This window comes from Quercus robur, chromosome 12 (assembly GCF_932294415.1).
Source record: "Quercus robur chromosome 12, dhQueRobu3.1, whole genome shotgun sequence".
In the NCBI taxonomy this organism is placed as follows: domain Eukaryota; kingdom Viridiplantae; phylum Streptophyta; class Magnoliopsida; order Fagales; family Fagaceae; genus Quercus; species Quercus robur.
In genome coordinates this window covers 30,519,711-30,591,799 of record NC_065545.1, presented here as the reverse complement: position 1 = coordinate 30,591,799, position 72,089 = coordinate 30,519,711, and the positions used below count along the sequence as shown (strand labels likewise).

The following is a 72,089-nucleotide window of genomic DNA, read 5'->3' as shown; positions in this document are numbered from 1 at the left end:
GACACAGCCGAGGATGATTTTGTCATCGGCATCTTTGAGGTCCCCCTGGAGGAAAGGGCAAAAACGGTATAAGAACAATTTGGGAAAAAATCTAAAATATCTATGTCAATAGAGGAGGAGACGCTGGATAGTATAGCGACCAAGGACAAAGGGAAAGCTGCCATCACTGACATTCAATATTCTGCACCTGACAGAGCCATGCTCTTCAACTTTTACAATCACCTCCAACCACTTTGGGCATGGGTTGATGGGACAAGTACCAACCTTGGAAAGTCGATCCTACATGTGGACGAAGGATAAGGAATACAGGTTAATATAAAAAGAGGAACAAGCGACCCCAGAGGGGGGGCGGGTGGCCAAAAACCAGAGCCTCCCAGTCCGCCTCAGGAGAAAGACTCCTCGAAGCGAACACGATTTAATTCTATATGAACACCATGACTAACTACCGTTCGGTGACCAGGGCCTAGCCTTTCAAACCCACACTCTATAAATGATATTGTTTGGGCCTTGTACATGCGAACCCAACATTATTACGGGTTGCTACAAATCGTGGCCCTACAATTGGCGCCGTCTGTGGGAAGGGGCTTGTGTCTTGGCACTGGTGGTGGGTTGAGGCAGTCCCTCACTTCATTTCCAACGGCCGGATGTAGTGTTCTAGCGTAAAGTTTCACTAGGGGCTACGTTTCTTCACTGGGGGCTACGCTTCGTAGCGTCAGCAGCGTGGATGGTTCTAGGGGCTCGGCCGAGGAGCTAATCCCCCTAAACCAAGGTCCCACGCCATAACTGAGGGGTTAATTCCCCCAACTACTTATCAAAATCAAGTTTTGGATAGAACCAAGGTATTGCATGGTCCTCGGACTCAAACCTATGGGGAAACCAACTACTTATCAAAATCAAGTTTTGGACAGAACCAAGGTATTGGATGGTCCTCAGACTCAAACCTATGGGGAAACCAACTACTTATCAAAATCAAGTTTTGGATAGAACTAAGGTATTGCATGGTTCTCGGACTCAAACCTATGGGAAAACCAACTACTTATCAAAATCAAGTTTTGGACAGAACCAAGGTATTGCGTGGTCCTCGGACTCAGACCTATAGGAAAGTCAGCTACTTAGGAAGAATTCTAAGTCACTCGGTCCTCGGACCAAATATCAGAAAAGGTTAAGGCAATGAAAGTTATTAGGAAGATGGCGAAATGCCTTATTATTCAGCGACCTGCAGGGGCTGGTCATTTTGGGTCATATATCCTCGGATGATTATTTCCTACACGGCATCGAGCATTCCGTAATCATCTCATTCAAGTTCGGGGTATACAACCCATTTTCAGTAAGGATTTCTGCCCTAAGTATCATTTGTTCAAATCAACATTCTTACGCCGGCTAGCTTCAATAAGCACAGAGCAAGATCTTTTTATTAGCTGAGGTTTCGGCCTTAAGCATCGTTCAGAGTATAAAAATAAAAAAGAAGTCACAGGGTAGTACGTCTATTCACGGCATAACCATTTCAGAAATAAGAGATAGAACATATGAAATAAAGCAATAACGACTTTTATTAATATAAAGAGGTATTACAACGTACAATGAAGGGCTTAAACAAGCCTATACAGAAGGCGAATTACAAAAACAAAAAAAAAAAAAAAAAACAACAACAACAACGAAAAACAACAAGACAAATAAACAGTCAAAAGTCTTTTTAAGCTCTGGCCCGAAGTCTTTCCAAACTCTACCCCAGTAGCACCCATATTGAGAGGAGGACCTCCCTTGGTGGAAGAAGAGAATAAGAGAAGAAGAGGAAGAAGGAGGAGAGGAATAGGAAGAAGGAAAAGCACCAGGATGGATCTGATGATGGAAAAGAAGAAGAAGGGGAGGCAAAAGAAGACATCAGTAAAGGAAGAGAGGAAGAAGCAGGGATACTTTGTCCCTGTGTCAGTCCTGACTCCTAACACGCTGGTGCCATGTTAGCAATGCTCATGAGAGAGCGGCTGGTACTGATAATGGGTGACCCCAGCTTAGTCGCACCAAAAGCTTGAGGCGACGAGCCCCTGCTTCGGATTTTGGCTGAGGGGAGGATGGGAGGTATCTTGAGTCTCTGCCATCCCTGTTCTGACCGAGCTATCTTAAGCTTCGGAGGGACATAGCGCTTCCGAGAAGGGTGTGATCTTTTCATCCCCACTTCTATTTTCAAATGTGTCACACTATAAGCTGTGATTATACTGATAAGGAAGATTTAGAGCACAACTTAAGGGTTGAGGCTTTAGGAAGGTTAAGAAGTCTATACGCGAAAGGAATACCCTCTCGTTTGGCTTCTTATATGGAGGGTGAATTCAGGGGCATTTAATCCGCACGTATCTCCAAGAAGATCTGTAAGTAAGATAGCGTTTGTTCAACTCCCCAATATCATCTGTAACGGTCAGATTTGATTGACCTCGTAAAGGAAATCTATTAAAAATGCGTCTCGTACACTGAAACGATGGGAGCACCTTGTGTGTAAATCTAGAAGAATTTCTCGTAAACCGGCGCATTTCCTAAGCAAATGAAGAGACGCTAGCATTAATGAAGGGCAGAGCTAAACGAACCATAATACGGGCTTGACACCGTCAAAATCCTCCTCTCCGACCAAGAGGTCGGACAACAGGATTTTGAGGGGCTATTGTGGGGCTCAATAATTTGTGGCCCTGGCCCATTTTTACATTGGGGCCCAAGGCTCGAGTTGAGGAGGGGTATAGCCGAGGATGGACAATAAAAGTCCAAACAGTCTTGAGACACAGCCGAGGATGATTCTGTCCTCGGCATCTTCGAGGTCCCCCTGGAGGAAAGGGCAAAAACGGTATAAGAACAATTTGGGAAAAAATCGAAAATATCTATGTCAATAGAGGAGGAGACGCTGGATAATATAGCGACCAAGGACAAAGGGAAAGCTGCCATCACTGACATTCAATATTCTGCACCTGATAGAGCCATGCTCTTCAACTTTTACAACCACCCCCAACCACTTTAGGCATGGGTTGATGGGACAAGTATCAACCTTGGAAAGTCGATCCTACACGTGGACGAAGGATAAGGAATACAGGTTAATATAAAAAGAGGAACAAGCGACCCCAGAGGGGAGGCGGGGAAAAAATGGCCAAAAACCAAAGCTTCCCAGTCCGCCTCAGGAGAAAGACTCCTCGAAGCGAGCACGATTTAATTCTATATGAACACCATGACTAACTACCGTTCGGTGACCAGGGCCTAGCCTTTCAAACCCACGCTCTATAAATGATATTGTTTGGGCCTTTTACGTGCGAACCCAACATTATTACGGGTCGTTACAAATCGTGGCTCTACAGTAACATTTTAATTTGAAATTTATCAAATCTATATAATTTGGAATGAAATTATTCATTACTTTTTCCCTACAAAATTCATTAATTTTTTTGCCTAGTTTTATTTTTTAGGTTATGATTATTATTCATTAACTTATCATTATCCCTTCTAATTTTTCTTTTAAAAAACCTATCAAATTTTAATTTAAGGGATTATTATTACTATTTATTAGAAAATATCTCAGATCAATTTGAATCCATTATAATTTGGGATTACTACATTTTTTAATCATAAAATACCTACGCACGTGCTCAGAGGCTTTTCTATTTTTTGGGTAAAAGTTAATAATTTGAATCCATTAAAATTTGGGATTACTACATTTACTAATCATAAAATATCTAGGGGTGTGATGAATGTTATGCATTTGTGGATGAAATATTTTTTTTTATCACACCCCTAGGTATTTTATGATTAGGAAATGTACTAATCCCAAATTATAATGAATTCAAATTATTAATTTTTACTCAAAAAATAGAAGAGCATTTAAGCACGCGATCACACATGTGCTCAAAGGCTAGTAGAAAGTAAAGATTACAATTTAGTGATATTGTCATTGGGGAATGGGGACTTAAGTTGGGTACAAAATAAGGAGTCTACAACTTCTTTCTTTTAAATTCCTCTAATTTGGAATAATAAAAAAGAATAGGTTTTTTTTAGAAAAAAAAAAAAAAAAAAAAAAAAAAAAAAAAAAAAAGAAGAGAGAGGGAAAAAACGAAGAAGAGAGGTTTAAGAGTAAAAATTTATTTTATAAAACATTCTTACGAGACGTCACTCTTATAACATGCTTAAGGCATATGTATGTACATAAATTTGATTACTATTGGGCTTCAGTTTTTAAGGTATCTATCTATCTATCTGTCTATGTTGTTTTTATTAATTATCAGTACTAACTCATCTCACTGAGATGTTCCATTGTCCTATTCCTATACTGGCGTTTATTGTTTGTTTTGAAATAAAAACCACTTCCTTTGAAAACAAGTGCTGCTTTAGTTTAGTGTTTGAGCTATCAATTATACATACATACATACCCTTTACTTTGTTCTATCATGTGGAGGACTTCTTGTTTGAGGTAGAGCTCATTGGGGCGTGTATATGTATGTACATGCATTTGAATATATGTATGAATTCGTATATTTATGTATGTAGGTAACTACGTTGCTCAGTATCAAAATTTCTTTGTAACAATTTTAGGTGGAGTATAAAGATCATTCTTTGGGACAGACGCAGCTTGCGTTTGCTGAAGCTCCAAATGAAGCCCTTCCTCTTAATTGCAGGCCTAACTTTGGTGCTGCGTGGTTGACCAAAGATAAATTTAAGGTAGGGGGTTGCAAAGCTTTATGTATCTACGTTTAAGCCATCTTTATTTTTTCTTTTTCTTTTTTCTCTTGGAATAGTTGATAATTATACACTTGTGAACTTGCTTTTAGGTGAATAGAACGTATGACTGCTGGTACCAATCTGGCATTTCCAAAGTGAGCTTATATCACGATGGTTTTTTCAGTTGCCAAGCAAAAGATCCATCTACCATTGAGATGATTAGACGATATTCCATCCTGTAAGTATATTCCCTAAAATTCCCCCAATAATTGTTTGTTCTATGTGTGGCTTGATTTGGATGGAGGGTTTCTTTCATTCACATTGCTGGTTTTTTATCCAAGTGGTTTTGCCGTTTTGATTGGACTGCTCGGAAAATTGAACCTAGTGGCTTCTTCCTCCTTAATCTATCTCCATCCTTCATCAAATTTTTTTTTTTGGTTGCCTTTTTCTCTCTTTCTTCTTTGGTATTTCCCCGTTTTCCTTCTTTTTATGTGTTCTATTACTGTGTTTCTGGCTGTACTGATCTTTCTTCTATAATTTTCATGATATCAAAGATAATACATACTCCAAACTTGGTGAGACTTTATTTTCCACTCTTCTTGGTTCAATCTTTATTTTCCAGACCGTTTTTATTTTCTCCTTTACCTGCTTTTATTAGTTTCTTGTGGTTGAAAATTGCTTCCCACTACTTTACTACTGTTAAGGTTCTTAAGGGCGGGTATTTAACTCTTTGGTTAATTATGTTCCCTCAGATTTCTGTTTTCACGCCAACATTTCCTGCATAATTAATTGGCTGAATAGGTTACCTTTTCCATTTCTTTTGGCTGTTTTTTCTGATTTCCTGCTCTACTTAAGTTTTTGTTTATATAAAGTTCTCCAAACTCTAGTAAAAAGCAATTGTGAACTCTAGGGCTGCAATTTACACTTGCGGTAGAGCGTGTGTCAGTTATTTGAAAGAGAATGTCAAATTATGGCTCTTGCTATGTGATGATCAGGAATGATATTAGATTAGATCATCAGGTTATGAAATTGGTTGGGTAAGAGAGTTTGAGGTCAATGATAAAGACTGGGTGTACTTTCTTGGCTTGGAGGGCATATGCCCTCATGCTGCTCATAGAAGGGATGTTGTATTGAAAAATGATATTAGAGTGGAAGCATTTACTATGCAGACCAGGTGGATGTTCCATCTAGCAGATCTGCATTCATGTGTCGTACTCTGGTTGAATGGAACTTATTGATGTAGTGAAGTAAAGATAGTCTACCTTAGCAAGGTCAAGTGCAAGGATTGAGATCCTCTCCATTTGGATTGAAAAAGACTAAGCCCAGTTAAAAAGATCGGATCTTGCTGCATCATTTGTGTATAGTTAGACGGACTAAATTTAGCCACCTCAATGGTGTGGTTGAATATTTTAGAAAACAGACATTTTATGTTGGCAACAACGGTCGAATCAACATAGGGGAAGAGGGATAGAGAGACTTTGAATTTCCATTTATGAGGATCAATATGGTGCGTGGCTTGAAGTTCAATAAAAACATTGATTATATTATAGTCTTGTAACCTTATGATTGATGTGGCTAATTTAAGTCTTATCTATTTACAAACATATCTCATGGCAAATAGAGAGGACGATGTAGGAAAAAGAGTAATATAGCCAAATTAGGTTTGGCAGTTCTGGACTACTTGGAATTTAAGCTTTGGTTTTGGTGGGAAAAAGGCTAGAAAATAGTAAGGAAGATAGGGCTTCTAATGGTAAAAAGAAATAGAAGGACTTGGAATGAAATGAAGAGAAAATTTTGAGAGTTGGGTTGCTGTTCCAGGATTGTAAACAGTAAGCCATTAACTGTGTTTGGTTCTTAATGGGGTATTTGGGGTTGTTTGATGGTGAGTGATTTAGGGTTTAGAAGTTTTGGGTTTTAGGGTTTGAAAGGAGACAACCAATGTGTGTTTGTAAGGTTTTAAGTTGCTGAGAATTTAAGAAACAAAAAAGGAAAACAATAAGATTCTAGGCATCGCACTTAGGATTTCCTTGGCATCACACCTTAGAGAAGGTTGTATCACACAAATCTCAAACAAAGTTTCATAACTTATGAAAATTTAGAAAACTTGTTCTTCTTTGCTATAGAATAGAAAGCATTACATCCATATAAAGAGATGACTAATACCCAGCCCTAATAAGATTTGGACTACTTGGGCTTTGATAAATAAGCTCAAACTTTAGAACTAAACTCACAAATAAAACCCAATAAAATAGTCAAACCCCAAAATAAGACCCCATGGACCCATGTCAAGTAAGTAAAAAAATTATATAATTGCTCTTGACAATTAAAATAAATTCAAAATTATATTGACTTCTCATTGCTTAAGTAATTCTTCCCTGGTTGGAAAAAACTAATCATTGAGCTTTGAAGTGTTGAAGTAAAAAAGAATCTTGGTTTCTTGAAGTGCATCCTTGACATTATATGAAAAGATTGAATTTAAATTTCTTTCTTTCTTTTCTTTGTCTGAGGTAGCAATGATGATAATGATACACCCACCATTTCAACTAAATTATTAATCTTTTTAGGTATGACAAAATCAATATCTTGAAAAATTGGTGTAAGCAATAAACCTTGCTACCTCAGATGCTTTAACATGCAACATGAGCTTGGGAATAACACGCTTGGGCCTTTATATACTTTGTCTTTGCATTAAGTTTTTTATATTTTGTTTGTTCAATTTTAACCTCTTCAGCAGTTTCCATCTCTTTAAGGTCTTACTTCTTTACAAGATCTTTTATTTAAACTTTGACTTTATTGAGAATGGTATTTGAGTGATTTCTGCCCTTCTAATCCTTGAACAAATGGCAACTTTTGAATACATTGATTATTTACCATATTTCCTTTGATTGTGACTTCAAGCTTCCCTTGTTTATCTGCATGTTTCTTCAACTTTACATGTCCTATATTACTTATTAGATAACTCGTACCTATGGAAAAATCATTGTAGTTGTCATGTGTAGGATGTAAGGGCTTTGATAAATCTTTCAAAGAGAAATCAGTGCAATCCCTGGATAGGTTAGCTGGAACTCAAGGCATTTCTTTAGGCTGGTTAGTCGCTGGTTTGGTAGCTTTTATTTCTACATTAAAAATTTAGGTTCTCATTTCTCCTTGATTTTCTTGCTGTTCAATGTTAAAAAAGGGTATTCTACCTGTCTAGTGTGTCGTCTTGGAAATTTAGAGCCTATTTGGTCATTGTTTTCTAGGTGTTTTGTGCAATTCTTCTCAAAAACAGTATCTAAGTGTTTCTTCACCCCAAAAATCTGCTTGGCATCAATTTCTATTTCTCTTAAACAAAATAAATAAATAAATAAAAATTGCACTTTACAATTACCCAACTACCCACCACTGCAGTTCTCTCTTAAACAAAATAAATAAATAAATAAATGGGATTCATTTAATTTGATCAAAAAATGTAATTGCTTGTACCGTCCGTTCATTCCACATCAATTATGTCAAATTCTGAAACGTACGATCTAAAAGTTGACTTTTGACATTTCATTTTACACCAATAAATTATAACATTTAATATAAAAAAAAAACATAATAAAAAAAAAGGTAAACGAGGTACAGTGATAGTACCATTGTTATTGATTCCGTTCCGTTTTGCCCGGAACGGCCGGAATTTTTCGTACCGGTATGCAAACTGGTCCCGAAATACCCCACGTTCCACCTCGGGTCAAATTTCGGGCCGTTTCGGTCCATTCCGGTCATTCCGGCCAATTCCGGCCGAGATGCAAATTCCGGCCGGTACCGGATTTGGTCTGTTATTAATTTTTTTTTTTTTTTTAAAAAAAATTTATATTTGAGAGTCCTTTTGGGAGTTCTTTTGATGATGAATTTGATCCTTCTCTCATGGATGATGATAAGGAGGAGGAGTAAATCTTGTATTATTTGATATTTAGTTATTGTCTTCTAATCTTCTTATTGTGTGATGTTAAATTAATGTTATATTTCAAGTTATTGATGTTTAAGACTTAAGAGTTAAGACTAAATGATTTGTATTATTTGATATTTAGTTATTTATTTATTAGAATTGACAATTTTATGTTCTACAAGAATATATATAAATTATTTTTTAAGAACTCCAAAATACCTTGAAATGGTACATCGAAATCGGCCGGTACCGAAATATTCCATTCCACTGGACAAACCGAAACGGGGTCCGAAACGGTATTAATAACAATGGATAGTACATTGTCATTCTCATCATCATCATTCATCAACTAGAGTAAAAAGAAAAAAAAAAGGTTTGTTAAAAGTGTATGTTATTATTATTATTAAACAAAGTACAGAGAGAAAGGCTTTGAAAACTCTCCTATAATAGTTAGTCATAGTCACACATCCAATCCGTTCCACAGGTATACGCGTGTGTGAGGGACTTCATTGGTCTGGTTTATAGCCAAAGCTAGCACTCCCTTATTAAACAAAAAAAAAAAAAAAAAAAATGGTGGGTTAATATAAAAAGTAATAGGCAAAAAGCATCGAATATTAAGCGTGTTAGTGTGAATTTAGATAAAAACCAATAAAAACTTGATTAGTCAATCTTTTAAAATAAGATTGTGTTAACTGGCACCATAAGGTGCCAGTTAACATCTTTTGTTCTCTTTCGTGCAGCTTTATGTCATTTTTTATAGGTTATAGGTTGTGAGACCAATTACACGTAGAGGAAAAAAAATATTAAAATAGGTTATGGAGTTAGTTTTATGTCTTTTTTTTTTTTTTTTTTTTTTCTATTTATCTAATTTTTTTATTAAATAGCACCTAAATAAATCCATCCTTATCATTATTGTTAACATTTGCCTTAAAAATATTATTGTATATAAAGCATTATTCTATAAAATACTCTCGCAGCATTTAGCAAACATCTGCATACGGAGCCCACAAGGTTGTGGGGCTCACATGTGTGACTGGTGATCCGTGGGTACTTGAATTCTTTGTTCTTTCTTTCTTTGTCAATTTTTAAACTTTAAACTTTCCCGTCGAGGACTTATGTTTTTGATGAATCCTAGGTACTTGACACTAAAAAATGGAGTGACAAAAATTCTCTAGTCACAAGATTGCTCTAAAACCAAATTGCATTGCATTATGATCGATCTATTAAAATGCGGTACAATGGCCCAAAACCACATTGTGAACGCCCCTAATGAAATCTTGATTCAAGCCTTGACGGGAAGGGAGGGGATGAGATATTTATACAGTAATATTTTAACTAGCTAAGAGCATTCTTATCAGCTCTCTAAAAAAAAATGCCATTTTGACACACCAAAAACTCACTTTATCATTTTAACATATCATTTTACAACATACCATTTATCAGATGTCCTATTCTTCAATTCTATACATTAAAATAATATTTACTACACATTAAAATAATATATTACCTCCTCCTCCCCATCCCTATCACTACTATCATCATCATCATCATCACCAACGGTCACCACCAGCACAAACACCGACGGTCACCACCGGCGCCTTAAAAAAAAAAAAAAACACAATCAGAGAGATCGGCACAAACCCAAACCCACCACCGATACAAGCCCACATCCACCACCGGCACAAATACACATCCGCCAATGCCGCCTCAACCAACAACAAAAAAAAAAAAAAAAAACAACCAGAGAGATCACAAACCCACATCCACCACCGGCACAAACCCACATCCGCCAACGCCGCCTCAAAAAAAAAAAAAAAAAAAACACAACCAGAGATCGGCACAAACCCAAACCCACCACCAGCACAAATTCACATCCACCACCGGCAGAAACCTTAAACAAACCACATCCCAAATCCACCAAATCAATTATAAAATTAATTACAATTTACACTAAAATCATAAATTGAATCGGCACAAACCCTTTTTTTTTTCTTCCTTCAGTGTTTGTTACCTTTCAAGAGCAACAAACCGTCTCCGTCGCCATCACTGATGGAAGTGGGTCAGTGACCAGTGGCGAGCCTGGGCGATCTCTGTCTCTCGGCGTGGTGAGATCGGCGTGGTGAGACGGCTTGGCGAGACGGCGTGGCGAGACGTCTTGGCGAGATGGCATGGCGAGACGGCGCGGCGAGCCGGCGAGGCGAGAATGCCAGATAGAGAGAGAGAGAGAGAGAGAGAGAGAGAGAGAGAGAGAGAGAGCGATGGGTTGCAAATGGAGTGACCGAGAGAGACAAATGAGGGAGGAGGGAGAAAAAACGAATTAAATATAGGTAACAGTGTATAGCATTTTGTTTCGTACCGTCTCATATTTGAGACGGTACTGTAGACATGTTCTAAAATTTTTGGGATATAGAACAGCTGATGAGAGCTTATTTTTGTGTTTGGTGTGTTAAATGTGCCAAATATTTGGCATTTGGCACATTTAACACACCTGATGGGATGGGAGTGCTCTTAGAAAAATAAAAAATCACTATAACTTTTCTTTACTATTAGAACTTCTATTTTTCTCTCTCCCCCATATTAAAATAATCCACAAATACAATTTTACCTTTGTCATTTCTCTCTCTCCATAAATGTCATGAGCAATGACACTATGAGTGATCACCGTATCGTGTCGGCAATGTGAGTAAGCATGGTTGCCAAATCAGTGAAGGAGCCTGAAGGTGGAGGATGCTTGAATTAGAACCTAGTCTCATCGAGTTGGACCTCACATTGTGGGTGGTCACACTATGGGATGCCTTGTTAGCTCTAAAGGTGTTTTTCTTTTTTCTTTTCTTTTTTTTGGTTAGATCCAATTTTCTTATTTTGAAATGTATGTGTTGTTTGGTTGTTTTCCAACTTGATTGTGCTTTCGATGCTAAAACATTTAGGGAAAATTTTTATTTTAAACACTATAATTTAAGGGTAGTTCAAATTAAACTCCATAGTTTCAAATGTAACAAATCAAGCCTTACATTTTTTAAAGAAAACAAATTAAATCCTAGAGTCAAAATCAGAATAATACCATTTAAGTAAGGCGTAAATACACTTTTAGTCCTTACATTTTGGTTTTTTTTCATTTTGATCCCTACATTTCTATTTCACCACTTTTAGTCCCTAAATCAATTAACGCGTGTTATTTTAGTCATTTCTAAAAGTCAACAAACGAAAATCACTAAGGTGACTAACGGAGGGATTAAAATATTATTAAAAATTAACTGTAGCAATAAAATAAAGGCGGAAAGCACATTTTAGTACCTACATTTTTAGGCTATTCCCAATTTAGTCCCTACATTTTATTTTTACCGCTTTTAGTCCCTATCCTGAAAAACGCTTCTCGTTTTGGTCCTTGCCGTTACATCAGAAACGGAGAAATCTGACGTGGCAAACGGCAGGAATAAATAATACTAAATTAATATCCACGTGACCTAAATTAATAATAAAAAATGTTTTTTGGCATTAAAAAATGCCATGTTAGCATCTAAAACAATTTTTTAAAATTAATTTTAACTAATTAAAAACATAATTAAAAACTAAAAATCATATGAATTGAGATCTAAGTGTATCTTGAACAAGAACAATAAGAACACATACCCAGATCGAAGAACACAAACCTAAAAATTATTTTAAAAAAAAAGTCATTTCCAAAGAACAACCCAGTGAAAAACCCAGATCCGGAACCGGTTCCGATGGCTCAGTCGGCCATATCGTCGCCACTAAAGGCCATAAGACCATCGATCTCAACCTTGTTCCTATCACCAATAAGAACAAAACTGACCTTGCAGCAGTAAACATCAACAACAACAACAACAGGCTGCTGGCGAAGTCGTTAACTATTACAGACCTATCGCCGGCTCCGATGCACGGATTGCAGCTCCGAGTTGCTTACCAAGGTGTCCCCGGTGCGTACTCTGAAGCCGCGGCCGGAAAAGCTTACCCGAACTGCGAAGCCATTCCTTGTGACCAGTTCGAAGTGGCTTTCCAAGCTGTGGAGCTTTGGATCGCTGATCGAGCTGTGCTCCCAATCAAAAACTCACTCGGCAACTCCATTCATAGAAACTAAGATCTCTTACTTCGCCACCGCCTCCACATAGTCGGCGAGGTACAGTTACCCTTACACCACTGCCTCTTGGCTTTACCGGGGATTCGAAAAGAGTACTTGACCAACTTTTTTTATTTTTTATTTATTTTTTTTAATTTCTGGGTTTGTGTTTTTGGATCTGGGTATGTATTCTTGTTGTTCTTGTTTAAGACACACTTAAATCTCAATTCATATGATTTTTAGTTTTTAATTTTTTTAATTAGTTAAAATTAATAAATTAATTTTTTTTTTTTTTAATTTAGATGCTGACATGGCATGTTTTAATGCCAAAAAACATTTTTTATTATTAATTTAGGCCACGTGGAAAAAAATTAGTATTATTTATTCCTGCCATTTGCCACATCAGTTTTCTCTGTTTCTGATGTAACGGTAGGGTCCAAAACGGGAAGCGTTTTTCAGGATAGGGACTAAAAGCGGTAAAAATAAAATGTAAGGACTAAAATGGGAATAGCTTGGAAATGTAGGGACTAAAATGTGTTTTCCGTCTAAAAAAAAAAAAAAAAAAAATTTAAAACAAGAACACACCAGAACATAAAACAAGAACAGAAACCCAGATTTGGCTTAATGTAAAATGATTTCAAATTGTAAAATATTTTCAAGTGAAAATATTTTTCAGAAATGAAAATGATTTCAGGTGGGTGGGTCTGAATATTATAATAGGAAATCTGAATATATAAACCAAATCAACAAAAAAACATAACAAAAAAAATTCACTATTCCTCAAAAATAAGCATTGATCGTGAGAGAGGGAAAGGGAGAGATAGATTGATTGAAAGAGAGAGGTAAAGGACCACAGATTGGTGGGTGGGTCTAAAGGAGGCGAGATGGGCGGGTGGGCTTGATAGTGGCGAGATGGGCGGGTGGGTTTGACAGCAGCAAGATTGGCGGGTGGGTCTAATAGCGACGAGATCGGTGGGTGGGTCTAAAAGAGGCGACAAGGAGGAGATTAGTTTGTAGATTAGAGATCGTGTTAGCTTCTCGCTGAACGTTGAGCTTCTTCATGACAACCTTAACCTCATTGTACCAAATCAGTTTCTCCAACTCTCTCTCAGAGCATCCTTCTTCACTCCACCACTCTGGTCACCAGAGGTCCAATCCCATTGCCTGGGATTAGCGTCACTGTGCGTGGAGCTTCGTCACTGGGTTTGGGCATGTAGTTCACAGATCGATTAGTGTTGGTCACGATCTCTCTGACCTGGGTTTGTTTTTCCATATGGGTGGTGGTTTGTTTTAAATTTTTGGGTTTGTTTTTTTTCATGTGGGTTTGATAATTTTTCTGGGTTTATGGGTTTGATTTGTTGGAGGTTTCGGTGGAGGATGGTGTTTGGATATGGAAAATGTGAACATCGCTAGTGGTGGCCGTGGCATGCAATAATTGGAGAATCAGTTGCCCATGAGTGGGTATCTGGGTTTGTTTGAGACTTGTGTGACTGAGTTTGTTTAGATCTAGGTATCCTTGCTCTTGTTCTGGGTTTATGAATTTTATTTGCTGGAGGTTTTGTTGTTGATTGAAAGATGAGAAAATCTGGGTTTGAGTTGTGATTTTGAATATCTGGATTTCTATTCTTGTTTTTATTTTATTTTATTTTATGTTTTGGTGTGTTCTTGTTTTAATTTAATTTTATTTTATTGCTACAGTGAATTTTTAATAATATTTTAATCGCTTTGTTAGTCACCTTAGTGATTTCCGTCCGTTGATTGACGGAAAGGACTAAAATAACATGCATTAATTGGTTTAGGGACTAAAAGTGGTGAAATAGAAATGTAGGGACCAAAATGAAAAAAAGCCAAAATGTGAGGACTAAAAGTATATTTACGCCTTTAAGTAAACGCTAACTATTGAGAGAGAGAGAGAGAGAGAGAGAGAGAGAGAGAGGTTGCTGCAAGCCTTCCTTAACCCCCACACTAATAAGCTTTGTGCTCTCTTTTTTGTTTTAACTTTGGATTTTGTTTCTAAATTTTTTTGATACAATAGCTACTCTTCCAATAGCTCTTCTCCTCCCAACAAAAGAATATCTAGTGTTTCATATTGCAAAAGAATAATAAACGATCTTGATGATGCAATCAAGTCATCGGATTCAATTTTTTAAAAAGAGAAAAGAAAAGAAAAAAGAAATGAAATAAAATAAGTATTTAATTCTCTCTAATAAGTAAGTAAATGTGCAAAAAAGAAAGTTATTTTCTTTGTGTTTAATGATGTGTCTTCATTATAATACAAATGGAATGTGAATTTTGTTCCAGGGGATGTGCTATTGTTTCTAGTTTTAAATTTATTTGAGAGGTGATTGTAGAAGTCTAAAATTGCTTGTTTTCTTTTCTTTCTTTTTTTGGTTCTTTTGAGGTAATTTTTAATAGGATAAAGTTTGGCTATTTGTAGTTAATGACTACAATTCTCACTAAAAAAATAACATTATTAAAAATTGACTCCATGCTATAATAGGGATCAAATTGGTTGCTACTAAAATATAGGGATCAAATCGAATGTGATTTCAAAGTATAGGGACCAAAATAGTATTTTCGCTGAAAATAAATGAACAAAATACAATAACTTGCTTCCGAAACCTATGAAACAAAATCTTGAAAATTGAATATAACATTCAAGGATTTTATAAAAGCCATACATATTGGTTTGTTTCTCTTTTTGCATCAACTCATACAATTGCTCTTAGAGTTATTAAAAATGGATTAAAAAAAGAAAAACACAACACATGATTGCGTGCGTGTATATATATAAAATTAAAAGGCCTAGGCAGCTTTGTGGTTGATAAAATCCGTAAAAGCATCTAAAGCAGTGACTGAACTTGCTGGAAAACCTTGTAGAAATTTAGTGCTGAGCGCTTGTGCTCTATTTTTCATATCTTCGTCATCCATCAACTTCTTAATTCCCTTCACAATATCTTCTTTCTGAACCATTTGTGACAAATCATCAGAAATCATGTACCCAAGTTTGAGATGACTGACCACCAATTTGGCATCATGGTACTGGTCCCCTCTAATGGGCCATGCCAAAATGGGGACCCCTCGACCATTGGCATCTACAGTTGAATTCCATCCACAATGCGATAAAAATCCAGCCGTTGATGGGTGACTCAGTATCAACAACTGTGGTGCCCATCCACATATTATCAAACCCCTATTGCCGACTTTGCTATCCAAACCATGAGGAAAATAACCAACCTCCTCTGGACGAAATGGGTAATTAGCCATAATTTCCTAATCATTTAGTTAGTAGGTCTGGTTTGCTAAGTATATTACTAAGTAATATCTCGAGTCCTAAATACTCGATTTTGGACCTATAAATCGAGTTTTTAAGACTCGGTTTTTATGTTTTGATCAAATTTGACCTGGCAGGAGGTCTATGTCGATGCCACGTGGCAATCTGGTTGTGACGTGGTGGAACCACGTGGAAGACCGGGAAACCGAGTCTTAAAGACTCGGTTAAGACTCGGTTTCAAATAGGGGTTTTTTTAAAATTAACGCCTCACTCTTAAAGTATCCACTCTCTCACTCACCGTCTCTCTCACACAGACCAGACCAGTCTCACCCTCTCCCTCTCACACTTCAGCGCATCTCTCACTCACCCTCTTCTCCCACTCCGTCAAACATTCATCACTTCACCAAGAACCCTCTTCTCTCACTTAGTCCATTTGACATTCATCACCTAGCAGGAAAGATTTGATAAAGCACAGCGAGGTGTACGGAGGTTTGATAAAGTCTCCACTCTCACTTACAGAGCTTTGAGTTCCTCAATCTACGCGGTTTCTCAAAACTAAAAGAAAAGGTGAGTTGCTTCAAAGTGTGTTTCACTTTCACCGTTTGGTTGCCGAGAAACAGTGGGAAAAATCAAAGAAACTTTGGTTTCAATTCGTTTTTTTCTATTTTGGTTTCTGTTTTGAATTTCTAATAGAACTGTTAAAAAAGATCGAAGCTTTGTTGTTTTTTGAGATCGGATTATGTCTCTAGGTATCTGGGTTTGTTTATATTTGCTGTGGATTTAATTTGCTATACTGGGTTCAGTTGGGTTTGGGGAGTGAGGTTCAGAGTAAAGGGAGTGTAGGTATTGAATTTAAAGTTTTATGTTTCTGTTTACTTGAAAATAAGTGAAACCCATTATTTCTAAACCAATTTGCTATAGTTTAGTTGGGTTTGGGGAGGGAGGCTCATAGTAATGGGAGTGTATTTGGTATTGAATTTAAGTTTTATGTTTCCGTTTACTTGAATATAAGTGAAACCCATTTTTTTAAAAACCAACTTGCGATACTGGGTTCAGATGGGTTTAGGGTATTAGGCTCAGAGTAAATGAAATATTTTTGGTGCTTTTTACCTAAAAACAAGTGAAGCAAATTATTTGTATCATACTGCTAAACTGGGTTCATTGGGTTTAGGGAATTAGGTTGAGATTAAAGGGAGTTTATTTGGTATTGAATTTAAGTTTTATATTTCTGTTTACTTGAAAACAAGTGAAACATTTCTAAACCAATTTGCTATACTGGGTTCAGTTGGGTTTAGGGACTTAGGCTCAAAGTAAAGGAATTTATTTGGCGTTGACAATTTGAGAAATTGACCTGTATTTTTTGGATTTGGGCTGGGATTGTTGGTGGAGGAGTTGGGTTGGTGTCAAAGCATTGAAACATTCATGGTTTAGCAATTATTTGTGCTACTTATGCTACTAATCTGGCCATTGTTACCGGTTGCTATTGCGGTAATAAAAATCTTTGCTTCATAAAACTTTCTGTCATGTGATTGTGTTGAAGTTTTAGTCCCTCACTTTGTTTGTTTAGTTTTTTTTTTTTTTTTCATTCATAAAGGCTATTTTGAAATCCCATGAAATTTCAATTGCTACATACAATTGTCTTCCACTTAGAGTTTAGTGTCATTATATTACATGGGAATCATCATCTTATACATTACAAATTAAAATGAAGTCATTTCATATGTGTTTAGCAAATCCTACATCATTAATTGTGATGGAATTTACCATCCATTGCAAATCTACATATTTCTAAAATTAGGGAAGGGTCCTTGAATTGAATTCTAGCTTTCACATTCTTTCTAATGACAGCAACGAGCTGCTCCTCTGAGCTGACTTTATTCCCAAGCAGAATTGCATTTCTTTGCCTCTATACATGAAAAATCACAGCAGCCCCAGCCTACAAGACATAGCAAGCAAGCTCTTGCCTTTCCAATTCAGAACCACCCCATTTTGCTAGTCTATCCCTGGTAAATAATCTGTCCTACATAGCTAACCAACAAATGTAAGCCTGAAGGGGGATTCTTTGAAGGAATCAGACCAATTTCTACCAAATAACCACTGGTGCTTTGATGGACTAGCCAGGGATAGACTACCCAATCAGGGGCTTTGTAGCGATACACCCATTTGATGGCTACTTGGTGTCAAAATAGTGAATAGATAAAGACACAACGTAAGATAAATTGTAGGCAAACCAATCACGCTTAGGAAAAAGAATGCAAACACACCCTTTAAGATTAAAATGAAGGGCTGAAATGTTATTGAATTCAATGTTTATATTTCTATCATTTATTGAATACTTAGGCTATTGCAATAATATTCATAGAAGGACTAAACCTCCTAAATTACCATTTCCTAGAAAGACTAGGACTCATAATAATTATTAATAATGGTTTTTCTTGGAACTCTTTGTTGGCTGTGTCAAGTAATACTAATGTCAATTTGAAGGCGGAGTAGGATGTTGAAGGAGGGGGGAAGTTATGTAGTACCAGAAGTACTAAAGCACGATACAAATCATGTTATTTTGCCAGTATATCTGTCCAAGTGAGCTTGTTGCTGAAACTATTCCTTTTTAAGCATTCTTTGTAGCCTGTGGGTTATCATTTCTCTTCACACGCACATAAAAAGACTACAAGCTGGGTTTTGTTTATTTGTTTTTTTTTTTTTTTGTTCCCCCAAGTTGATAAGTTACCCATGCACCCCATGGGTTTTGAAACTACAACCTCACCATTCACCCATTATTGCAAGAGCAGGAAATGCCATTTGAGCCAAAGCTCATTGGCCACAAGACCATAAGCAGTTATTTTGGTAATACAATGAAACTGATGATTGGAGTTTTGCGAAGTATTTTATTTGTTGAATTAATAAAATTACCTTAACAGCAGGTGAATAGATAGTCAACCGACTCAACACATTCTCTAGAAATCTTAGAAATTGTTTTTCGTTATAATGTGAAATAGGTGACTGTTGAACTAGTTAAAATGTTAAGTTACCCTAGGAAGAGATCTGGAGGAATGGATATATGAGAACGCTGATGAAGACATAACCTCTTCGTAGAAAGCCTAGGACATCATCACCATAGGGGTTATGCTGCCTTGAATTTACGCAACCTTGTTTTTATCCTGAATCCTGAATGCATGATATCGGCATTTTGTTGTAAGATATGCATCATTACAGAATAACTATTTCTATATCATGGCTACTTAAACTTTGCCCCTTGTTTTCAATGCATGGAATTTTCCTTTTGAAGTATTGTAAAATAAGGTCCTTTTTGGAGCTAGTTAGGTTTAAGCCTGCACTGAACCTAATTGCCTTCTTGTATTGCTGTATTAATTGAATTTTTGAGTTGTAGATACATGTCAAATATGCAAGCTCTGCGAAATCCCTACAAATAGTTTGAGTTGCAGGGGCTGTTATGAAGATGCTACTACATAGTTCGGTTTCCTCAGAAATTGTCCTGTAATATGTTTGGTTAGAATTGTGATTTAAGACACTAACATAGAAGGTTGACATGATGAGTGGTTGGAGGGAGTGCCTTAACAGAGTTAGTTTCTGGTTTGCTTTTGATAGCTGAGGATAAGGATGATAATTCTATTTATAATTTGTTGGGTGCTACAGATGGTAAGGTGACCAGAAGGGGGGATATTAATATTAGTATTGTACAAGCTGATTGGGATATTGAATCTATTGATTTTTTTCTATAATCTATTTTACTCAAGTTTTCTACTAGATGAAGGGGTTGAGAGATAGTTAATCATAATGGTAAGTTTTTGATTCTACTATAAGGCATTCAGAATAGCTAGCAGGTAAACAGCTTTTGTTAAAGAGTTTTTGGCAAAGCAAGTTCCTGAGGAAAGTAGCATTTAGCATTAGACCATTGGGGAAGGATAAAAAAATAATTAAATAAAACCTCAAAATTTGATGCAGGACAAAAAATAAAATTAATGCAATACTGAATTAATACTTATAAAAAAAATGCAATACTGAATTAATAAGAAAAATAAAAACAACCTAGGAATCAACACTTGTGCTCTCTACGAACCTAGGACCACTCTTCTTTCTTTTCTTTTTTCTTTTTTTTGTTCTTTATTTTTTATTTATTTTTGAGCTCAAATAGAAATCCTAATTTAATAAACCTAATGTACTACCCCCACCCCTTCACACATAGGACCACTCGAACTTGGGTCCTCAAATCCCATAAGCCTTCAAGGCTTGGGGAAGTACCACTCTGCCAAACATGGGCGGTGATAACCTAGGACCATTCCTTGGTTATTAACAAAGATTTTTGTTAATAAGTGAAAGTTTAATCAATAAATTATTGATTTTTTTTTCTTTTCCAAACATTTATGTGATTGTATTATAATTTAGGTTTGTCAATTAAATTCAATTATATGGTTGCATTAATAAAAAAGCAATACAAAAGAGTTACCTTCTTTCTCAAAAAAAGAAGAAAAAGAGTTATCTTCCCCCATAAACATTTATGTGATTGTATTGACCAATAAGTTATATGGTTGAATTTAGTGAAAGAACTTAAGGTACATCACCGAAGAAATTATATCAAATCTTGTATTTTTTTTTTTTTAAAACAAAATAGTTTCATTCTGTTGCAAATTTTCTATTTTCCCTCTACCTGGTCTATCTTGAAAGTAAGGAATAAATGCAGATTCAAGGAGTGAAGATGTACATAGCTTTTTTACTTTTCCCATTAATAATGTTGTTGTTGTTTATATATATATATATATATATATACAAGATAAAAATTATACTCTAACCTAATCTAAGTGTATATATGTATGAAATTCCCTTTTGGAGACTTGAACCTTGACTCTTGCCCTCCACACCCTATAAGCGCTTATACTTATGAAGTGACTATCATACCAAAGGTGTGCAGTGATATAATGTATTTTTCTTGTTTACTTCACTTATGACATAGTTTTTTTTCTTCATTAATATACTTAAATATGACATGTTATATACTTATGTTATATAATAATAATTTTAAGTATGCATATTATTTGATTTTGAATTAATAATTTGATATGATATAGTATCGTGTGATGCAAACTTAATTAGAGGGGAGTGTACAAACTTTAGCAATAACTTTGAAATGGTACCTTGAAATAGACTGATACTGGAATGTTCCATTCCAATGGGCAAACTGGAATGGCTTTTGAAATGATATTTAGAGCATTGGACTGAAATAGACCAAAGTAGACCGAATGGCCCAGAATAGACTAAAGTGGACTGAAATAGACTGAAGTGGATGAATGAACTGAAATTAGTTGGAATGTTACGTTGAGAATCTTTCTTAGAGTGTTTTTGTTTTTGTTTTCAATAATATCTATTACGTGTTAACTGTTTATCATTTTTGTGCAGTATGGTTGCTGCAAATGTTGGACGGATTAACTATGCAAAGCTTGGACCCATTGACATGTCGGTGTTGACATAGTAGCCCAACCATCGGTCCGAAGCTATTTGGAATGGGCAGGTAAAACGGAACACTAAATCTTTAACTAATGTACATGCATTTAATTCATACAATGTACACACTGCAGCTGTCATATATTAATCCATGGTTCTGTTTTGTGCAGGATCCAGAGACCCTTACCTGCCGCAGCTGTAGTTCAGAGTTCTCCAATTGAGAGCCAATGGTGGATGACCGAGTTGTTAACATCATTAAGGCACTTGGTTTGGAGGGACTCCTCTGGGTTCCGGGTAGAGAGATTGATCATGGCCTGATAACGGTCTTAGTGGAGCGATGGCGGCTCGAGACTCACACCTTCCGCATGCCACATAGTGAGGTTAGCATCACATTGCAGGATGTGGAGGTTCTTCTCGGGCTTCTTGTTGATGGTCAAGCTATAACAGGGAGCACGCAGAAAACCTGGACAGAGGTGTGCCGGGACTTCCTTGGGTTTCAACCTATAAATCAAGAGGCGAATAAGCAACTCACTGACCAAAGGATTCTCATCAGTCGACTTTTGGAGCAAGTTGCTGGTCCATTGCCGCCTAATGCTGAAGAGGATGAGCTGCATAAGTACGCACGATGCTACATCCTAACGCTACTGGGAGACACAATACTCAGGGACAAATCCGGCTATAGAGTGCATCTAATGTGGGTACAGCAATAGAAAGACCTTTGCAACCCAGAAATGTACAGTTGGGGAAGTGCTTGCCTTACATGGTTGTACCGAGAGTTATGCAGGGCAAGCGATAGGGGCACCAGTCAGATCGGTGGGTGCTTACTGTTGGTCCAGTATTGGGCATGGACTAGGTTCCCGTATTTGTGCCCGGCAGTTGAGTGTGGCCCGCCAGTGGGTGCTTACGGTCCTCCAGTGCATGGTTCACTGGCCCTGAAGTAAGTTTCTCTTGAATCCCATCCCCACTCCCTTCATTTTGGAAAAACTACTTCCTCTCTTCCAAAACACACTACACCCTGCTTTTAACTAATTATTATTTTTTGGTGATTTTTTTTTCTTTCAGTGGACTGGGCAACTAATTGTTTTTTATAAAGGCATTTTTGGGCAACCCTAGATGAATTCAAAAATGTTTGAAGAGGTTTGGAAGTTGTGAAAATGTGCTTGGCTGTGAAAAAATAGTATTTTTAATATTTGTTTAGTGATAACTGATAACTTCTACAACTTTGTTTGAATTTTATAGAACATTCTATAAGAACATTGCACAACTGGTCTACTAGGTATTGTTACAGATGTGGCGGTAAAATTATAAATGGTAGGAATGGCTAGCTTAAGTGTTTCCATTACCATGAATTAACAAAAAATAGTAAAAAAAAATTCCAATTCAAAAATGCATTGAAACCATATTACAAAAATCTGATAGATGAATATGTATACCTAGGCCATGGCAGAGAAAAATGGGTAATGATGCTGCACGCCTTGCTGCCTCATGTGATCCCTCCATTCGGTTCCTCAAGTTCCTAAAAAACATTAGCTAATACACTGAATATATTGCTTACTAACAAAAGAGCATGTGGATGATTGAGTTTACCAAGCTGGTGTCTTGGTGTGTTACGTGTTTTTCAGTGTACATATATATGATAGAAGCCAAACCTTGAACATGGGAGCCAACCACTTAGACCAACAATTGCGCTTAGATTGACAGGATAAAGGTTTCCATTCCCATAATTTCCTGAAACAAGGCATATAGCAGAATAGAGCGCAGTTGCAGCAACCATACTGAAGCCCCCAACACCAAGTTTGACTGTCTAGTAATGATAAAATTACATAAGCTTGAGTAGTAGTAATACAACAACAACAGAGCCTTAGTCCTAAATTTTTTGAGGTCAGTCATCGATATGATAACAAGACTTTTTTTTTGATAAGTAAGAAAGTAATGTTATTAATAGAAAAGAATAACATTACTTAATCAAAGTTCGCGGTAGTGAACAAAGAACAACATAGCAACAAAAACACTACTAGGAATCAAAATCCTATTCTAAGAGACAAAAGAAAATCAATAATAGTAGAACAATCCGAAAGATCCCAACACCAAGACCAGTCGAAGAGAGTTAGTTGGCACAAATCTAACAATTGGGCCATTGATTTCTCGATATCCTCAAAAGTAACATTTTCATAGGCCTCTCAAATTATAAAGGACAAGGCTAGAACACACAACAATAAGAACAGTGGAAATCGAGTTTAAAAATGATAAAGTGGTTGAAGTATCTTGTAATAGCTAAAAACTTAATTTTTATTGAAGATTATGCCTTATTATAAATTTTAGAAGAGATAAACCCTTGGGGAGAAAAAGACATAAATATACCAAAAGTAAATGAATTACACATGAATCACAAACAAGAAACTTTCTGCACTCTTGTAGCATGCTAGGCTTCAATTTATATTCCCTAAATCACCACATCCAAATATATCTTTACAAATTTTAGTACTATCTGGACAAAGAAGTGTAGACTGGGCAACTAAGGAAGTCATAGAGTAAGATTCCTAGACTCATAAAAAAATAAAAAATAAAAAAAAGATTCCTAGGAAAGCCTACTAAACCCTGATTGTGAGGAAGATTTTCAATTTGTTAAGGAGTACAATGGACACCCCCATAAAATTTATTCAAATTATTTCACTTTAGGTTTTACATCTTGTTTTAGCAGTAGATAGGCATTATGATATGGAGACAACCCAAATAAGAGAGAAAGGAGAGGAAGGGGGGGGAGGGTTTCCTATTGAAAAACCTGACGATAAACCATATAGGCTCATCCACTTGGTGTAAAAACACTGCTAACGTATTTCAATGCCACTAAAAAATGACATGAATTCATAGACAACCAAGATTAACACTTGAAAGTAGAAAACTAAGGAGCATGATCACAATTTATTATTAATGCATGACTTGCGCAAATGCTGACAAATGAAAAATTAGACAAATAAGGTCACTGATATACTACTATAAAACTGTGGGGAACCAGGTGATAAAATGATAAAAAGATCAAAGTAATTTGAACTTGACTTTCTTACACCATAAGGGGAGAAAGTGAATGAATTTTTCACATAGTTCTCCCAAACTTCAGACAAATAATTAGCACTCTTCTACATGTTCAAAGAATTAGGGCTGCTATGCATGTTTCATTTGCATAGGTTGAGAAAGTACTATAAAAATTGAAAAACCATACTTATTTCTTACATACTTATTCATAGGGCCAATGAGATAATGAAAGTGGCATGTATGTAAAAGATGTGATTAAAAAACAAACATATGATTGTAGGTAGGTTCCACACTAGGCTGGTTCAAATCAAATCAAAAGTGTCTCTAATTTTGTGACTGTCATGTAGCTTGTATGTGCTATGTTTTTTATAAGGACTGTTGAAGTTGTTCTATTGATATTATTAATTGAGTAAATATCTATAAGATTATCTTAGTTGTTATATGTGATTACATTATAGATTTAATCATAACATTATCTTAGTAGGAAAGTTCTGGATATTGATCCTTTGTTCTTGATTGTTGTAGGTGGTTGTGGGTCCCAAACAAGAAAAATAGGGCCGCCCACATCTTCAGGGACAGGTATTGCGAGCAAATAGCTTCAATGTTGCCAGGCCAGGTATGAAAATGCCCTGTTTTACATGTTTTGGAACAATCTTATAGGTTTGGTGAATTTTGAAATATAAAAATTGTTGCCTAATGTGTTGTGTACTTGTTTATTGGCTATTGTAGGTGGTGTGGCAGCCATATGAAGCTGAGTTAGAAGACCTGCCGCCATGGTGCGTTGCAGGGAAGGCTGTGTGGATGGCAACGGTGCCGCTTATATGTTTCCACATAATAGAGAAACATACATCAGATCGTGTCGTTCGCCAATTTGGGATGATCCAAGAAATTCCCCATGATGTTGACACTGATGAGGTCCTTCATAAAATTGATTTGAGGGGGAAGGTCGGTGTTAATTGGATGCGAAAACATGCGGTGCATATACTCGATTGAGGTAATCGTTTTCAACGGCGTTTTGAAGTAGTGCTTGGTGATATGCCTCTACGGCATGAGTACTTCGGTTGGTTCAACAGGGTAACCCGGAGGTTTATCGATAGGCCTGGTGCTAAATTGACTATGATGGTAAGTTCTTCATGTCTTCTACATCTTACCGTACTTCTTAGCATGAAACCATTGTCATCATAACATGATATATGTTACTACATTTTTTGCTTAGCACTTGCTCTCCCTATAATTTGCAATTATTACTAGCATAACCAATTCAGAACCAACATTTATTTTATTATTGATTGGCATTGTTGATGATGAACGGCATTACTAATATGTGTGGGTTTTCCATGTGCAGGTTTCACTTGTCAACCGTTTGTTGAGGCATCACTCAGTGGGCACGGAGGACCATAAGGACATTACTGATGTGCTGACTGCAGTGCACCTCCTTGATTGTGTACAACCTCCCATCCCTGAGGCCCCGAATGAGGAGGTAGCTACTCGTGCGAGCCCAAGCACTACTGAGGGCCCAAGCACGAGCACAACTCGGGCCAGATGTCCCTCTTGTCTGCCTATTGCTACCCTTCGGGTTGTCCCTACCCCCGATCCCTCTCCATCCACCCCATATCCATCCCCTAGCCCTACCATCTCTCCATCCACCCCACATCCATCCCCTAGCCTTACCATCCCTTCATCCACCCCACATCCATCCCTTAGCCCTACCATCCCTTCACCCATCCCACATTCATCTCCTCGCCCCACCATCCCTCCACCCACTCCACATCCTTGTCCTGGGTCTGACATTTGTCCACCCACCCCACGGTCATTTCCCGAGGTGTCACCCATTCCATCCTTTGACCTGGGTATTCATCCAACCCCACCTGACATGCAGCAGGAGCCACCCTCCCACAGTACGTCTATTAGCCCTTCATCAGCCATCGACCCACCCCATGTTCAAGTTGAGTAGCCTGTTGGGTTACCTACTTAACCAGAAGGTCGGCTGAAACGCATATCAAAGGCACCTCCTTGTAGGACAGGGGGGCATAAACATGGACACAACGCCATGGGCCTGAGGCATTTGAAGAAGGACATGTAAGACCTCCTCCTCATTATATGAGACGGCATAAGGTCCAAAAAAGGTAACTCAAATGATACCTTTTCAAAGTTTATTTTACAATATATGAGCAGCTAAAAAGAAATTACTTAATTATTATGGTTTGTTCACTTGTTACTTTCATCAAGATGATGATGCTATGAAAAGGCTGGAAGCACTGAAATTCAAGTTCAGCACAATAAAAGCAGCAACAAATAACTTTTCTAATGCCAATAAGCTTGGAGAGGGCGGATTTGGTTGATTTTGAAGTGGCTGGTAATGATTCTAACTTATTAATTTGTGATGTATTTAATTGCAGCCAGTTAGAGGGGCTAAGCCTCATGAAATTGGGGAGTTTGAAAATGTGCTCTATGATTATGTTGTTTATTAGGAGCTTATCTATTTTTGAACTTTGCTTTGTACGTAGGGTCTAGGGAAACTGATGAAAAGACTGATGAGGTTCTAAAGTTGGATATTTTGGATTGTTGGACTGTAGAAAATCACTATCGATGGTCTAAATCTAAATGTTAACCATTTCTAGATTTAGACCATCGATAGTGATTTTCTGGAGTCCAACAATCCAAAATATCCAACTTTAAAACCTCATCAGCCTTTTTATCAATTTCCTTGGACCCTACCTTTGAGGTCCATGAAAATGGAGCTTGAAGAATCAGTTTCTGAAGATGTTGGAGTTGATCTGAATGAAGGTTTTGATACCTTTATTGAAAAAAAAGGTATGCTTGTTTTCAAAATATTGCAACCTTGAATTAGCATAACGAGATTTCTATTTGAAAAATATTGAAAATTTTATCTTTATATATGCATTTATTTTTGGGTTGTGTATGTGGCTGATGTAAGAAGGCAACTCTTCCCTTCCGCCCCTCTCTCTAAGCCAGATTTGGGCTTTGAAACCTTCATTGGTGATCTTCTTGGTTGCATAAGAGACAAAAATATTCCACTTTAAAACATGCATTTTGTGGTATGAATGCATTCAGGCAAAACTGGCCAACAATTTCAAACTCACGGGTGCCAAGTATAGCATTCTTATTTATTGTTTATTATGTTGCTGTGACTTAGGTTGTTGAAATCGAATTGTCAAAAATGAAAAGAAGTTAACAATTCTTTCAAATTATTTAAGTGAATTTTTCTCCATTGTTGAATATGTGCTGAAAGGGATAAGCTCAATAAGGAGGTTGATGATTTGAGAAAGGAAACTCCAAAGTCCAAAGTCCTTTTGGAGGAAAGATCTTGATGCTCTGGAGGGGCAACTTGATGTATGTCTGAAAAATTTACAATTCCATTGTGATGATTTGTTTATTTTTGTATCTTTCTGATTCTTGACTGTTTAGTTTTATGTCATTTAGGAGCTTCAGAAAAGTGATGCTCAGTCAGAGGAGTTAAGAAAGAAAATGAGAGGCAAAGCAAGGGGTGAAGCTGCTATGAAGTCTACTAGACAAGCACCCAGGAACCCATGGAAGCAAACTTTAATAATAAGAAGGCAAATAATGCAGAATCTGTTGCAGAAGCTGTCCCATCATCTATGGCTGCAATGGAAATTGGTAAGTGTCAAACAATTTTATGTTTATTATATGTATTAGTTTTTGTTTGATTTTTGGTTTACATTTGCTTGATTTACCAGAGAAAGCTCCTGAGGCAGCAAAACCCAAAGGCAGAGTAGTCTCTAGGAAAGCTCCTGCTAAGGTCTGTTTCTGTTTCTGTTACTATGTTATATTTTTCCTTGTAAAGGATTTGTCTAGAACTCATGTTGATATTACCTTTTCTTTTCAGCCGAAAAAGCAAACTTTAGTCTTGAATGATGATGAAGACGACGACGACGATGTGCTTTAGCTTAAAGAACGACTTGCTGCCTATAACTTTAGGTTTGTTATTCTTTTCTGACTCAGTCAATGTCCACAGTGCATTATAGATTTAAAGGATAATGTTTTGAGAGTTGGTGGTGGAGAAGTTTCTGTACCATTTTTGCAAGGTTGGCCTTCTAATCTCTCCATGTGCTTGATTGCATAAAAGTTGCTTACTGTTCAATAATTGACCAATTTCTGCAGTTATGCCTGAATTGCTTTATTTACAACTCACCAATTATCTAAATAGCTTTTATGGTCAACCTTTTTGATAAATAGAAAATTAACTAATTAAATTGTGCATTGTTTTCAGAAAAAGACATCCCATCCTGCTTTCTTGATGAAGAAAGGTTGTCCAAGCAAGCATCCAGGTCAGGGACCCCAGTAAGTATACTTTTAATCAATTTGCTTGTCCTAACGAAACTTTCCTTGAGGATGTACTTTTGACTAAGGATTTACAAGATCTACTATGCAAATGTCTTTATTTTGAATTGAACTGGTGCCTGGAATTTTATTTTCTCATGACTAACTAAAGTGTGTGCCACGTATGCATTGTTTTGTTTTGTTTTTTATGTATATATATATATATATATATATATATATATATATTGTATAATGATGTATATCGGCAATGAGTAGATACCATTTTGCTTTCTATATTTTTTGTTTTTATTGCTTGTTATTCTTTAGGTGACATCAGGAACAACAGATAGAAGCAATATTGTCCCAACAGGAGGGTCTCGTGGTGATATAAGCCAGGTAAATTTGTTATTAAGAACTGTCTCAGCTTTCTTTTAGCCTCCTTGTAGGAAAAAAAAAGTCTCTGCTGTATTGTGAAATTGGTTAAACTATTGAGAAGTGATTGACTTTTGGGGATTAAGGCTTGGTTGTTGCATTATCTTCACTGACAAGTTGTCACGGTTTGCCATCTTATTGATAGTTGACCCTGTCGATCTGGTCTTTTTAAAGAATGGGTGTTACGTTGATTAACGAACAAGATTTAGTAATTGTATTTGACTGATCTGAAGATTTCATGTGATATCTATGGCTGCAGGGACCTAATTTTGAAGCCAAAGTGGCAAAGCTTGTTGAGCTAGGGTTTGGAAGGAAGCAGTCATACAAGCTCTTAAATTATTCGAAGGAAATGAAGATCAAGCAGCAGGGTTTCTTTTTGGGGATTGAAGTTAACATTTATTTGTAGACTTTAATTTTTGTGGAATAATGTTTGGTTCAGTAATTTAATTGCAAATTAACAAATTGAAATTTGTGCACTTGATACTGATAACATTCCTTTAAAGCTATTTTGAACCCTGAAATTGGTGGTGTAACTTGCAATTCAAATGAGAGAAAGTAAACAAATTTCAAATTTGAGCTCTTAGACTTGGTGTGGTTCTCTTTAGTCTATAATTTTAGTATTTTTTCCTTGCAATATATGCCTTTTTCGATTAAGCGCAAATGGAAGTAAGGCTTTTATTATTATTATTATTATTATTTGGTGGTAATTTGTGAAAATATGACCTATGAATGATTCACATAGATTTATCTTTATGCCTGGTATTGAATATTAGGTTGTTAATAAGTACATGTTCTAAAAATAGATAAGTACAAATACATAGAAATATTATATTTTAAATGAGGAAATTTGCTTAAAGAATAAAGATAGGGTGATCCTTATTGATGAAAAGATGAAGAAAAATTGCTTGAAATGGTTCAGTTATGTTTAGAAGAGTAATTAATGCACCAATGAAAAAGAGTAGGTATGTTCATTTACCACCTCCACCCAGCTGCTTTCCTTGAAAAAAAAAAAAAAAAAAAAAAACCATAGCCATAGGATCAGACCATGGCTCCTACGTAATTAAGAGCCGTCAAAGTGGTCCAAGAACTCGAAGCATTATTACAAATTTTACAATTTTTTTTTAAATTATATAATAAAATATGATCCCTGTAATTTCAATCATCTAATTAAGATGAAAATATTTTTTTCCTCTTTTGTAATTAACCAGCCGGTATCCAGCGCAATGCGTGGTGTATTTTGATAAATTTTGTAAGAAATTATTTGTCTTATTGATTTTATGAATACTATTATTGATAGATTTTGTAATAAATTATTTATGTCTTATTGATTTTATGAATATTATTATTGTTAGTCACAATTAATCTATGAAACTTTCTACATAGCAACTAAATTTAAACTAAATACATTGGGGGAAAATTCGTCTAATTCATGCAATCAAGAAATGTAACCAAATCTCACCTACAAATTTTAATTGAACTAAACGCAGGCAAAAACAAATCCTTACCAAGTATATGCATCATACGAAATATCCAAAATATAGAGTTTTGAAATTAATTCTCAAATTGGAAAAAAGAATATATATTCCAGTGGAACTCGAGTATTAAGGAAATCGAGTTTCAAAGACTCGATTTCCACTGGGATTTTTTTTTTTTTTTTTTGCAGCTACTCCTGCAGTAGTAAACCAGATTTCCCTTCCCCTGCAGCAGTAAACTAGATCCAGAACACATCACATGGACAACAGTAAACAACTAGATACAAGCATATGATAGTGGTTAAAGGGCTCTACATCAGATGCAAACAACCGAGTTAAAACAGTTACTATTCATGGGCATTATAGTTGCCCTCTTAGCACACAAAAACATTCAATACTAGCTATCATCGCTTCAAAGGAAGGCCCTATGGTTGAACTTGCCAAAGTAGCAACTACTAGTGCCAAAGTAATATCATTGCTGGCATTATATGCAAAAGCTACACAACGCAGCTAAATGTGACGAGTACAATGGATAGCAAATAGTTCGATTACAACAACATTCAGCAATAAACAAAATAACAACTAAGTCAATACAACATAGTCGCCTAGCACTTGTCCATACGGATACGACATAGTCTACATAGTCGCTTAGCATTTGTCCATACAGAAAATAACCACAAGTCCCACATACAATGCCATTCCAAAATCGAGTCTCCGCTCACCTGACAAATATTAAAATACGGTCATTAGTTTCCAAATGCGAAGAACAAAAACCAAATGAAATTATGAGTATATTATATAAAAATAGTAAGGGCACTTGCCTAGTTTGTAGCACTGCTACTTGTCGAAGCCCCACGGGAATTGGGACAACTTCTGCGGTTATGCCCCTCTTGATGACACACTCCACAATGCTGCCTCGGTTGAATCTCCCTCAAGTCCAGATCTTCCCTCCGGCTTCCTCGTTCTCGCTGTACCCTATCCATTTCATTCCTTATTCTTGACTTCACAGGACGACCTTTGGCCTGTAACAGCTGTGGGTCAGGCACCCACCGTGGTCCACAAACATCCCTCCACAATGACTCTGAACTTGGCACCACAAAATGATGTGAATATGTGTGAATTGTGTTGTTCAAACTATAACATGGGTCAATATAGTTGGTCGCATCGAGGTGCAGACTTTGAAGAACTTTAATTGCATGTGAACAAGGGATCTTCAAGTTTTGCCACTTTCCACAACCACATGTTCTAGCAAATACGTGCACTTTATGACTGTGCTTTCCTCCTCCATCTCTATGGTCAGTATATGGGGTAACCACTTGATATACACCATCTTCATGATTAAAATTCCTCAGAGTGTGTCCTGTGGTTTTCTGTTCATTTTTGTTATAGATCTCCATTGCATAATCACTCCACACCTTACCTCAAGAGAGATCAGAAGTAATTTGTTTATGTCGATCGTGGAAATATGCAACAAGTTTTCACCAAATGAACTCAACCATTGTAGCAATGGGCAAACCGTGGGCACCTTTAAGTACCCCATTAAAGTACTCAGAGATATTGGTTGTGATTGCCCCGTAACGTCTTCCACCATCATGTGACTGGGTTCATTTGTCCAGATCCTCACTCACTAGATATGTGTATGGCATATAACGTGTAATTTGGTGATCAGTAGGGTTTACACCTCTCAGTAAATTAATCTCAACCTCCTTAATGGTTTGCATTATGGACTCAAATTTAGTTTCATGAGTCGCATATCCAGCTTTCAAGGCCAATGCCTTTAGAGTCGGGTCATCAAAGTGTGTGTTGAAGCTGCTAGCAACATGTCGAAGGCAATATCGATGAAATACTCGTTCTCCTCCGTCCCGACCTTTAGGCCACTCTTGAATGGCACATTTGATACCTTTACGTCGGTCAGAAATAATGCAAATGCCCTCGTCAGGTATGACATGCTCTATCGAAGTCCTAAGACACTCTAAAAACCACCCCCCAACTAGGCCTTGACTCCTTGTCCACAACAGTAAAGGCAATAGGAAAAACCTTTTGGTTAGCATCGGTTGTCATTGCAATCATCAATACCCCTTTGTATTTACCATACAAATGAATTCCATCAATATTGATCACTGGCCTACAATATTGGAATGCAGCAATGCATGGAGCGAATGCCCAATATACATAGTGCAGTAACGCAGTACCTTCGTATGGCCTAGGTATGGTGTGATAGCTGTACTGGGTACCCGAATCCTAATCCAAGTATGTCAACAACAACTTTTGCAACCTTTGGTAAAACTCCTCCCAATCCCCAAATATCTTAGCAATTGCCTTTTGTTTTGCATCCCATACTTTATAGTAAGAAAGCTCATGCTTATACTTACTATGTATGATCTTCCAGAGCTCATCAATACGAGCAGTGCGATTTTGTCGTAATTTTCCCACAATTTCTGATGCAACAAAATTAGAATCCATCATTTTACCATCTTTTCGCAGGCCAAAGGGTATACAAGTGTGTGAACCTAAATAAGATGTGACCATCCACAGACCATTAAGTTTAGACTTCATGAATACCACAACGTACCACTTGCAGTTGTCGTTAACGCATGCAGCACACAATTTAGTTTTGGTCGACCTCCAGATTATAAAATTTCTATTATCATTTGCTGCGTATATTATCAATGCACGTCTCATCGCCTGTTTATTTGCAAAAGTTAACCCTTTACAAAAAGGCATCCCATCTTCCCAAGTAGAAACAAATGGTATCTGAAAACGTGAAGGATCAACCATATTTTCCCAAGTATTTGCATTAAATGAGTCAGAAGGAGGTCTGTAGCCAGTAGTTGTATTTGTATCATGTTGAACGCCAATATCATCGTCTGCATCACCTTCATCATGATACTCCATATTTTCCTCTTCAAAATTGGGAACGACTTCATGGTCATCCACATCATTCTTAAAGTTGCCTCGCTCAATCCTCTCTTCATACTCATCCACATCATCAATATTTTCACCATCATTTGCAGCATGATCTTCGTCTTCATCTTCATCTTCCTCCTCTAAATGTGTCTCTTGAGGATGAAGGGTTTCACCAGTATTGGCAACACGATCTTGAGATGGGAGCGTATAACCTCCCATTGTAATGCATCCATCATCTAGAGCTGTAAATTGTAAAGACTGTTATTTGTTGCACAACCTTAATATCAACTTTTGCAAGTGGCTCCGAACTTACGTACAACTCAGCAGCATTTACTTGGGGCATTTTCTGGATCCTATTGAACATCATCTTTACATGTTTGTCTTCTTTGATCGCCATATACCCGTAATTTATCCGTTCATGAATAACTTCTTGTGGGTAATGATAGATAATCTTGATGTCATACCAAACAGGGTTCAAATTCAATTCGTCCATTATTTTCCTCTTCAAATCATTCAACGTCTTCAACTTACGACGTATTATCATGTAGTAGCACTCGATACCCGACCCTTTAAATGGGAATCCGTCAATCTCTCCAAGATTGTCAAGGGATCCACCGTAGTATACATCTATATCAATATTCTTCAGAGATTGTGAACCTATTAGAGAGTCAACTATAATATGTTAGTGACATATTTTATCTCTTTCATTTAACATCAATTACAAAACTTTTTTTATCTACTCAAAGTACAAAAATTACAACTTAAGGCCCCCACAATTGCATATACTCACCCCACATCACATACAAACAAATTCAATCATTATCATTTCATACTCAAACAAATAAAAAACCTAAAGACAAAACTCACCCCCATTACAAAATTTCAACTCAGCTCTAACAAAAATATAAATAAAAATATCAAACCAAACAATAAAAGTCATGAGGATGTGCAAATGAATGAGTGCAATTATGTAACATCATCATTCCAGTGCAAGAAAATTCATGGCATACCCTATTACACTACTATTAATGAAATAACATAGAGCAGGGTTCGTCAGACAAAACCAAAAAAAAAAAAAAAAAAAAACACTAATGTGAATATGATCATGAGCAATCAAAATTAAACATATCATCTAATTTCAAAATCAAGGCATTAATATATAGTCAAATATACCAGATGTGATATACAAACTCAAATTTACTCCAAATTATGGAGAAAAGGAAGCAGATAACTTCACCGAAAACGAGCAAAAAGACTTCTTGGATCATGAATAAAAATATATATATCTTTCTCCTCACTTTCTAAAAAAAAAAAAAAATATATATATATATATATATACCCATGATAAAAACCTAACAATACTTAATGATTTTCATACTTAAGCCAAAAAAAAAAAATATATATCAAACCAAACAACAAAAGAAATTCATGATACATACCCATGATAAATTTATAAACTACATTTTCTGTTATTTTATTTTATTCTCAACTAAATAAATGAGTTTTTCATCCATCTATATTTTTTCATCTTTTTAATATTTTTCATCCTTTAACCAAATAGAGCCTTAGGGAGAAAATTTGATATTTTTAGAAAGTCTTAATAATAACGAATTTTGTTACTCAACCATTAAAATAAAGATGAGCTTTCTAATTGAGTTGAATTGGCTAATAGGATTTTGAATATTATGATCATGTTCTCAAAATTTTCACTGTGTAATGTCCTTATATTCATTTTGGCTTATTAGATTATTACACCTTTGAAAAAAATCACCTACCAAAAAACTTTCAATAATTAGACACTTGGCGTGAGTTTAGATAGTGGCAGATGAGCGTTTTCAGTGTTTGCTTTTTTTACTGGGTCTTACAACACTGTTCACGATCGAGCCAAAAACACAAACGTGCATACCAATGCATTATTGGGTCCTACATCACTATTCACACATTTAAAAATTATTTTGCTACAATGTTTTTAGCAACAAGCTTTCAATTTTCAGTAAATAAACAGTATCTAAACATACCCTTGTAAGACACGAAAGGTACAACCCCATGTGTAGTTCCTGTTCATTTCTAAAGATTAGCCATATTGTTAAAAAAAGTCATACTTTTTTTTTGAGAAAAAAAAGAAAGAAAAAAAAAGTCATACTTAGTACACAAAATTCTCAGATCGGTGGGAGCTTGAGAGAGATTATAGCATGGTAGACAGTCTTATCCCCAATTTTACTTGAAAAAACTGATTCTCAAACTTAGACCCATGGCCTGTTGCTTTTAGTTAAAGGCACTTGCCATCACACCAAGCCTAACCTCAAATTAAAGCACGGATTTTATTATTAAGACAGATACAAGAGATATTACAAATTTTATTATTGGTAATACTTGTTGAACACAAGTTATTATACATAATTTTACACACATCTTATTTTTAAACTAAAATTGTGACTTAAAGTCATGATTATGGGAAAGACTTCAAGTCATAGTTTCAATTAAAATATGCAATGTGTAAAACTATGTAACGGTTTGTATGTAATACACACAATCCTTTTATTATATAATATTTACAAATTGTGTGAATTTTTGAACAAAAGAAAAAAGAAAGTTAAAAACTTTATTTATTAGACAATTGATGTAGTACTAACTACATTTTTAACCATATCAATTAATAGGCATTTTGTAATAAAATTAATAGAAATTTTAGCATTTTCGAAACATTAATATTTCACTAGCAGTACTAGTAGCTATGAGAAGTGGCAAAATCATCAGTAACACACGCACAAAAGGAACACTTCCCCTTACTTCATGAATCGGTTGTAAGCAAACATAGAGACATAGTTTAATTATCAGTAACAACTGGGATTGACTGTGTGATTTTAACTGCTAGAGACAAGAGAAAGGCACAAAACAAAAACTAAAGAGAAATATCAAAACCAAACAAAAAATATATACCCATGATACAAATATATCTTAACACTATATACACTAACACTAGCAAAATCCTACACTATATACACTAAACAATCAACAGACCCTTACCTAACATTTTGGATGTGCAAATGTGCGGAGATTGTATGAGTGAAAGAGGAGTGAAAGACTACAAGGAATGTTTCTCTGATTGTTGCTGAATGTGTGTATGAGACCCGTGAGACCCAAACAAAAAATTAGATCTGATATAGGGACCCAGACATGATTGCCAAGTGGAGTACTTCTTCACCACAATTTAAAAATCGAGTTTCTGAGACTCGGTTTCACTTTTAGCAAACCGAGTCTCTAAAACTCGATTTCGATGCGGCATTTACGTGGCATTTTGTAGCACAAATATCGAGCAGCTAAGAGTCGTTTATAAAAATCGAGTCTATAAGACTTGATTTCCACGTGTACAATCAGCCACGTTAGGAAGCCTAAGAGCATGAAAACCAAGCCTTAGAGGCTCGGTTTATAAGCTGAAAATCGAGTCTCTAAGGCTCGAGGTGTTAGAAATTTATATAGTTTCAAACAGTGGCCTACTAACTAGATAGTTAGGAAAACGAAATTAGTTACCCTGATTCCCCACCTCCTCTTCTTCTTCTGAACCAAGTTGGCCCCCCAGGAATGCACGTGGTGGACCAGACCTTCCCGAACCGGGTTGTATGACCCATATAAACGTTGTTGACGATGATTCCAACAATGCATCAGCTAAATGTGGGTACTCCTCCATGGTGGGACCCACCTCGATACCAAAAGAAACGTACAGAATAGACCCACGTGGCTTTGAATCCAACCATTGGATCACCTCGTCTTCGGCAACATTCGACTTCCTGTTGTTGGTACGAAGTTCGTGGTCATGAAGAAGTGAGCCTGCTGCTGCTGACTTCCAATACTGTTCGGGCAAGAGTGGGCCCACGCCCCAGACTGGTTTCCCAATCTGATCAGAGAGGTAGCGAATGAATGGACTTTCCAGATCGTCACACGTGTTGATTAACAAAGCGATGACACCTTCTACCTCCTCCACCCATGGTGGCTGGTTTCCTAGTTTTGGTGGACCCATTTTCTTTGGGCCACCGATGAATGGTTGTTGTTGTGGTGGTGGTGGGCCACCTGGTGGTCCATGAGGGCGTCGCTTAAGATCGAAATAGGAAAGAGCCATGTCTTCGGATAACCCGGGGAGTAAACGGGTCTTTCCGGGTTTTATTGTATCTAATTCTATGTGGGACTTCCACGTGGCGCACTCAATGGAATTTAGCAAAGACTTCAGTGGACCGGCCCATCATGATGTCGAGGATGGCACAAATGGGCTTGGGTCCGAGTAGAATGGAGAGGAGGTTTTGAAGCACGAGGGCCATTTGTTCATGGTATTTACGGTGTTGGTGCATGGGGTCAGAGGCAGGCTGTGGTTGTGGCTGTGGTGGTGGTGGAACAGAGGATGGGATTTCGAAGACTTAGATGTAAGGGTGTTGGCAAAAAGAAGAGGGGATGGAGGTGGAGAGATTGGAGGAGATGATGAAAGTGGATTGGAATTCTCTAGAAGCTATGTGTTTGCATAGCTCCATGCATGGGAACAAATGGCCTTGCCCAAAAAATGGAACTACCCAAATCTCCCTTCTTGACATTTTTCATAATCTCTCTTGACTCACTATGATGTAAGGGCTTGGCTAAGAAATTTCTTTTGAAGAAAAAGAAAACTTAGCTAGGAAGAAAGGAAGAAGAGCACACAGTAATTATATTTGTATTTGTAGGATTAGGAAATAACTTTGGGAATATGGGTTTGCAATTGCAAAGTGACTATTAGGTAATTGAAGAAGCTGTATAGTATAGTGTTAGGTGTGAGACATCAGAGGCGAGATGCTTCTTTTCTTGCTTAGGTCGGTTGAAACCAATACGTACACTACCATTCGTTAATTAAGGTTGTGTTTGTTTTGACTTCAAACTAATTTCAGAAATGCTTTTCCGTAAAATAGGCTATTTGGTTGGTCCAGAAAATTGGGTCAAATGGAAAATAACTTCTGTTGACCGTAAAATATGCCCTCTGACCTTGTAAAAGCATTTCTGTTTTTATTTTACCTTCAAATCACTTCCGGAACTGAGACGCGCAAAGAGAGGAGCTCACAGATGCGCAAAGGGAGAATGAGAGAGAGAAAGAATGACTCACAGACGCAGCTGCCTAACCCTAGATGCAGCGGCGAGATCGCGCCCCAACCCCAGACGCAGTAGTGAGATCACGCCGTCGAGTTCACACCACCGAGTTCTCAGTTCGCGTCACTGATCTCTCTCTTTCTCGATCTCCCTCTCCCTTTTGAACCAGGTCAGATCATCGCTGATCTGCTTGATCGCCGATCACTCTCTCGTCGATCGCATCGGTCTCGTCAATCGCAGCACCACGTCGCGCGATCTCGCCTCTCATCGAACCCAGTCGCCTCTCTCTCTTCCTTCTTCTCTCAATTTGACTGGAGTTGATGATTTTTTTTTCTGGGTTTTGTTTGTGTTTCTGTATTGAGGAATGATATTATATATATTTGTTTGGCAGTTGAGAAAATGTGAGCAACAAGTAGAAAATGTGTTTTCTATGGTATTTTCAAGAACATAACCGAACACTAGAAAAACATTTTTCAAAACATTTTTTGAAATGCAACCAAATACTTGAAAATATTTTCCTTTTCTGAACATAGCTTTTCTGAAAAATATTTATTTTCCGGAAAATATTTTACATGAAGCAAACATAGCCTAAAAGTGAGTGGGGCCGGTAGGTTTGACTTTTATTCAAGTGTTGTAACTGAAAAGTTTGTTCAACTGAAGTGAACAGAACTAATTAAGAACTCGATTTGTGTACAAACATAATAGGATACAACAAACACGTGTCCACATTCGGTCTTGGATTTCCAGTTTCAATGGGAAATGATTCGGTTCCTGTTAAATAAATCAAGCTAGTATTTGTTATGCTCACTTTTTATTATTATTATTTTTTTATTTTATATAATTGAAATCTGAGCTAAAGACATGATCGTAATTTCAGTTTAAAAAATATTTGTGTAATAGTCTATCTGTAATAGCTTTTATCCATAAATCAATGCAACACTCTGGAAGGCCAGAACAAGAGCATTGACATTGGAGGGCTAAAATAGTCAAATACCACTTGTACGACATCAGGCCTCCAAAGCCATTTGGGCTTTAGACCCAAGTTTTATGGTATGTCCCACAATTCCTGACACCCATGTTAGAAACTAGGCTTAAGGTCCACTAGGGCCATGGGCGCAAATCCTGCAGCATCATGTCTGGCCCAAAATTTGTTGAATCAGTCGTTGAAATATGTACTTATCAATTCGTTGCCGGGAAGTTGCCCGATGCGTCCCATCTCCTATGTTTATGAGTGTTTTGGAAGGCCATATCCCGGATGCTCGGTGACTCCTTGACAAATTCCGCCGGTGAACATCATCCCTCCCTTAAAGTGGGAACCAGTTCCAATGCCATTCTCACCACACCACACTCCCAACTCAACATCCACTTAGCGATAACAATATTGGACCTCCATTCCCACTGGTCATGAGAGTAATCATGATTTTCCCACTAATTTTGGACTATAAATATATGAGGCTAAGGAAAGGGAGAAGGTTGTTGAAAGTCTGAAATGAGAGTCTCGAATCAAGATTAATAGCTACAAAGAGTGAGAGGAAAGCAATATAAAAGTTGTAAAAACATTGCTAGGTCTCTAGGTTAGAATCACCTAAAGTAGGAAATTCAAAGCCCACATTATAAGTATATTGTGAGCCTAAGAGCGAGACAGGTCTTTTAAGCTTGTTTGTGGTGTGCACAATTGGCGCCATATGTGGGAATCTCCTACAAAGCCATGGTTTGGCCAAGACCCACACTCGGGAGATGTTCGGGAGACGGTCAGAAGGTTCTGCTGAAAGTGGTTCAGTGGGATTGTCTCGGGGACCCACGTGGAGAAAGCGAAGGCAAAAAAGCCGTGAAGACAGGGACGTGAACACGGGGAAGAACAATCTGGCCGTGGAGAAGGGTCATACCAGACGAACCGGGCAGCATCGGATGCTTCGAGGCACAGGCGATTAGATGAAAGAGATGAGAAGCTTGAACGGTTGTGTAGATTGGTAAGAGATTTGGAGCTGGAGGCAAGGGATAGACACCGAAGAGGGGACCGAGATAACCAAGCGGGGGGGTCTATGAGTGGAGGAGATCGCTATGGTCATAGGTCCGAACGGTCTGGTTCCCATCGACACCGGGACCGTTCACGTTCACGAGAGTCTGGTAGGCACCGGGACCGTCTGCATTCACGAGAGTCCAACTGACATTGGGAACATTCACGATCACGGGAGTATGAAAGTCGGGGTTCAGATTCCCCGGAGGAGCGACGATCCTGTAATGCGGTCAGGATGCTATGAGCCGCGCCTTACGAAAAGCTGCCTGGTCGCCATTCTCAAATGACATTGAACGGGCCCCAATGCTATATAGGTTCATCCGATCACCTTTTAATTCCTATGATGGGAATATGGGCCCCGTGGAGCATGTCAACATTATATCTAAATGATGTCTTTACACACTCACAACGATGTGCTGATGTGCAAGGTATTTCCCTCAAGCCTTGGACCCATAGTATTGAGATGGTTCAATGGGTTACAGAAGGGTTCCATTCACAGTTTTTCTGAGTTAAACTAGGAATTCGGTGCCCGGTTTGTAACTTACAGTCGGGTACCGCAACCAGTGGACATATTGCTTTCCATGAAAATGAAGGTTGGGGAAACCCTTCGCAGTTATGCTGGTCGGTATTTGGAGCTTTACAATGAGATAGGTGGTGGCAACAAAAAGATCGAGACGAGTACCTTTAGGATGGGGCTCCTTGAGGACTCCAGACTACGGGAGTCACTGATAAAGAAGCCTCCTAGGGGTATGAGGCAGCTAATGAGGCGCATCGAAGAGTACAAACGTCTCAAAGATGATTGGCTGCAGAGTAAGGGCAAGGCCCCATTAATGAATCGCCCTTGGTAGCTCGGATTTTAGCCCCAACCCCGGAAAGATCTAAGAATACAAGAGTCAGAAGTAGAGATGAGAGAGGTGAATGTGACATTCAAAAAGTCGGTACAAAGGATCGTAGACCTGATTAAGAATGAGCCGTATTTCAGATGGCCAAACAAGATGGGGGGTGACCCGTCTCGGCGAAACCAAAGCTTATATTGTACGTATCATAAGGATAAGGGTCATACCACCGAGTAATGTCGGGTGCTGAAAGACCATCTAGGGCAACTAGTGAAGGTAGGATATCTGAAGGAGTTTGTGGTGGATTCCGAAAATCGGGGTACTAGCCAGGGCACTCAACAGAGGGAAATCCTCTCCCACCACCATTGGAAGTGATTGAAGTCATCCACGCTACCCTAAGGGGTCCGATTATAACCAGTAGAGGAGTACTGACCGTAGTATCCACAGCCAATGTGCAGGAGAGCAATCGCCTGAGAAAAAGATGAAGATTTGATGGGAGCCCATTGCTTTTGGCGATGAGGACTTAGAGGGAACAGTCCAGCCACATGATGACGGGTTGGTAGTTACAACCCGAATAAGTGGTTTCTTGGTTAAAAGAGTGATGGTAGACTAAGGAAGTGGGGCTGATGTGATGTATCCGGACCTATTCAAAGGCTCGGGTTAAAAAATCGGGAACTATCAAAGTATGATACGCAATTGGTCGAGTTTGGCGACAAAATGGTCGCTCCTGAGGGACAAATTTCCCTTCGTGTAAATATGGAAGGCAAGAAGGTGATGGTAACATTCATAGCGGTCAATTCATTTTCACCATACACGGTGACTCTGGGACGGCCATAGATCCATGCGATAGGGGTTGTTTCGTCCACTTTCCACATAAAGGTCAAATTTCCCACCGAGCAGGGCGTAGCTGTGGTAAGGGGGAGCTAGCAAGTGCCCAGGCAATGCCTTGTGGCCGCAGTTAATAGGAAGAATGAGTAGGCTGTGAAGAAGGAAGGCATCGTGGAGGCCCCTTCATAGCAATTACAGAATCCCCGGGAGGGGTTGGGGGCTAGTTGTGCCGAACGATTAATCAGAGTAAAGATACTATCGGATGTTAACCGGTATTTTCAGGTGGGGGCAAGCATGACGGATGAGGATAAGGTAAAGACATTGCTATTCTTGATACAGAACGTAGATGTGTTTGCGTGGGACCTGTATGAGGTGCCCAGGGTTGATCTCGAGTTCATCGTCCACAAGCTTAATGTAGACCCGTCATTCGCTCCAAAGAAGCAGAAGCCGAAAAGGTCAACCAAGGAATACGTCGAGGCAGTAAGGAAGGAGGTTGGAAAGTTAAAAGAGGCCGGGGCAATAAAGGAGATCTTCTTCCCAAATTGGCTAGCAAATACTATGGTGGTTAGAAAGAAGAATGGCAAATGCAGAGACTATGTAAATTTCATGGATTTGAACCGAGCATGCCCCTAGGATCCTTTCCTTATGCCAAAAATAGATCAGTTGGTAGATGCAACCTTCGGGCACCCGAGGATGAGTTTTTTGGATGTCTTTCAGGGCTACCATTAGATCACATTAGCTACCGAGGACCAGGAGAAGATAGCATTCATCTCCCCAGACGTAAACTACACTACACCGTTCAGCCCTTCGGGCTGAAGAATGCCGAGGCAACCTATCAGTGAATGATGACTAGAATGTTTTGGGATAAGATTGGGTGTACGATTGAGGTATATATCGATGACATGGTGGTACAAGGTAAGTAGGAGGCACGTCACATAGAGGATGTTCAGGGTGTATTCGAAGTGCTTTGGCAACATAAGGTATGCTTAAACGCAGACAAATGTGCTTTTGGAGTAGGGGCTGGCAAGTTCCTTGGTTATCTAATCACCAATCGCGGGATAGAAGTCAACCCCGACCAGATTGATGTCGTGCAGCACCTGAAACCCCCAAGCAATCCGAAGGAGGTACAAATCTTGACCAAAATGTTAGCTTCCCTTAACCGGTTCATTTCTAAATTTACTGATCACTATCGTCCATTCTACCAACTTCTAAAGAAATGGAAGGGATTTCAATGGAATGAGGAGTGTAAAAGATCTTTCTAAGACTTGAAGGAATATTTGATGCGGGCGCCCATGTTAGCTGCCCCAGAACCCGGGGAGGACTTGTTCATGTACCTCTTAGTGTTTGATCATGCCGTGAGTGCCGTGCTTTTAAGAGACCAGGGGATGCAATAGCCCGTGTACTATGTTAGCAAAACTATAGTCAATGCCGAGACCAGATACCTACCCCTGGAGAAGTTGGTGTGTAGCATTAGTGAATGCTACCAAGAAGTTGCCTCACTATTTTCAAGCCCATACTATTTATGTCTTAACCGGGTACCCTTTGCAGTCATTATTGAAGAGATCTGATTTCATAGGCCAGATAACCAAATGGGGAACTTGGCTGGGATCCTTTGATATAAGGTACAGGCCACGAAGTTCGATGAAGGGCCAAATTCTTGTTGACTTTGTCGTAGAGTTTTCACCAAAGGCCGATGCGGAGATGGTTTGTCATGTAAAGTGTCTCCCGTGGTGGGTGTTTGTGGACAGTGCATCGAGCTCTATGAGGGCTGGTGCCAGGATTGTCATTATCACTCTGGAAGGAGTATGGTTGGAACATTCTTTTAGGCTGGGATTCAAGGCCTTCAACAACAAAGCTGAGTATATGGCCTTGCTCGTTGGTGAGAACCATATTGAATATGGGTGCTCGGGATGTAGAGGTTTATTCAAATTCTCAGCTGGTTGTTTGCTAGGTGCAAGGCAGATTTAAAGCCAGGGATTCTCGGATGAAACAATACTTATAGGTAGTGAAGCAAGTCATGAGTAAATTTCGCATGGCAAATGTAGCTCAGATTCCCCGGGAACAGAATAGGCATGCAGACTCCCTAGCCACGTTAGCATCGTCAGTGACGAAGGACATCCCACGTAGGGGTGGGGTCTGTGGCAGTCACGTAGGGGGACGTTCTTTGGCACACCAGGCAATGATTCAAGGATTCTGGTGGCCTTAAATGCAAAAAGATGCGGCCTAATATGTACGGAAATATGAACAGTGCCAGAGACATGCCCTCTTGATCCACCAACCAACAGGCCAACTAAACCCGGTCAACAGTGTTTGGCCTTTTGCACAATAGGAGCTAGATATCCTCGGTCCTTTCTCCCGAGCCACAAGTAACAGGAGGTTTGCGTTGGTAGCTGTTGATTACTTCACCAAATGGGCAGAGGCAGAGGTGCTGGCCAATATTAGGGACGTAAGCGTTAAAAAGTTCGTGTGGAAGAACATTATCACGAGGTTTGGGGTGCCGAACTCTCTTATATCGGATAATGGATTGCAATTCAACAGCAAGGCCTTTCGTGAGTTTTGTAGTGGTCTTGGCATCTTGAACAGGTACTCCACCTCGGCATATCATCAAAGTAATGGACAAGCTGAAGCCACTAACAAGACGATTGTAAACGGATTGAAAAAAAGGCTAGACGGTGCAAAGGGCATGTGGGTCGAGGAGCTGTTGAGCGTTCTATGGGCGTATCGAACGACTCCCAGGAGATCAACAGGAAAAACCCCGTTCTCCTTAACATACGGGGCAGAAGCCGTGATACCGACCGAGGTGAGCCTGTGCAGTACGCGGGTCGAAGACTTTACTCTGGCCCGAAATGATGGATTGATGGTGGAGTGTTTGGATTTGTTAGAAGAATACCGAGAAGCTGCGACCATTCAGCTTGCCGAGTATCAACAGAAACTCGCTTGGCGCTACAATCGGTGTGTAAGGACAAGGGAGTTCAGTGCCGAAGATCTGGTACTACGGAAAGCAATGGGGAACATGCGGGATACGAATGCTGGGAAGTTGGCCCCTACTTGGGAAAGGCTTTACAGGATTATTGCTATCGCAGGAGCAAGGGCTTACTACTTGAAGGATCTAGACAAAAGACCACTTCCCCAGCCGTGGAATGTCCACAACTTGAAGAAGTTCTACCATTGATCCGTTGAACACATGGGTATAAATTGAATGAAACATTGTATATATGCTTTATAAAGTAATATTAAGATGATGTTTATTTTCGCAGGTGCGTTAAAATTCCATTATTAATCTATTAGCGCTAGCCAACGGATAAAGAAAAGTCAAGGAAATCGAGGAAACATGTTTCACACTAAGGATAGAAACCTGTCCCTGGTTCGATTCCCATCACCGGACAGGTGGAAATCTTGATCAAAAAATTATAAGGACAGAAACTTGTCCTCGATTTGATTCCCATCATCGGACATGTGGAAGCCTTAATAAAAAATTCTAAGGATAGAAACCTATCCCCGGTTCAATTCTCATCACCGGACAGGTGGAAACCTTAATAAAAAATTCTAAGGATAGAAACCTGTTCTCAGTTCGATTCCCACCACTACATAGGTGGAAACTTTAATAAAAAATTCTAAGGACAAAAACCTATCCCCGGTTCGATTCCCATCACCGGACAAGCAGAAACCTTAATAAAAAATTCTAAAGACAGAAACTTGTCCTCGGTTCGATTCCCATCATCGGACAGGTGAAAACCTTAATAAAAATTCTAAGGATAGAAACTTGTCCCTGGTTTGATTCCCATCATCGGATAGGTGGAAACCTTAATAAAAAAATTCTAAGGATAGGATCCTATCCCCGGTTCGATTCCTATCACCGAACAGAAGGAAACCTTAATATAAAAAAATTCTAAAGATAGAAACATGTCTTCGGTTTGATTCCCATCACCGAACAAGTGGAAACCTTAATCAAAGAAATTCTAAGCACAGAAACCTGTCCCCGGTTCGATTCCCATTACCAGACAGGTGGAAACCTTAATAAAAATTTCTAAGGACAAAAACCTGTCCCCGGTTTGATTCCTATCACCAAACAGGTGGAAACCTTAATCGAAAAGGGAAAATTTTTCAAAGTCCCAAAACCTGTCCCCAGACATGCAAGAACCTCGGTTTGAACTCTCTAAAGTTTCGTTCTCGGCTCGGTCCTCATCACCGAGAAGGAGAGGGCCTTGTGCCAAGTATCCCCAACGGTGTTCTAGCAGAACTTTTGGGAATAAAAGGTTTCTTTGACATACGAAAACAAAAGTGGTATTAGGATACCCGGACGTGTGAGTACATAGCCTACTTAACCTTAAGACAACTATATACGGTACTCGGTACCCAAAGTGAAGAAGCAAAGCTGTTAAGGAAAATAAAATAAAACCATTGTTCAGTCACCACAGCCCGGTGACCATAGGAAAATAAGTTTGAAAATAAATGGAAAGGAAATTAAAGCCATTGTTCGGTCACCATAGCCCAATAATCCTAAGCAAACCATAAAAAGAGCAAATAAAGTAAAGGCAAATATAGAAAAAATGACTAGTTTAATCATAAATGTTAAATGGATGGATCGATAGGTGGGGTTGGGCTGCTTCACTGGTTGGCTAAATAGGAGTGTCTTCAATCCGTGGTTGCTGAGATTGTCCATCATCTGTAGCATGAAGGGTGCTGGAAACCTCTGGATCAACATGGGCATCAATCGCTTGGACCAGCTCCTTCGTGCTGGTAGTTTCCTCCTCGTCTACAACATTGGCCTGACTTTGGGAGAAGGGTGGAGGAGTCGGGTATGGGATCTGGCTTGGGTCTCTCAAAGGGGAGTCCTCAGTCACTCCCATCACCTGGAGGGCTGCTAGCTAACCCTCCTCGAATCTATGAAGCCAAGCTTGGTGAACAACAGACTCCGCAGACTTCTCGGCGTCTGCAAAACCCTCGTTGTACCATTTGTTTTCGCAGGCTTCAAGGGCTTCTTTGAGGTCAGTTATTTGGTCGACCTGGACCAATTTGAGACTATTTGCCTCTGCTAATTTTAGCTCGACGCCCTCTAGTCGGCCCTCCACCTTAGCTCTTCTCTTCTCCGCCACTTGTCAAGCTTTCTTCGAGGATTGAGCTTTCTTCCCCGCAGCCTCGGCGCCTTTACCTTTCTCCTTCGCGTTGTCATTGGCAACATCCTTCAAGGCTTTTTCCCGCTCGGCATCCTCGGTGAGCTCCTTCAGTTTCTCACCGAGGATATGAGTCATCTGTGTGGACTAGTAACACAAAAACAAGTGTTAGGACAGAAGAATACTTCCTATATTTAAATAAATGAAAAAGGAGGGAGAGAGAAATTACCGCGATGGTGTGCCATTGTAGCCGTTGTACCAATGAATCCTCGTCCCCCTCAGAGAAAAAGCGAACGTCCTCGGGCAGCAGTAAGCCGTGCACTAGGCTTTGGGTCACCCTTCCCCCTTCACCCTTATCCCATACTATTGCACTGGCTGTGGCTAGCAGAGGCCCCTTACCGAGCTTGAAAGTAGGCTGCCAAGGGACTATGGGCTAGAAGGAGGATGTTACATTCCTGCCAGCCTGAACGGTAGACGGAGATTCGGCTACTGGCTCCCGGATCATGATCTCGCTGGATGGCCAAGGTGGGGTCTTTGATGGGGCATTGCCAGGAGCCTTTGGCAGTTGATCATCAAGGCATTGAGTCTTTTTTGCACAGCTAGAGAGGGGGGAAGAAGAGCTCGGCCCTTGCCCTAAGGTTGTTGAGACTCGACAGGAGGTTGGCAGCTAGGCAAGAATTGGCTGACCATCATTTTTCGCCTTGTCACCATCTTGACATCTGGGTCGACCTCGGCTGCTTCTTGCTCGGTTGGCTGGACCGGATCTACTTGTTCTTCAACAGGAACGTGCTCCTGATAGTTTTGAGAGACGCATTCGACAGATTCGTCCCTGAACCGGGCAAGATGGTTCACAATTGTATAGCACAGTCCAAGATCCTGGGCTTCACCAGAGGTCAGCTTTAGGGGGAGTAAGTTTGTATGTTGTACATCTAAGACAGCAAAGGGCTATCCAGCAATAGGTCTTGACTGAAGGGTTGCCAAGTCCTATATACAGGGACGCAGTTGAGTATGAGACGCGATGCCCGGAGCTACCCATCAATGTGAACGAATATCTCGGACCTGAGGACAAAATTCAAGTCCCTTATGTGCACCACCCTGAGGTCTGGGACAAATTCTTTGCCGTTTGCAACAAAGGAACACAGTAAATTAGTACCTAGATGGATAAAACAAACGGGAGTAAACAAAAAGGAAAATGGGATGGACAGGTAAGCAATACGAACCAACTCGCGCGGCGAGAGTGGGCAAGGGAGCTCATCGGCAAACCAATTGCCGCTCACCCGAACAAACTCCCCGGCTGAGTTTCTGTTTGAATCAAGCAGGCATGAAATCAACCGCACCAGGTAATCCCTAACTTTTAAATAATAATTGGTGTTTTTATTTCCACACAGGCTATATATGAAATTTATGTCATGGTGGTTCAACTGCAAACTGTATAATTGATTCAACCTATCAACGCAACTAACTACTAGGTAAAAGTTGGGAGAAAGCTGCTCGCGGCTCAAACCGTAAAACCTAAGGGTATTAAGTAAGAGTGGGCTCACTATAAATCTAAGCCCACCCTCCAAAATTGCCATCAAAGGGAAGAAGGCGGTACTTGAACAGGAGCGCTTGTAAAGAGCAATCTCGCTCTCATAGCAGTATGTCACATTCACATCCTCAGGGATGTTGAATGTCTGCCTAAAAGTGGCTAGAGATGCCCTAGTATTTAAAAGGTGAGCAAAACTCATCCTAAGCTCTAGAATTGAAGGAAAAGACTAAAACAAGAGAGAAAGGTAGAGAAACTTACTTTGGGCTCTAAAAAGGAAAGGTTCTCTAGGCTGGAGGGTGAACGGACAGAGAGCTATGCACGACAGGGAGGAAATTTGGTGAGTGAAGAATGCAAAAGTGGGAGTATGATTTAGAATGAACTATTTATAGGGGCTAAAAAAGGTAGAATAAATACCATTTAATAAATGAAGGGCGGGAAACTCTACGAATCCTATCACAAACGCCACAAGCATGCCGCCTCGATTCGTGAACCATCAGGTAATAATGACGGCTTAGCCAAACGTTAGATACAACGCGTCTTTTGAGGGTACATTAATTAATTTCTCAACTGCCTAATGCCTGCTGATTGAACTTCCCGGGTCACTGCTGTCCCTTGAACTCCTTAATTCTCCTTCAGGCTCCGAGCATGAATCAAGGGGGTCTAATGTATGACACCGGGCCTCCAGAGCCATTTGGGCCTTAGATCCAAGCTCTAGGTATGTCCCACAGTTCCTAACACCCATGTTAGAAACTGGGCTTAAGGCCCATTAGGGCCATAGGCACAAATCCTGCGGCATCATGTTTGGCCCGAAACCTGTTGAATCGGTCGTTGAAATATGTACTTATCAATTCGTGGCCAGAAAGTTGCCCGGCGCATCCCATCTCCTATGTGTGTGAGTGCTCGGGAAGGCCATATCCCGGATGCTCGGTGACTCCTTGACAAATTCCGTCGCCAAACATCATCCCTCCCTTGAAGTGGGAACCAGTTCCAATGCCACTCTCACCACACCACACACCCAACTAAACATCCACTTAGTGATAACAATATTGGACCTCCATTCCCACTAGCCATGAGAGTAATCATGATTTTCCCACTAATTTTGGACTATAAATATATGAGGCTAAGGGAGAAGGTTGTGAAAGTCTGAAATAAGAGTCTCGAATCAAGATTAATAGCTACAAAGAGTAAGAGGAAAGCAATACAGAAGTTGTAAAAATATTGCTGGGTCTCTAGGTTAGAATCACCCAAAGTAGGAAATTCAAAACCCACATTATAAGTATATTGTGAGCCCAAAGAGCGAGACAGGTCTTTTCAGCTCGTTTGCGGTGCATACACCACTGTTTTTGAAAATATTTTGTAATCTACTACTATTTCTAGGCTTGTTCAGGATTTGATCGGCACCGATGGAACTAGCGAGTGCCGTACTGATCCGACCAATTGAAAGCTCCACTGTAGATGCTCGGAGAGGTGGTCGGCAAAGATCAAAGCGTATCGAAGGCGGTCGATGCGGTAATCTGTGACCATTTTCACTCTGATGAGAAACCAAACCGCACCGCACTGATTTGTGTGTATATATATATTTCTATGTTGTATAATTTATATATGTAGTTACTATAGGTTTCAGACTTTTAGTAGAGAGAAGGTGAGAGTTTGAGAGAGGTAAGGAAGGAAGGATGAGGAAGAAGGGGAAACGACGTAAGAGAGAATAAGATAAGATGTAGGGTTTCTAAATTTTAACTCTACAATACCCTTTTGATTCTCAATGCAGCCAATGTAGTTGCAAGTACCAAGCAAAGGCCAAGCTCTACTTTGATAGAATCGCTAGAATAACAACACCGAATCTAAAATACAAGAAATAACCCTCACTTGATGCCACATGACTTTTCATGCATGCTCCAGGTTTAAGGAAGCAGATGCCTCTACTGAAATCATACTATTTAGTAAGGTAATCCAGATGTAATGAGAAAATATAATAATATAAGTTGTCTACCCCCTAAGAGACGTTTTAGTTTTTGGAAACCACAACTGGCCAACAAATCACTTGAGTTCTAACCATCTTGGCCTCTCCAGCTCGCTTTTCTTTGTGACACCTCACCACCAATTTTTCATCAAATCTCATAGGCAACATTTGAGCTGCATGAATCAACTAAGATAATCAAATTCTTTTTGTTCCCAGTAATTTCTCGGTGATTTAAGTACACAGTCTCCACAATTTGTCAACTAAATCATAGTAGGTTCATTTGCACTGCAGCTTTGAGAACTATTTTGACTATTGAGAATTTATGTATGAAGAAAATGTTGACATAAATAATATAATGTTTACAGTTGATAATAAATATTCGAATACCGTTCCTATGGATTTTCCTTTGTAATTTTTTCCAAACCTAAATAGCGACGAAAAAAAGGAGATTTGACCCCCCAATTTATCAAATTCCTCATGGAACTCATTTTCTGTAACAGTGGAAACATAAAACATATAGAATCATGACCATTATAGAGCAAGACAGATATTAAATAATAATGATCTTATTTTCAAAATATAGAAATCTGTGTAATCAAAACTATATCCTGGCTGTGACTTGTCACTAAAATAAAATGATCTTACCCAATCAGGCGAAAAGTAGTGGAACCCAAAATCTGACATTTAGAGAAGATGAGAGCAAAATTAAAATGTTACTTTGAAACTCTCGATTTCAACTTGCCTAAATCCCAAACTAAAAGAATAAAGCCCAAATATTTTGCTTTAGTAATAAAACTGAATGATCTAAAATCAAAGATATTCGAACACCAAAACCATATCCTTAGGGAGTATAGGGTTCTGAACTCATTCAAATCCAAGAAACAAAAAACCACATATGAAAAGAAAGAAAGAAGAAAAACGCGATTTTTATCGTTGAAAATGAAAAAAAAAAAAAGAAGAAGTAAGAGTTCACACCTTGCCTTGCCCATCTTGGAGTTTGTAGAAGCAATCTCAACTCTCAAGAGCATTGACATCGTCTTCCCTGGATCGCCTTAGAAATCAGAATTGAAGGAACGCAAAAAAAAAAATTGGTTGCTTTTGTAAGGTTGAATTTATTCAACCATCTAATTGGCTTTATTTCGTGCCAAATTTGCTTGTAATTCAGCATTTAATAACCCTGTATTTAGGTGGGTTTGTTGTAAGGGTAGTGAGTGAGAAAGAGTGAAGATTGCTCAAGAGTGTGCAAGAAAACAGAGACTCGCGGCTGGGACTCGCGGGTGACTCGCGGCTGCAAGCCGCCAGAAGCAGCACACGTGCCAAGCATGCTGGAAGATGAACAGTTATGCTAGCTGGAGCACTACAGGACAAAACAGGACAACTGGCCATACGGTTAACTCGCAACTGGATCTCGCGACTTAGTCAAGCCGCGAGCCACCCCTGTTTTGTAAAACCTGACGTTTCACATTCCTCTCCCACTCCAGTATAAATACCCCTTTTACCCACGATTGAAAGAGAGCTTCCAGAGAGAATTTTGAGAGAGAAACCCTAAAGAAAAACAAGATTGTTTCACCCACAATCTATACCTTAGAGTCTCTTCAAATTCCTCTACTCTCTTCCTCTCCATTGTCAAATCCTTGAGAGGCATTATACCAAACCTGGTTCTCACCATCATCATCACTGTGAGACAGTTGTTTGGATTTTTGGGAAGCAGTTAGGAAGGAACCAATCTTCATTGGTTGATGCTACGGTCTAGTAGTGGAATCCGGGAAGCTAGAAAAGAAAAAGGTTCGGCGCAACCTCGTTGGAGCAAGAAGCTTGGAGGGCTTAGGTGCACTGGGTAGATTAGGCTTGGAGGGTCTATTGCTGTCCTTGTATCCCAACTGTATTTTCTAGTGGATTGATTACCGCTTGGAGGGCGGCGGAGAGGTTTTACGCCGAGGACTTCGGTTTCCTCTTCAATAACACATCGCGTGTTGTCTTTGTGTTTGCATCTTCCTTCCTCTCTATCTTTGCCTTTTTATTATCTGCTGTGGTTTTATTTTGTTATGGCTTAGATAGTCTTTAACCAATTTCGTATTATAGCATGTGTTAAGTTTCCGCACACTAGTTGTTTGACATATTGCTTGTATTGGTTAAGTTGTAATTTGGGGGTCTAAACGTTCAAAGGTGTTTTGTACACGTTTTTGAACTTTCAGCTTTTATATGCTTACATGTTCTACCGGTAACTAGTAACCATTAAATTTAATTAAACGATCAAGATTAAAGCCAATAGAATGGTGTGGTTTAGATTTTAGTAGGTACCATACCCCAAAAAATAAAATAAGGGGTACCGTAGAATGACCCATATGTTTGTTAGAATTTGTTATTTTTTTGACGCCTTTTTCTTTTGCTTGGAATTGATTCTGCTATGTTGTATAAATAGCAGAGTAGTAGTTTTTTTTTTTTTTTTTTGATAAAACAGTAGTAGATATTTATGATTACACTCTCTCATTTTTCATCAATAAAAAAAACACATTCTATTTAGAGAGAGCTATCCTTTTCTTTAAGGTAGCCTATAACATAAGCTTCCGGTTCAAACCCTCCAACTTGTTACGGTGTTACATACTCTCTCTTTTTACTGGATAGAAGTTACCTACTCTTTCTTCTTCTTTTATTTATTTATTTATTTATTTTTATTCTTATAAAAATTTATTAACTTAAATCATTTTAAAATACAATTTTCAAATTAGATGAGAGCTCTTATACCCAAACATCTAAACTTGAAGATGAAATAACTCTTCTAGCAATGGCATGGGCTAAATAGTTGTCCTCCCTCTTAACATACTTAAAATTAAACCATTGTAAAGATCTTGACAAGATTTCTGTCTCTTCTATAAAATGTCCATGCAAAGCAAAGGATGTTCTATTGTCTCACAAGACCGAGATGAACAATAGTGAGTTCCCTTCAATTTGAAGCTTGTAAATGCTAAGATCCTTGGCAAACTAGACCGTTGCATTAGTAGCAAAAGCTTCAATGGCTTTAACAGTTACCTACTCTTGATAATTGTACGAGTGTGGTCTTACATTAAGATTTCCAAATGGTTGTATGGCACATTAAATTTCCAATCACTTGCAACTTGATAAAGCATAAGGAATAAGAAAGACCAAAATGCAAAGTATTGCAAAAATTTTAGATGAAAAAAATAACGTGCCATAAGTTTAAGTAAGGCACCAGACTTTACCTTCTAAGAAACAACCAATTAGTTGTGAGACTATCATCAACTATGCTTAAAAAAAAAAATTATTTTCACACAACAAAAAATTACTTTATCTATTTTAACACATCACTGTACGATACACTTTACAAAAGGTTTTCAGTTTCAGTAAAATAATCGAATTCCAAACAGACCCGTAATGTGTGTTTGGCAAAAATTATTTTTGCCAACTTATTTTACTATTTAGTTTATTTTTGCTACTATTCATGGGTCCTACTGTATTATTTTAGCTAACTTGACTCTTATCAACAGTACTTTCAATAAAAAGTTTTCACTTTTAGCAAAATAAGTGAATCCCAAACAAACCCTTATTTGAAATATATACATAAATACTATGAAATTACTCGGATCTATTAAGTATACAATTTAAGCATGGCACATGACTAGACCAATATATAGGTAACTGAGTTTGGCTCATAAATCATACCGTAGATCAACTAAATCTTCCAAGTGTTTGTTGTTTGATAATGCATTTGAGACATCCTTCTCTTCCTAGTTATATGGACATAAAACATAGTCCCTCAACAAGGCGTTCTTAAAACATAGTTGTAACAAAATTATTATGAAGTTTTAGGATTCGGTTTAATATAACATTTAAGCATGGCACAAGACCAATATATGTGGAGGTGAAGTTTTTTTTTTTTTTTTTTTTTTTTTTTGGGAGGGGAAAATGACTGACTTTTATTAATGAATACCATCTAAATTAGTATGAAAAAGGGGAAAAACTTGTGGTGGAACATCCTCCATCCACACTAAAAAATCTTAAATGCCAACGGCATATCTAGCGAGACTATAAGCAACAACGTTTCCTCCTCTCTTAGTATGAGAGAAAAGCAGCTGATCAAAAGAAAGGGACTAGTCTTTCGCGTCCTCAATCAGTACACCAAGTGGAGCCAGTGAGCACGCCTCTTCCTGAAGTGCTTTTATCAAAACCAAAGAGTCTCCCTCTAGAATTGCATTCTTGATACCAATCTCCGTGGCTAAAGATAGAGCCATTGCAGCAGCCAGCGCGTCTATCTCTATGGCCGAATATGCAGAATTTAGTTTCTTTGAGCACGAAGCTAATATAAGTCCCTTCTCATCCCTGATGACAGCTCCCATACCTGATTTATTCTCACTATTGAAAGTCGCTCCGTCGAAGTTTATTTTGACAAACTCCGGAGGAGGTGGCAGCCAACGGCAGACGGTGCGAGTACTCTGACGTGCATGAGTTGCTGTTGCGAGATTGCTTGCCCGGAAATCGATCAGGTAAGCTTTGGCAGCTTGTGCAACCTGATGGAGTGCAGTCGCTGTCTGATGGAGCCGAACCTTGAAGCTTAAGAACTGGACTTCTTTCCGAAAGTCCCACAACTCCGGATCAGCCCACACGATATCAAGCTCTGAGCATTTCCAAAGTGCATGAAGTGGGTCCTCAACATCAGCATGGCATCGTTCACAGTGAGGGTCATAAAATTGTATTGTTGAAGAATTAAATCTTCGAACTATTAATAGTGCACTGGAGACATCCTTCTCTCAACTGTACGTATTTTCTTTGAGAGAAAATGATAAAAGTTAATATTTTAATGTAGTATTAATTGAGTTGTATACTAATATATATTTATAATTATAATTAATGTGAATTCTTAGAATTTGTTGAAAATAAGGGCCGTTTGGTACATGTGTTTAAGGCTGTGTTTGGTTCGTGTAAAAGCATTTCCGGAAAGGAAAATGTTTTCATGTGTTTGGTTGCATTTCAAAAAATTTTCCGAAAAATATTTTCTGTTGTTTGGAAAAGAAGAAGGAAAAGACAAACCCACAAAAACACGGACAAAACCCAGAAAAAAATCATCAACGATTGACGCTCGACTGGGTTCGACGGCACGGTGTTTCACGAGCTCCAGTCCGACGACCGCGATCTTCATGAGATCGCGATCTCGGATCGCGGTCGTCGGACTGGAGCTCGCGAGATCGGCGCGGACTAGAGCTCGGGGTTCGCCGGCGATTGTCGGATTGGATTGGAGCTCGGTCTTCTCTCTCTCGCGCGCTCGCTCTCTCTCTCTCTCTCTCTTTCCGGAAATACTTTGAAGTAAAAATGAAAGTGTAAAATGATTTCCGTAATCAAAGCCATTTTTTTTCGGTCAACGGAATTCAATTTCCAGAAAATTCTATTTTCCGGACCAACCAAACACCCCCATTTCTGGAAAAGCATTTCCGGAAGTGATTTTCACCCAAAACAAAAACACCCTAAATACATATTTTCAATTTTTAAACAACATTACACGTATTTTCATGTACTTTTTCACCTACACGTATTTCCAAAAAACTGAAAACTGTTGTTTAAATACACGTACCAAACAGACCTTAAATCTCTAAAAAACAAATTAAGAATAATTTTGAGAGATAAACCAATTATAATTATTTTTGTTTTCTTTTGTTGTTAAGGGAGATAAACTAGAAGCAAATTAAATGGTTTAGAATTATTGCTGTAAATTACCTAATTAATTATCTAAAAAACAAATTAAGAATAATTTTGAGAGATAAACCAATTATAATTATTTGCGTTTTCTTTTGTTATTAAGGGAGATAAACTAGAAACAAATTAAATGGTTCAGAATTATTGCTATAAATTACCGAATTAATTAAATGACAAAGTCCCACATAGGATAGATTCAGCAAAAAAAATTAAAAAAAAAAAAAAAAGTCCCACATAAGATAGAAATAGTAATGATGAATGGTACCCAGGCAAAGTCCCACATAGGATAGATTCAACCAAAAAAAAAAAAAAAATCCCACATAGGATAGAAATGGTAACGATGAATGGTTATCTCTCTTCTCCCCTTTATATCTCGACTTCCTGTTTGTTTTTAAACTTTCTTACTACCTTAGAGCATCATTATCAGTCTCTCCAAATTTTTGCTTGTTTGGAGAGTGAACAGTGATATTTAACTTTTACCTTCAAATACATTTTCCAACAGATTCTCTATCTCATTTAAATATTATTTCTTCACTTATTGTTTATTCTTTTTTTAATCATCATTTATTTTTTTTTAACAACTATATTTTTCAATAAGAAGTGTTATATTCACAAAATTTTATGCAATACTTTCACAACAAAATTTATGTGGAAAGTTGTTACTGGTTCTAATTTGAACCCACTAATTAAATTATTTTTTTACTCATCAATATCAACTAATAACAATATATCACTTAAAATTTATTATGAAATATTGTAGTAATGTTACTCAGTTTTGATTTCTTTTTCCTCATATTATTTTCCTTTCTTTCTTACGTTTTTTTTTTTTTTTTCAATCCATACGTTTTTTTTCCTTTTCTTTTTTTATTGTTTTTTCTCCTCCACACACGTACACCTATCCCCCAATATCTATCTTCACTCTTTGTTTGACTTTTTGTTTTTCTAGTTATCTCCAGAACATTTCTCCCGGCCATCTCCCTCTCTCTTTCGTTCTCTTTCTCTTACACACACACAAATTTCTCTCCCTCAATCTCACACAAACAAATTCTCTTTCATACATGCATAGATCACTAGCAGAGAACAAAGATTAGAGTCCTCCCCACATCTAAGAACATGCAGCTTAATCACCACATTGGTCAGATTGGCGTTCTACGTGGTTTTTTTTTTTTATTAGTTTTATTTTATTCTTCAGATTTCATTAGGCTTATGAGAAAGATTGTTTTTGTGTTTCAAATCTTTTGATTGGGTTTTTGTTTTTGTTTTAGAGAAGCACGAGAGAGTGAAGAAGAAAGAGAAAGGGAGGAAAGAGAAAAAATTCTTTTTTTAATTCAATCGGTATTATTTTAAGGCTTTAGATATGCTACAGTGATTGCTACAATGCTCTCCATACCTGGAGAGCTACTGTAGCAAATCTAAAAAAAAAAAATTGGGATGCCGAGTCTGTTAGAGGGATTTTTTGGGGTGAACAGTGGCTTTTCTCTCCAAAATTTGAAGATGCCAAGTCAGCTAGTGATGCTTTAAAAGCATCCACATCAATCTATAGATAATCTTGCAAAATACAAAAAGCAACTCTTTTTACACATTTGATCCAAAAAACACTCACATCAATGGGTGTAAAATTGTGCATAATTATACAAGAGCTATAGTAGCTCCTGTAGCAAAATTGTGCATATATACACGGCTGTAGCTATTCTATACATTATTTTAATAATTTCCAATTTCGCTCATTTTTCTCTCTCTCCTCTCCATCTCTTCTCTATTTGCAAAACCATCATCAACTGATTCTTCCTCTGATACACACACTCCCACAAAAAAAATCAAAAATCAACCACAAAATCAATATTAGACACCACAAAACCAAACACACCCACACACGAACACATCAATGGAGACAGAGAGAGTGGATCGACATGCTTGGATCGGAGTTTCAGATCGGCGTGCTTGAATCGGAGTGCTTGGATCAGCATGTATAATTTTTTCAATAGTTTTAGATAGGCGCTTGTGGTGGTTGATTGGCTGAACCCATAATGTTCGGCCATGGTGGTCTAGGCTAGGTAGGATTCGGGTTTAGAGAACTAGAAAGAGCAGGGGTTTAATTTATTTGGGTTTTCGCCTTTGTGATGGTTGTGTGATGTTCGCCATGGCCATGGAGCTCTAGCCATGGAGGTTTGGCTTTGTGACGGTGTGTGTGTGTGTGGAGGCAGCAGGGGGTTTGGGATGAGAGAGGGGTAGAGATTTGAGATGAGGGAGATATAGATATTAACAAAGAGGTATATAATAAAATAATAATAAAAGTGATTATTTAAATAAATTGATGTGTATAATAGACAAAATGATGTAAATGCTTTGTAAAAATGATAGTGTAAAATAAAAAAAGTAGGTTTAGATGTGTAAATTTACAAAAATTTTGCATCCACTATGTGGATGCTCTAACTGTTGAGATAGAGAAGCACGAGATAGTGAAGAAGAAAGAGAAAGGGAGGAAAGAGAAAAAAGTCTTTTTTTAATTCAACCGGTATTATTTTAAGGATAAATATTCTTTAGATATGCTACATTGATTGCTACAATAGCTCTCCCAATGATGCTTTTACCCACGACACATAGGATAGATTCAACAAAAATAATAATAATAATAATCCCACATAAATAGAAATAGTAACGATGAATGGTTATCTCTCTTCTCCCCTTTATATCTCGGCTTTTTAATTCAACTGGTATTATTTTAAGGAGAAATATTCTTTAGATATGCTACAGTGATCGCTACAGTAGCTCTCCCGGTGATGCTCTTACCCACGACATATAGGATAGATTCAGCAAAAAAAAAAAAAAAAAAAAATCACCTACCCCACCACCATGGCAACCCTCCACCACCGCAATGAACCTGACACACAACGAAAATCCATGGCAATAACAGCAAACCCACAGTGAAGACACACCTGCCGCCGATCTACTGCTTAACCCACCATGCCCCAGATCCACCACCCCGCCGCCACCAGATCCGATTCACCTCTCAACCAGTAGATCGGTGAAGACCCGGACTAAAACCCACTGTTTTGCTTCCTATAGCCTTGATCTTTGCTTCTCTGCTTCGTCAGCGTGGAGGCCCAACCACCAGCACACAGAGAAAGAGAGTGGGAGACGAGAGCGAGAAAGAGAGAATGAGAAAGAATAAGAGGGAGACCAAAGAAAGAGAAGCCAGAGGAGAGAGAAAGTATAAAAAAGATTAAAAAACAAAGGGTCGTGTTAACGAGCACCAGCTAGCTTTTTTGCAGTTTGTTACACAGCTTTACGTGTCTTTTTATCAGATATGGGTCAGCTTTATAGGAAAAAAGAAAAATGAACAAAGAGACCAAAATACCTTTTTTCATGTCTCTCACCAACTCAAGCCTAGTCAAGCATCTTAAACGGGAAAATTTGAAAACTCATGCGTCTTTCGTAGGAAAACAACACCAAACATCTTACAGAAAAGAAAAAAACTGAAATCACAATCCTTTCACAGGAAACAACCAACATAAAAAAAAAAAAAAATTAAAAAAAAAAAACTAAAATCACAATCCTCAAGAAACAACAAAGTATCGGTAGATCCAAAAAAAAAAAAAAAAAACCCATCTCACAGAAAAACAACAACATTAGTACATCCAAAAAAAAAACCCATAAGAACATATGGGAGAACATAAAACTTTTTTGAGGGAGACGAACTGGGTCGATGGAGGGGAAATCAAGGAGGAGACAAACTGAGTTAGAAAAGAAAGCTATGAAAAAAAAAAAAAGAAGGCAAGGAAGTTAAGCCAAGAGTTTCATATGGGAGAACATAAAGGCCATGTTTGGGGATATTTTTCATCACTCAATTTCCATCACTTGATTTCCGTCACTCATTACTCACCACTTTAAAATACTACACCCTTATGGCACCATCACTCAATATTTTTCACACTATTTGTGGGCCCTATACTTGTCACTCGGTGCATTTTTTTTTAGTACCTAGAAACCCGAACCAGAAATGAAAAAAAAGAAAAGAAAAAGGAAGACACCTAAGAGCACCGAACTTAGGAGAAGAAAGAGAGATAGAGAAAAAAATGGAAGACATTGAGATCACTGAACCAAGGAGAAGAAAGAAAGAAAGAAGAAAAAAAAAGAAAAGAAAAAAGGAAGACACTGAGATCACCAAACCTAGGAGAAGAAAGAAACCCAAAAAAAAAAAAAAAGGAAGACATTAAGATCACCGAACCCAGGAGAAGAAAAAAAAAGGGAAGATTGGTCAAAAGTTGCGGCTGAGTTATGACTAGTCAGTCTCTCATGTGTGTTTAATTACAAAAATGTCATTGAGTTATGAGTTATGGAAACTGAAAACAACTAAAATGTGTTTTCAATTTTCATAACTCGTAAGTCAAAAATCAGAGAATTGAGTGATGGAAACAGAGCTATTGAAGGCCAAACAACCTTTTGTGTCATGGGTCCCACCATTTTTTAGTTATGAGTTATGGAAACAGAGATATGAGTTATGGAAATTGATGAACCAAACACCCCAAAAAAATTTAAAAGATGAGAAGGGAGAAGCAGAAAGAAGGAGAAGCAAAAAGGATGAGAGAAGATAAGTGTAAGGGTGATGGGATACGTGTGGTTAAGAAAAAAAGGAGAAGTAAAAATAAATAAATTAAAGTAAAAGGTAGATTGATGGTATACGTGTCTATCACGGAAGGAATTTTACAAAATAAAAATTACTAATTGTATTACAATATAACAAATTACCACAAAATTTTTACAACAGTTGAGTTGTCAAATCTTTTATGCATTATTTTAAATTGGCATGCATGTTAAGACTATATAGAACATATAATCCAACGGTTAGATTTTCAAAATATGAATTCAGTAATAAGTTATTGGGTAGTGTAACATTTTTCAGAGTTACGCTAAGTGTAACTCGAATCCAACCCTATATTTCTTAATTCGATATGAATTTTGACAAATTTATCGTTAGATTATATTATCTTCGTATATTTTTCATGCTTACAAAATTTTAAGGTGATCAAAGACTAATAATTATGTCATCAATCAATTGTCCAGATTCAAGTTTTAGTGGTTTGAAATAATGCATGAAAAATGAGTTTATAGATCAAATGGTAAATTATATCCGATTGGCATGAAAATTGGCATACATGTTAAAACCATATAGAACATGTAATCTAACGGTTGGATTTTCAAAATATAAATTTAGTAATAAGTTATTGGGTAGTGTAACATTTTTTAGAGTTATGTTAGGTGTAACTCGAACCCAACCCTATATTTCTTAATTCGATGTGAATTTTGTCAAATCTACCGTTAGATTACATTGTCTTCATATATTTTTTATGTTTACAAAATTTCAAGGTAATAAAAAATTAATAGTCATATCATCAATCAATTGTTTAGATTCAAGTTTTAATGATTTAAAATAATGCAAAAAAGATGAGTTTATAGAAAAAATAATAAATTACATCCGATTGGCATGAAAATTGACATGCATGTTAAAACCATATAGAACATGTAATCCAACGGTTAGATTTTCAAAATATAAATTTAGTAATAAGTTATTGGGTAGTGTAACATTTTTTAGAGTTACGTTAGGTGTAACTCGAACCCAACCCTATATTTCTTAATTCGGTGTGAATTTTGTCAAATCTACTGTTAGATTACATTGTCTTTGTATATTTTTCATGCTTACAAAATTTTAAGGTGATCAAAAATTAATAGTCATGTCATCAATCAATTGTCTAGATTCAAGTTTTAGTGATTTAAAGTAATGCATAAAAGATGAGTTTATAGATTAAATGGTAGCAAATTGGATTCAAGAGTTTATGCCTAACATTTCAAAGAAAATATTGGATTCAATCAAATTTCACTTGAAGTACAATTTTTTTTCTTTTTTGGGCAACATTTAAGGAATTACAGTTATCTTTTTTCCAGACATGTTGAGATGTTATGGCCAACATGCTTGCAAAGGCCACAAGACTTCTTTTTCTTTCCTAATTCTCTTCCACCTTTCATTCATTTTTGCTTCGGACAACCTTTTGTCTTTGTGAGCGGAGGACAATTAATAAAGCAATCTCTATCAATCATATCATTAACATTAGCATCAACCATATTTTCCTTGTCCACTAAATTTTCATCTCCGCCACTAGCAATTCCTTTTCACTTAATGATGCTTAACGACACTAACGTGGTGGTAAATACATTGATGGAATTTGGTAATAATCTTTATGAAGGAATACACTAAGTACATGACAACAAAGTATATCCCAAAATTCAAAATTCTTGCAACTACAATATGTCATCTTACCATCTCATAATACTTTGTGCCTTTGATTAGTTTCATCTTTATAATATTGTAGCACAAATTCAATACCATTTTCTTGAAGCACCAAATATTGTGTTGCTCTCCCAAATTCCTCTTGAAAAATCTTGAAAGCATAGTCCGTCAAAACACTATGTGCTTGGTCTTCTAATGGTGACAATGATCTTAAAGAAGAACCTCTATATGTCTCCAACATCGTATCATGTGATTGTGTTTGCTCAATATTTTCAATGGCAAGATCAACCTAAAATTACAAATAATAAAATAAATTAAAAACTTTTGTATGACACATGAAGACTAAAAATATTAACAAAAAAAAATTATACAATAAAAAAAATCAATGGTAAATAATGACTTATTTATTTGATGAGTTGGATCAAGTTTGTGTGAGAACTAACAAATCGTTTAATAAATGCATTTATACTTTTCGATTTTTCGGTTGTCGTTATTCCACCAAAAAAATGCCCACGAAGGTAACATGGTACCCAAAAGTGCCTGATTTGATATAAACCAATTACATGTTTGTTAGAGAATATGTCATATTTTGTCATAACTTGAAGCCACTAATTGTCAAAATCTTCACATGACTCTAACTTTTATAGCTTATAGAAGTCCATGCACCAATTTGAATATTGATTACGAAATAAGCATTACATCCATATTTTAAAGACTTCATATTTCTTTGCTCCTTAGATGGATCCACTATTTTTAGTGGTTGTTTACCTTGTCGATGACAAAAGAAATCACATCTTACTATTTCTCTTTTTTTTTTTTTTTTCCTTAGTACGACATTTTCGAATTGTAAAATCATATCAATTTGTATAATTTTTATAGAAAATGAAAACTTCTTCTTTACTAGGAAAACATTGACCAACAAAAGGCTCAAACTCTTTTTCTATTGAATTTATATCTTCATGTTCTTCAATAACTCCCATTTTATCTATTAGACATTCATTCCAATCAATTATTCCATCATTTGGAAGCTCATTTAATTTAATACAATTCTTTGAAACACATCCATGAACCCCACTTGTAATCAAATCATCATCAACTTGTGCTATATTAAAACAAAAAAAACAAAAAAAAATCAACATCATATTATGTGATATATGAATTATATATTACAAATAAAATGAAAATAATAATACCTTATTGAGATAATTCATTTAAGTCAAAACAATCCATTGGAACAAATTGATGAGCCTTATTTGCATTTATATTGTCATCCACTGGTGCTATATTAAAACAAGAGTTTAAAATATAAACGTCATATTCTATGATAAATGAAATGTAAATTTATAAATAAAATAAAATTATAACACCTTTTTGAAGGGGTTCATTTAAGTCAAAACAATATTTTGGAGTAAAGTAGTGACTCTCACTTGCAACTACATTCTCATCCATTGATGCTATAATACATGTATTAGAAATAAAAATTAACATCATATTAATTTTGGTGCTATATAAAAACAAGAGTTTAAAAATATTCTATGATAAATGAAATGTAAATCACAAATAAAATAAAATTATAATACCTTCATGAAGTGGTTTATTTAAGTCAAAGTAATCTTTTGTAACTACATTCTCATCCATTAGTGTTACAATATACATGTATCAAAAATAAAAATTAACAACATATTAATTTTAACATATTTTTTAAAAATAACTATGAATCAAATAAAATACAATAGTGGTACCTTGTTTAATTATTCCTCAATCTTTTATTGACATTTCTTCGTCTCTTCTTCTCTTTGATATTGGTAAAGGAGAAGAAATTTAGTTTGATATTAGTAAAGTGAAAGAAAGTGGATGGTAAAGTATTGGTAAAGTGAAAGAAAATAAATAGTAAAATATTGGTAAAATAAGATTGGATGGGAAATAAAAAGTAAAAGGAAGAGAAATGCATTAAGAGTGTAATTTTGTTCAAAGAAAAAAGAGCCCCAACACTGCCAGCCGTGTCCCATATTAAGGGGGTAAATCTGTCCAAATCTTCTTTACATGTCATGTCATGCTTTTTCTCTAATTTACTTAATTTTTTTATTTATGTAAGATCCAAGAAGGAGATCCCTTTAACAAGCATCCTGGCTTGTTAACATTGTCTAGGGCTGTAATCAGTTCGGTTCGGTCGGTTTTTTTTTTATCCAGCCAACCGAAACCGAAATTTTCGATTTTTAGAAGTCTCATTCGAAACCGACCGAAATAGTTGAAAAACTGTCGGTTTTGGTTTGTTTCAGTTTCGGTCGGTTTCGGTTCCTTAACATTTATTTTCTAAGAAAGCAAACAAAGAAAAAAAACAAACCCATAATATAAAAAAGAGAGAAGAAATTGAAAAAATAAACAACCAAGCACATGGGTTTTTTCAAAACCTTAACTTTCTTTGCACATAAAAATTGAAAAAATAGCATTTTTTTTTAACACGAAAAAATAGCATTGATTCAATATTAAACAAACCCAGAATGGCAGAATATAAAAAAGAGAGAAGAAATTGAAAAAATAAACAACCAAGCACATGGGTTTTTTCAAAACCCTAACTTTCTTTGCACATAAAAATTGAAAAAATAGCATTGATTCAATATTAAACAAACCCAAAATGGCAGAATATAAAAAAGAGAGAGGAAACTATGGAGAAATTAAAGAGAGAGAGGGGGTCACCGTGAATCCTTGAAAATGAAAAGATTAGCCGGCGTTGGGAGCCCGGCGTGTGGAAACCAGCGTGTGGAGGCCGTCGAGGCTGGTGCAGGAAGGCCGGTGTGTGGAGGCGGCATGTGGAGGCATGGAGCGGTGAGAGAAGAGGAGGGGCTGAGGGCTGAAAAAATTGAGAGAAAGAGTTGGGGAAGGGGGCGGATGAACTGAAGAAAAGAAAAGAAAAGAATAAAAGAGGGGAGGGGTATTTCCGTCTTTATTTCATGCCCTAGGGTTTTAAAAAATTAAATAGCAAAAAAACACAAGCCTTCGACACAAGCCCCCACGCGAAGGCTCGAACCAGGGATCACTAGAAAAACTACAACGTAGCATGCTACTGATCAGATATGTAATAGAGTTACATAAATAAATAAATATATATATATATATATATATATATATATATGGTCGGTTAGGTTCGGTTTCGGATGAAAAAATCCAACACCGAAACCGAAACCGAAAATTTCAATTTTTAAAAAATGAAACCAAAACTGAACCGAACCGAAAATTTGGCAACGGTTCGGTCAGTTTGTTCGGTTCGTCGGTTTTTTGCACACCCCTAACATTTTCCATAAAGAAAATACATTAAGCTTCAGTAGTGCATTTTTAAAAGCGTTCTCGTTAGGTGTACCAAACACTGAAAGAAAACTCTTTTTATATCTTATTAATTCTGATACACGTAAGCAGTATTGTTTCAGATCTATGGACAGATGAAAAAAAAAAAAAAAAAAAAAAAAAAAAAAAAAAAAAAACTTACACAGACACGTTGAATGGTGGATACGGACATATTGGATGGTGAATCTGTATCCACCATCCAACGTGACCAGTAAAAATTTCCACCGTCCTTTGGAAATTTGATGACGTGGTACATGTCTACCATCCAACGGTAGATTGGAAATTTGATGACGTAACCAGTGAAAATTTCCAATGTCCATTGGAAATTTGATGGCTACGCATTTGATAACATAACCACTGAAAATTTCGTGAAAATTTCCAATGTACTTCCAATGGATGATGTAACCAGTGAAAATTTCCAATGAACTTTTTGGAATGGCAACGGGTCGGGTTCGGGCCAGGTTTTTATACCTGGACCCGACCTGCGGGTCTGTCCCAAAAATCCGGACCTGGCCCGTTTATTAAACGGATTTTTTTAACCCCAAACCCGGCCCGTCGGGTACCAGCGGGCCCTACGGGCCCCGTAGCCATGCCACGATTAAGGCCCAAACCGTGGCCCAATCCCAAAAAAAAAAATTCTGCCTGAAGCCCATACCGTGGCCCAAAAATTAAATAAAAAATGTTTGCCCAGATTTTTTGAGAATGTGTTTGCCCAGATTCAAGCCTTGATTTTGGGCAAACATAAATTTTTCTTTTTTATACTAGCAGGAGTATACTTAGGTCGAGAAAATCAAAGAAATCAAAGAATGAAAATTGAAAAATAAAAAGAATCACCAGGAAATCATGGATGAACAATGACCAAAGATTTATGATTTTCCCTTTCAAAATCACAAAAATAAACACAAATCCTGACACAAACACAAACCCAAAAATTTCAAATTTATAATTTTCCCATTCAAAATCACAAACACAAACACAAATTCAGATTTATGATTTTTCCCATTTAAAATCACAAACACAAACACAAATTCAGATTTATGATTTTTCCCATTTAAAATCACAAACAAAAACACAAACACACAAACACAAACACAAAAATTTCAGATTTATGTTTTCCCTTTCAAAATCACAAACACGAACACAAATCCTAACACAATCACAAACAACTCACATGATTGAGATGAAATGAACCCAAAAAAAAGAAAAAGAAAAAAAAAGGATAGAGAACGAGATGGTCTGGTGGAGACAAATGGAGGAAGCGAGGTGGCTGGAGGTGCAAGTGATGGCCGACGGTGAAGGGCTTCAGGCTAATTAGGCTGGCGGTGACAGATGTTCAGGCCGACGATGACAGATCGGAGGTTGGGTGTGATGAAGAGGGACTGACCAAGTGAGAGTGGGAGAGGAGAAAAAGAGTAGACAGGTGGCTCAAAGTGATTGTGTGAAATGGGAATATGGGGTTAGGGTTTTTTTTTTTAACTTATATATATACAGGGGTATTTTAGTATTTTTAATTTATATATATATAACGGGTCGGGTCCGGGTTAGGGCCGGGTTTTTGCCAAAATCCAGACCCGCTTCAGGTTTTTTTTAAAAACTCATACTCAACCCTATAATTTATTGGACCGGATAAAATCCGACCCATTAGGATCGGGGCCAAACCGAATATCCATGGGTCGGACATAAATTGTCATCCGTACTTCTAATGTATGACGTGTGAAAATTTGGTGAAAATTTCCTATATAACTCCCGAAGGTGACGTAATCAATCAAAATTTTTCTCTCTCCGCATCCTTCGTCTTCGCAGTTCTCAGATCTCAGCTCTCAGCTCTCTGCCTCTTTTTTTTTCTTGTTCTTTCTTTCTCCACAACCTCTACCTTTTTTTTAACCTGTCGCTCTTCCTCTCTGTCTTTTTATTTCTCCGCCTAGGCCGTTGCCATTGAGATCGGCCGTCGCAGTGGAGTTCAGCCTCACCGATGAGGACGTCGCCGTGGAGATCTCTGATTCTGATCTCCCTCTTTTTTCTTTTTTTCTTTTTCCTTCGGTTGTGGATTCCATGTGATTGTGATTATGGATGAGTTGGTTCTTTTTTATTCTCTATTTTTGGGGATAGTTTTGTGTTGATTTTGGTGATTTTTTTTAAAGTAGTATTGGGTGGAGGTGTTGGCTGGTGGATTTTTGTTGGTGGTGGCGGGTTGTACCTGTGGGTGGTGGTGGCGGGCTGTGCTGTGTATGGTAGGGTTTTGTTGAAGGTTTTGTGTTTTTTTTTTCTCCTTTTCTCTTTCGCTGAGGTTTTTGGATTTGAAATTTGTTGGAGGACCGGAGATTGTGGTTGTAGTTTGTGGCGGTGGTTCTTGGTTGGTGGTGACTGTCACGGGGCTGTGTGTTTGTATATTGTTGGGTTTTGAGTAAATATATTATTTTACCGTGTTGTGTATATTATTTAAATGTTTAGAGTAGGCTTTTGGGTGTCAAAATCTTATTTTTTATAAGAGAGCCGATGAGAATGCTCTAAGAATAACAGTATTCTAAAATTTTGTAGGTTTGCAAGTCTGGTAAAGGTGAGTTTTAGGGATTTGGGATTGGAAAATAGGGATTTGGGGGCTTTTCAATCCCCAATACGAAACCCACCCCTATTCTAGGAACCAAAACTCAGCTTCTTCTACTCCTCCAAATGTATGAAAATGAATATATATACCTGAATATGAATATATCTTTTTAACAATTTTTAGAACTCTGGAATGTTGTCTATAAAATTTGTAGATATTTGTCCAGGATCTCTTAGATGTCCCACGGATTCAGCCGGCTTCAAGCTGCCGGATGGATTGACCAATTGCAATGATATTGGAAAGCCAGAAAAAGGGGTGTGAGTAATGTTATCTGTAAATATTGCTCAGGATCTCTTTGATGATCAGCCGGCGTTATGCAGTGAATATTGGTATGTATATCTACTGTTCATTGGGAGGCAGATCTACTGTTCATGAAGGCAGATCTACTGTTCATCAAGGCAGACTACTGTTCATGAAGGCAGGTTACTGGTCATGAACTTAATTTATTCACCAGCATATATCTACTGTTCATGTAGGCAGATCTACTGTTCATTCACTGAATTTATTCACCAGCATATATCTACTGTTCACTGATATGTATATATGTCATTAGTGGATGACATGAGGTGGCGGATGCCAACTCATATATTTACTGTGCTTATTCACTTAATTATTTATTCACCAGCATATATCGACTGTTCACTGATATTATATCTACTGTTCATTGTTATGTATATCTACCGTTCATTGGTAGGCGGATGCCAACTCATATATCTACTGTGGATTCCATGTGATTGTGATTATGGATGAGTTGGTTCTTTTTTATGCTCTTTTTTTGGGGATAGTTTTGTGTTGATTTTGGTGATTTTTTTTTTAAAGTAGTATTGGGTGGAGGTGTTGGCTGGTGGATTTTTGTTGGTGGTGGCGGGTTGTACCTGTGGGTGGTGGTGGCGGGCTGTGCTTGGGTAGGTGGTGGCGGGCTGTGCTGCGTATGGTAGGGTTTTGTTGAAGGTTATGAGTTTTTTTTTTTTTTTTTTCCTCCTTTTCTCTTTCGCTGAGGTTTTTGGATTTGAAATTTGTTGTAGGACTGGAGATTGTGGTTGTAGTTTGTGGCGGTGGTTGTAGTGGTGGTTCTTGGTTGGTGGTGACTGTCACGGGGCTGTGTGTCTGTATATTGTGGGTTTTTGAGTAAATATATTATTTTATCGTGTTATGTATATTATTTAAATGTTTACAGTAGGCTTTTAGGTGTCAAAATCTTATTTTTTTTATAAGAGAGCTGATGAGAATGCTCTAAAGAATAACAGTATTCTAAAATTTTGTAGGTTTGCAAGTCTGATAAAGGTGAGTTTTAGGGATTTGGGATTGGAAAATAGGAATTTGGGGGCTTTTCAATCCCCAATACGAAACCCACCCCTATTCTAGGAACCAAAACTCAGCTTCTTCTACTCCTCCAAATGGATGAAAATGAATATATATACCTGAATATATCTTTTTAACAATTTTTAGAACTCTGGAATGTTGTCTATAAAATTTGTAGATATTTGTCCAGGATCTCTTAGATGTCCCACGGATTCAGCCGGCTTCAAGCTGCCGGATGGATTGACTAATTGCAATGATATTGGAAAGCCAGAAAAAGGGGTGTGAGTAATGTTATCTGTAAATATTTGTTCAGGATCTCTTTGATGATCAGCCGGCGTTATGCAGTGAATATTGGTATGTATATCTACTGTTCATTGGTAGGCAGATCTACTGTTCATGAAGATAGATCTACTGTTCATGTAGGCAGACTACTGTTCATGTAGGCATCCACTAACTTGTCTCTTTATACCTATCTACTGTTCATTGGTAGGCAGACTACTGTTCATGTAGGCATCCACTAACTTGTCTCTTTATAAAAGCATTTTTAATCATTCACCAGAACGTGTTAAGACTAGCCTATTCAGATTTTAGGACTGGCGCTAATATTTTTGGATTATAGATCACGCGGTTGAGATTGAAAGTTTCAAAATAACTTTCTAATCATTCACTAGCATGTATACTGTTTTCTTGTTTGACAAATTTTTGGTTTGTGTTTAACTTCTTTTACTTTTTCTTTCATACAGATTTTTATCAGCTTGGGTTGTGTGAGTATCTTTCCCTCTCTCTCGTAAGAGAGAAAGAGACAAAGTTAGTTTCAGACCACGTGTGTGGCTGAGAGTTTGACAAATTTTTGGGTTGTGTTTAACAATTTTTTACTTTTTCTTTCGTACAGATTTTTATCAGCTTGGGTTGTGTGAGAATCTTTTCTCTCTCTCTTGAGAGAGAAAGAGACAAGTTAGTTTCAGACCACGTGTGTGGCTGAGAGTAAAAAAAAGAATCTGACAGTGACTTAAAACACTAATCATACACGGCACTTTTCTTTCTTTCTTTTTTTTTTTTAAATGCAAGACAAACATGACGTAAGACTGTTCTGATTTTAGGACTGACGGTAATATTTATGGATTGAGATCAGACGGACGGTTGGGATTGATAGGGACAAAAAGTATCTTTCTAATTATTCACTAGTATTTACTGTTTACTTTTTTGACAAATATATGAGTTGGCATCCACTAACTTGTCACTTTATAAAAGCATTTTTAATAATTCAGTAAATTTTAAAGAGTATGTCTATAAAATTTGTAGGTATTTGTTCAGGATCTCTTAGATGACCCCAGGATTTAGCCGGCATTCAATAACTTTATAAAAGCAATTTTGTCTTGGATTGAAGATCACGCGGTTGAGATTGAAAGTTGAAAGTCACTTTATAAAAGCAATTATATGGGTTTGGCATCCACTAAAATCATAAAAGCATTTTTGTCTTGAAAGTCACTTTATAAAAGCTATTGTATGGGTTGGCATCCACAAACTTTATAAAAGCATTTTTGTCTTGGATTGAAGATCTCGCGGTTGAGATTGAAAGTTGAAAGTCACTTTATAAAAGCAAAGCAATTATATGGGTTGGCATCCGCTAATCACGCGGTTGAGATTGGAAGTTGAAAGTCATCCACTAATGTTGTTCGGTTGTTTATGTGTTTTTGATATACATGTGGGTGATAAAATATGTTCGGATGTTTAGGTGTTTTTGATATACATATGGGTGATAAAATATAAAAAAGTGTGTAATGTAGAGACCATAAGGGTTTGGGTTTTTATGTGTTTTTGATATTCGGATGGGTGAAAGACCATAAGGGTTTGGGCTTTTATGTGTTTTTGATATACAGATGGGTGAAAATGTGTGAATGTGTTTTTGAT

The 72,089-nt window shown here is 37.5% G+C and overlaps 1 protein-coding gene, 1 long non-coding RNA gene and 1 pseudogene across 8 annotated transcripts; 2 read left to right on the top strand and 1 right to left on the bottom strand.

Moving 5' to 3' along the window:
- Window positions 1–4,560: 4,560 nt before the first annotated feature.
- On the top strand, window positions 4,561–7,281 carry LOC126709213 (uncharacterized). The gene is made up of 3 exons (XR_007649344.1): window positions 4,561–4,683; window positions 4,794–4,921; window positions 7,248–7,281. It is a non-coding gene; the product is annotated as an uncharacterized LOC126709213 (long non-coding RNA).
- Window positions 7,282–15,451: 8,170 nt separating this feature from the next.
- On the bottom strand, window positions 15,452–38,142 carry LOC126709210 (UDP-glycosyltransferase 73C3-like; annotated as a pseudogene).
- LOC126709211 (protein DNA-DAMAGE INDUCIBLE 1-like) lies at window positions 16,240–29,748 on the top strand. 7 transcript variants are annotated; one of them, XR_007649343.1, is made up of 14 exons: window positions 16,240–16,515; window positions 21,361–21,472; window positions 21,576–22,342; window positions 24,964–25,054; window positions 25,168–25,560; window positions 25,784–26,564; window positions 26,668–26,794; window positions 27,692–27,792; window positions 27,883–28,077; window positions 28,158–28,219; window positions 28,307–28,398; window positions 28,691–28,748; window positions 29,068–29,136; window positions 29,432–29,748. XR_007649343.1 is itself a non-coding variant. In XM_050409337.1 (8 exons), the coding sequence occupies exons 5-8, from the start codon at window positions 28,332–28,334 to the stop codon at window positions 29,576–29,578; spliced, it is 354 nt and encodes a 117-aa protein (XP_050265294.1). In that variant the 5' UTR covers window positions 27,052–27,252; window positions 27,692–27,792; window positions 27,883–28,077; window positions 28,158–28,219; window positions 28,307–28,331; the 3' UTR covers window positions 29,579–29,748. The 7 variants fall into 7 exon arrangements, 2 of the variants coding, with proteins under 2 accessions (XP_050265294.1, XP_050265295.1); XR_007649339.1 differs by having other exon boundaries at window positions 28,691–28,761; XR_007649342.1 differs by having other exon boundaries at window positions 28,307–28,505; window positions 28,691–28,761.
- Window positions 38,143–72,089: the final 33,947 nt, after the last annotated feature.

Bases quoted from the DNA above. Each gene is read 5' to 3' on its own strand.
- LOC126709211 (XM_050409337.1), top strand. From the start codon at position 28,332: ATGATGATGAAGACGACGACGACGATGTGCTTTAGCTTAAAGAACGAC. The intron at 28,762-29,067 runs GTAAGTATACTT...GTTATTCTTTAG, and splicing joins CATCCAGGTCAGGGACCCCA to GTGACATCAGGAACAACAGA. The intron at 29,137-29,431 runs GTAAATTTGTTA...CTATGGCTGCAG, and splicing joins CTCGTGGTGATATAAGCCAG to GGACCTAATTTTGAAGCCAA.